We start from the raw sequence: 58,856 nt of genomic DNA, 5'->3' as shown, positions 1-58,856 counted from the left end.
AGGATTCAGGTTCGAGGGATGAACCGGCGGACCGGAGATGCCTGGTACGCAGCCAAGCTGCACTCGTGAATGTACGATCTAGGGGTCCCAATATTGACAGGACATGGAATGCAACTCCAGAACGTTTTTGGCAACGTACGGTAAAGCATCAACATGGCTCTGGTTCCTTTCTTTTTCAAAGCAGCCCATGGGGAAGCCTCCCGGTACCCCTGTTCGTTCAGTTGGGTTGTCACGTAAACGGCACGGAGATGAGTCTTTTGAAAGGCCATGTTGTATGCAAGAAACAGTTGGCTAGCTCGCGTGGCACATGAATGGCGTGTCGAATATCTAATCCCCAATGCAACCAGGCCCGGGCCACGAATCACAAGACAGCAGACCCTGGAAACCAAGTCGATGCTTGCACCGGCACCAGGTGGAGTGTTTCTGTGCCGCACAAAACCATCCCATTGAGGCCTGTCTGGGTCTATGTCGAGCGACCTGAGATTTGCTTGAGCTTTCCCGAGAGGCCAGGCAGAGACGCGCGACCGCGCCCGTTCCCATAGTCGAGACTCGAGACCTAGATTCGGTCAAACTGTTTACGACTTTTGGAGAGGGGCCGCCCACTCCAATCATCCAACCCATCTTTACCCGCGTGCCGCCAATTCGTGCCGTCGCCGCCGCACATCCCTGCTCCTGATGCATCCCCGCCTCCCCCAGACGCTTCCTTCACGGGGGTGAGCACGTCCGAATGGGGGTGAACAGACTAGCTCCGGGGTCAGCAGCCGTGCAGATCGGGAGAATTGCAATGTTTCCACCCTATTTGAGGAAAACCCGGGGTCAGGAAGTGAGGAAACACATATAAGTCCTCGACCCTGATCTCCTCGTTCACAGACCGTTTCCCTCTTCACCCGCGAGTCGGCCAGTCAACTTCCATACCCTCTCTTATCACTCTCTTTAGGAAACCTTCATCAGTATTCAAGGAAGAATCCATAACACACCGACACGATGGTGAAAAAGGCCGTCATGTCCCGGCAAGTGGCCGACAACGTTGGCATCGCGCAGGCCGAGGCCCCGCGATTCGAGAAGGTGTACTGGCTGAGAGAGCCCCATCTTCGCAAGCTATACTTCTCGACCATCTTCCTCATGGTCGCTTCAGCCACCACCGGCTACGATGGCATGCTCGTCAACACTTCTCAGCAGATGTCACGATGGAAGGACTACTTTGGCGACGGCGTCTCCGACAACAACAAGCTCGGTATCCTCATCAACATGTTCAATATTGGTTCCATTGTTTCGTACTTCATCACACCATACGTGGCAGACAACTTTGGACGTAAGATTGCCATTGTCAGCGGTTGTTGCTTCATGATCGTCGGCGGTGCCGTCACGGCGTTCTGCAACGGCTGGGGAAGTAAGTCAAACGCTCTTGCTCTTCCTGAGTGGTTGAAGTATGAGACTAACTGTCATTCTAGTGTACATCGGCGGTCGGTTCATTCTGGGTTTCGGCAACTCACTTGCTCAGATGGCGTCCCCCTTGCTGCTGACCGAGATCTGCCACCCTCAACACCGTGGTCCCGTCACTGCTGTAGGTTTTCTCTGCGACCCAACCCCAAACACCATACGTGAGCCTTTTGCAAAGTTGGAGCAAGATCTGACTTGAGGTAACAGATTTACAACTGTCTTTGGAACCTGGGTGCCCTAATCGTCGCCTCCATCGGCTGGGGAACCTCATATGTGAACAACGACTGGTGCTGGCGATCCATCACCTTCATTCAGATTGTCCCCTCCGTCATCCAGCTCATCGGCATCTGGTGGGTTCCTGAGTCGCCGCGTTACCTCATCAACAAGGACCGCTCCGAGGAAGCTCTCGCCGTCTTGGCCAAGCACCATGCTGGCGGCGACTTGAACAATGCCACCGTTCAATTCGAATTCCGCGAGATGAAGGAAACCATTCTGATGGAGAGAAACGCCGACAAGACGACCAGTTACGTCGACTTCCTCAAGACCAAGGGAAACCGCTGGCGTCTGGCAATTATCATTTCCCTCGGTATCATCTCCCAGTACTCTGGAAACGCCCTCTTCTCCAACTACATGGACGCCATCTACGAGGGTGCCGGCATCACCGAGCAGAACCAGAAGCTCGCCATCTCGACCGGAAAGTCCATTCTCGATCTTTCATGCTCCATCGGTGCCGCCTTGACCGTCGACTATTTTGGACGTCGCCCACTGTTCCTGACTGCCATCAGCGGTATGGTCGCATCATTCGTGTGCTGGACCATCACCGGTGCCGTTTTTGAGAACTCCGGCAACACGAACCAGGGCTCTGGGTACGCCCAGCTCGTCTTCATCTGGATCTTTGGTATCTTCTACGACATTGGTTTCTCCGGACTGCTCATTGCCTACGGTCTTGAGGTCTTGCCTTTCCACCTCCGTGCCAAGGGCATGATGATCATGAACATTACCGTCCAGGCCATCCTCGCCATTGGAAAGTACGTTGCATCCATCCCCCATGTGTATTGAATGACCCAGCTAACCACATCATCAGCCAAACCAACAAGGTCGCATGGGACAAGCTCCCCAACCACTGGAACTTTATGTTGTTCTACACCCTCTGGGACTTCTGCGAGCTCGTCTTTGTCTACTTCTTCTACGTCGAGACCAAGGGCCCCACCTTGGAGGAGATTTCCAAGATCTTTGACGGTGACGACGCTGTCGCGCACGTCGACCTCACCCAGGTCGAGAAGGAGATTGATGCCAACATCCACGAGGAGGATATCAATACCCGCGCCGCGCACAGCGAGAAGACGGCTGCCTGAAATGTTCGATCTCTTACGCAGCGACCGACAAGAAACGGAAGAAAATCGAAGAAAAAACATGCATCCTTTTGTATTGCAGTTCGGATAGGTCTAGCCGGGCTAGGTGGTGGACATAATACGGGTTCAGCATCGGCTGGGCTCAGGAATTTGGGGTTGTTCATGATACCAGAGGCATCGCGACACAAGACACGCTCATTGTCCTGCTATGGATGGAAGGTGGCTTGCCGAGTGGTGCCTTGTCAATTACTCTCGTTAGTTACAAGTAGGCTATACACGACCCGTAGCGCACTCCCCCGTGGAGTCTCTGCGGTAATCTGAAGCCATCAGCAACTGTAATCTCCTCTCTTTCCGCGGCGGATTGCCAACGCCTGGAAAAAGCCAATTCCCCCTCAAGCTTTTGCTACGGTCTTGGCCGGGTCCTCCTCCGTCCCTCGGGAGACTAAACCCTATATTCCCCCCCGGATTTCCTAATGGAGGTTGAGAAAGCGCTAGTGCCGGCATCCACATATCCACATAGCACGAGGTCTCTAGATACGAGAGGGGAATTGGTGGGAATTTCTTTGGGAGAGAAAAAGCAGGGGGTTGTTCTTTGTCCTGCAGGCGTCGTTTACTTGGCGTTGGAGGTAGACAGGTTTGCAAAGACGGGGGGAGACCTCGGGAGTGGGAATGAGGGGGTGGGGAGAGAGGACGGGCCGTGGAACCGGTAGGATTCGGCCCCCTCGTATGCGGGGGAGGAGCAGACGGCTTGGGATGCTTATGCGGGTTTGAAAATATGGCTTTTGGGGGTCTGATTTTCGTTTGCTTCCTTTTGTCCCTCTTGGGTTGAGATTGTGGTGTGTGTAGTAGAGATGCAGCCTAGGGAGCGGTGAATGAATCCATGCATTGAATTGTCTTTGTCAAAGGCTTGAGAACATCATGAGGTTCTCGTCTCTGGCCTTTCTCAGCCGGAATTGTGGGATAAATGTAAGAGAATTCAGTCTACCCGTGTCGCTTGAAGATGGAGGAACTCAAGCGTCGGCTGCCTTGGGAAATATGATAAGCGGGTGTGATGGTCTGACATGCTTCGGAGACTGGGATGAGATGCGTTGGTAAGGGGCGCCGGAGGAGGGGTTCCTTATTTCATTGTTTGTGGTGTTTTTTGCTTATTCCTCTTGTCCTTGGTTCGCTTGACTGGCAGCCTGCACGTGTGCCCAGCATTCGTGTAACCTCTGGCAACGGTACGCTTGTCAGGGGCGTGACTTACCTCTTGTATGCCATTATGCCGTACGATGGCTACGGACCTTTTGCTTCGGTTGTTTTTACAATGTTTGTGACGATATTATCCTTGAACCGCAGGCCGATGGCGCGTGGCGTACCGAAGAAAATACGATGGTAATATTGAACTGCATTCATTATTGGCACTGAAATGACGAGTGATAACAATGCTCTATGAACCGCTAAAGCACAGAATTCCAGTAATATCCCCTGGTACAATAACATCTACAACGTGCTAGTCATGCCTGTCTAATAGGTAAAGTAGGTAATGATACATTGGAAACAGAGCAGCTGTTCACGGATGATGCCTTTAAAGCCCTAGCTCACCGCCAACAACCTCAAGAGCCTCCACGCAGAGCTTCAACACCGCCTCGTCTCCAGAAGAGCCCGCTACCTGCACAGCGCTGACGAGGAGGGGATACAGCCGCAGCAGATGTTTCCTTCCCTCACTATCGACGTTGGGCGTGCTGGGGATGGCATCCGACTCGGACGTCAAATCGACCAGCTGCCGGAGCACGCGCAGCAGCTCCTTTCGCTGCGAAAGCGGCTGCGGCATGCGGCCTCGCAGGGGCTGGTCGGCAATGTACGCCCGAACGGTCAGCGCTGCGCGGAGGATGAGAAAGGGCGCGACGGTACGCGCGATGCGGATGTGCAGGGCCTGCGGCGCCTCCGAGAGGTGCGAGGTCGCGGAGCGCGGAGGGGGGAACGCGGGTGTTGGCGGTTGCACGACAATACGCAGGCTCTCAACGTCGTATGTTGATACAAGAGAGAAGAGCTCGTCGACGCAAACGTAGGCCATACGGTCGCGGCGGGTCGGGAGCGGGTCCACGGTGCGACCGGTGCGTTTTTTGTAGAGTGCTGTGAGGCCGTTGGCGCCGTCGCTGCTGGAGCCGAAGAGGAGGGAGGACTCGGTCGGCGAGGGGTCGTGGATGATAGAGGTCCGGAAGAGGCTTTCGGCGTAGGCTTTGCGTGTCTTGTCTGGAATCGCCTCGGCTCCTAGGGATGGGATGATGAGTTCGCGAAGTTTGTGGAATGATGCAATGTCAAAGGATTCGTCGTCCGAGAGGTCTGCTGATGAGGGCGCAGCGTTGGTGTCTGCGCTTACAATACCGTCGGCGATTCCGATAATCATCTGCCACATGTCCTGGAGTGTCGAGCGGGGGATTTCGAGGGCGCGGACCTGAGGCAGTGTGGCTTCCAAGATGGCGAGAATCGAGTTGGTCGCGAGACGCCATGGCTGGGCTGACTTGGTGACAATGGGGAAGCCATATTTGAGGACAACGGGCTTGGAGAGCGCCGAGAGGGCCGAGGAGAAAGCCTCGCTAGCGTAAATATCTACGTCGGATGCGTTGCGAAGGATAAGAGTTTGCAGGATGGACATGCTGGCTTTCGACATGGCCACATATGTTCTCCGCTGCGTTGCGCTCTGCGCCTTGAGGGCTTCGTCGCTGAAGGCTAGGCGGACGAACTCCGCCACCTGGGAGATCATGGCTGAGGGCACGCCAGCGAGGTCTGTTCGCACCATCTTGATGGCTTCCATGACTTGATTCTGCAGCGGCGTGGCATACTCAATGTCGTTCACGTAGGCTCCGACTGTGGCTTGTTGCAGGGCTTCGCGGAAGAGGGTCAACATTTGGCGGACACGATCAACTGTAAGGTCTTGCTGGACGAGTTGGTACACATCGTGGAAAGCCGCAACGTAGGCAATCAAGCAATTTTGGTTGTCTACCTTCTTGCCGTCCTCTTCATCTAGAGAGACGGGCGTACCCCGAGACCACAGCTCCCATGCCGCGTTGACAGTGTTTGTGTCAAAAATGGGTCTGCCGGGATCGTAGTCGAGCTTGATGACCTTGCCGAGTGCTTTGTACGTGGCCGTGTTGATTGTGAGCACCTTAAAATCGAGTAAAGTAGCAAAGTGACCAAGAAGCTCTTGCCACAGGGCATTAAATGAGGAATGCGTGGATAGTGTCTCCATGTAGGTCGTAAGGAGCTCGGAAATACCGGTCAAGACAACGGATGCTGTCTCGTGCCACTCTTTGCGGTCTTGCAGGGTGGTACTGTCGGTTGCGGCGGCCTTGAGTTCTTCCTCTATCGATGAAAGAAGCTTGAAAACCACAGACTTGACGCAGGTGGACCATGCCTCTGGGCTCAACTTATCGCCATACGCGTCAAAGATTCTCAACAAGGTCTGAATCGCGCTATTGCGTAGCTCAAGTCGTTCATCGGCTGTCACGGTCGTGAGTCTCAACAGCAACAGCATCCAAAGAGCGGCGTCTGAGGCGATGTGTTCCGAATTTGCAGCCAAGGCTGCCAGATCAGATATACTTGAGCCCTGCATCAGGTCGGCCGTGACGGGAAGGGTCTCAGTCTTGCCGGAAAGGAAATCTGACAGGACCCAGAAAAACGTGACAGTCTACAAAATGTTAGCTTGGTCCAAAGAACTTGACGCTTTGCAACGTACCGTTAATGCAATATTGAGGTCATCATCTTGTGAGCAAAATTTGTAAAGGGTATCGACAAGGATGAGAAAGCAGGAATTCGGCAAAGACGCTAGGAAGTCGGAGCAGATGAGTTGAAGAGAATTGAAAGAAGACCGGACAAGCTTCGCTGATCTGGTCATGAGAACGTTCGTCTGGGAGCCCCGACGTTCTCCAAGGGCGAACTTTTTGTTGATGAAGATGGAGCCGATAATCTCAAAAGCAATCTCCCATCCGCTAACGAGTGTCTCGCCACAGTTTTCAAGCAGGTTCTTCAGTCCTTCTAGGATAACCTTGTGGATTTCGACGTCGGTGCTATGACTGGCGACGGTGACCTCCCTATCTTCTTGCTGCAGAGGCAAGAGTGCATCGCGGAGAGCCTCGAGGAGAAGCAACTGAACTTGACCGCATTGCTCACGCTCCATTGTGGCCGCAATGTTGGCTGCGTCAAGAGCCAGTCTGACGAGAATTTCTGCCGCTCGCAGCCTTACGGAAGCGTTCATTGAAGACGCATTGATGATATGGATCAATTCAAAAGTCAGAGGGGTCCATCCCGATATGTCTGGAGAGTAAGATAGCAAGCGATCGATATTGATCGTAGCAATATCACCCAGCTTGGCCAGAGCGAAGTGGTCTTCCTGATTCGGTCCCGCAGCGGCTGCTGTAGAGACACTGAGAACACGACGGTGTTGGCCAGCTTGCGACGGCTTCATGCCTCCTGATGTAGGCGACTTTGGTTGCGCTGCAGTCTCTGTCTTCGGCTTGTCATCTTTTGCTCTTTCCAAGAGGTCGCATACCGCCTCAACGACTTGTGCAAAGGCATCATTGGGAAAGTCAATAGTGCTTTCGATCAGACGAGATGCTGCCGTCTCAACAGCGCGGACTTCACTGCTAAAGTTGGAGAGTAGTGCATTTGCCTCGCCCTCTGCATGCTGGTCTGTTCCCTTCGTTGCGAGTGGCGTTCGGCCAGGAGTCTTACTCGTGGAGAACAGTACGAAATCGGCCTGCTGCAAGGTTTCCAGAATGATACGCCATGAAGAACCAAGAGTCGGACCAAGAGCAATGCCAAGGTTAAGGAGCGCTCGCAGACATAGTAGATTACGAGTGTTGAGCGTCATCTGGCTTCCCTCAAGGCCTTGCTGTCGACCTCTGTCAGCGACGGGCGAGGCTTGGGTGACAAGACTATCGACACTTAGTAGTCCTCGTGCGTTGCTCAGAATGCTGTTGGGCGCTTCTGTGGTGGGTGTGGGTGTTGTTGGTCGAGCTGGCCCAGCATTCAGGCATGCCGTGAACACATTCGGTGGCACTGCCGCCTTGCCCAGCGTCGTCAAGAATGCGTCTCTTGGGGTAGACAGCTGAAGCAAGCCGGCGACATGCGCAAACTTTTGGAATGCCCTCACCAGACTGTGGTAGTATTCAGAGTCCATAGCAGCATAGAGGAACGTAGAACAGGTAGCAAGGATGGCAGGCCAGCATTCCTCAATGATGGCGGCGCAAATTTTGACTTCTTTATGCATGGGATGATCCTCCAAAGCAAGAGGGTTGAGCGGGACGGGGTTCTTCTTGAATGATGCTGCTCGTTCCAACGCAGCTCGTGACCCGTCTGTATCATCTTGTGCAGGTGCCGGTGAGTCACGGCCAACTTCCTGCTTCCCGCTCTTCTTGCGATTGCGGTTATCCCCCGGGACGGTGAGGGGAAGGATGAACTTGGCAAGGCCTTCAGAGAGCGATCCTATGCAAGACAAAGTCAAGCTGTAGATGTAAGAATCCGGAATAGATGGTGCCTCGGTCTTGTCGAGCTGGTCGATGCAAGGGACCCGGACGCTACTCCACTGCGTGCTAATGCCCACATTGGAGCCGTCTGCGCTGACGGAGCCGCTGATAATACCCGTGACGCCGCTGGCCTCGAGCATGGCTTGATCGGTTGATGATGCGATGCTAGCATAAGGGTTCATAACCGGGATTGTTGATTGGTGTCCAAGACCAATAACAGACGGTTTCTCGGTGCTAAGCCGCACAAAGGTGGCGGTCAAGTGTTTGAGGACATCCTTCTCGCCTTCTTTGGCATCGTAGTTGACGAAGATCCGTCTGATCAAGGCGTGCTCTGAGAAGATACCTCGGAACACTTCTAAACACAGTGCTCTCTTCCATGTCGCCGTGTCCTGGTCCAGTAGATGCGTCAGGATATCAAGTGCATCTCCGCTTTCGGTTGGGAGAATGTTGATATGGCGTCGGAGGAGGGTGTACAGAATCCGAACCAGCCTGACGGACGTAGCAAAGTTTGGCTTTCCTTTCAGCGCGCTAGTGATGAATGGCATGACCCGAATCTGTAGGATGTGTGCTTGTTCTTTGTGGGTAGAAAAGACGGCGGCGTGGTTGGTAAGAACCGACTCTATCAGTTCCAGTCCGAATGTTTGTGGCAGACCGGAGAATCTCAGGTACTCGGGGCGCTGGTTTTCCGTCATGAGGCATAAGTCGTTGAATATCTAAGCAGATGTAAGTGACGGAACTTAGAAGTAGGCAGACGCGGCTTACCCTGTACGCATCCAGCGCCGCAGCGCGCAGCTCAACTGTGCCCTCACCGGACGGCGCCTCGCCAGCGGGAGGGCCACTGGAAGCCGTTTCTATGCACGGTCAGCAGATATACTTGGTGCCAGAAAGACCCAAGACTGACTATCTTCGGCAACGACCTTGTCAAACACAGACACGACGAGCTGTTGTAAGGTTGCCGCAGAGGTGTTGTTGACGATAGCATTTTTGCTGGACTGCAGTATGAAGCAGATGTTCAAAGCGGTGATGAGAAGGTCGCCTTTGAGATCAGTGGCATAATTTTGCAATAATGACGGCAAAGCCTGGAGGATTTTGAGTTGAACGTCGAGACCAGCCGAGGTTGCCTCTCTCAGAGCTTCGAGGACCTGGTTCAACTTCCCCCTGGGAAGAGCACGGGCGACGATGAGCCTCTGGAGGCATACAATGGCGATTCCAGTAAATTTTGCATTCTTGGTGCCACATGCGATGATGAAGGGATTCACAAAGTTGGGTCTCTGGGCAAGCTCTGTATCGAGAGGTCAGTCATGGATCCATAGCTACCTAGGAGGGGATCGACAGGGGGTGATACACACCGTTGGCAGCTTGAGCTTCATTAGCTCCTCTAAGCGCTTTGAGTTCCTCGAGAGACTTTTCAGCAGCCTTGTCCATACATGATTAGCATTGAGTCTTAGTTATTCGGAGAATCAAGTGCACACCTGTCGGAGGTCATTGTGTTTCCGTTTGCTCTCTTGGATGAGGTTGGTTAGCTCCGTGGCCAGGAGCTGGGTCGTCATTGTGTCACAGGTGGCCTCTCGGGCAGTCCATCATCGACCTTGGGACGGAACTCAGTGAACTGAAGAAACACACGCAACTAAAACAGACTGTGAAGTGTTACAAGACCGTGTCCTGTCGAAGATTGTCGAGTTGATTTCGAGTTGATGGGGATGCACAGGGCAAGTTAAGGTAGGGAGCTTCCGTTTGGACAGCTGCAACTGCTCTCTGCGCCTGGCAGCTCATCCACAGCTCCCGATTGAGGTGAGCTGTCCACCTTGAATGATGACTAAGGCATCTCGCATAAAGGTATCCACACCGCTTGATCGGCAGAAATGCCCAAAGTGGTTCACCGCCTTTACTGCCCCGCGCTGCCTTTGGGCTCGGCTAGCATAGGTAGCTTCTGGCTAGACAGTGACACTTGCGCCGTCTCCCCAGCGCCTTCAGGCACAAGCCCGCTTGATTACACTGGTGGTCCCTTCTGTAAGGTTCCCACTGCGACCCGCCACTGGGTCCATCAGATAACCCCCACCAGGTGCCTACCTCACGTTTAGGTAAGGAACTAAGATCCGGGCCGCATTGCAGTCCCCCGTCGGCCTTCCTCCCACTTCGTAACCCCTCCAACTCTGAACATCTACATTGCGGTATCTACCAGTCGCCCTTTCACAACCACACCGAACCCAAGCCTCGCGATACCCACACACGACTCAACATGGGCGCAAAGGTTCCACGCAACTTCCGCCTCCTTGAGGAGCTTGAGAAGGGCGAGAAGGGTCTCGGAGCAGGTACTAGAGCCCCTCCCCTCTGATGCAACACCAAGCAATCTGCCCCGCGCATCTCGCAGTTCTGACTGACTCTTTCCATTGTAGAGGCCTGCTCCTACGGTCTGAACGATGCCGAGGACCTCTTGATGTCCGACTGGAACGGAACCATTCTCGGACCCCCTCACGTTAGTACCTCCTTTGTGCTCACCAACCCCCATCGAGGTGTTGCGCATCACTGACCGGTCCTTTGTAGAGCGTCCACGAGAACAGAATCTACTCCCTCAAGATGCACTGTGGTCCCAACTACCCTGACGAGCCTCCCACGATACAATTTGTGAGCCAGGTCAACCTGCCCTGCGTCAACTCCCGCAATGGCGTCGTCGACCCCAGACAGCTCCCTTGCCTGGCCAACTGGAAGAGAGACAACACCATGGAGACCATTCTCATTGAGCTTAGAAGGTACGTTGGGGAGGTAGATCTGGGTGCACGCTGAAGTGCAGCTATTCAGGCAAGGCTAACGTTCATTTTCCCAGGTACATGGCGGCTCCTGCGAACAAGAAGATCCCCCAGCCTCCCGAAGGTTCTACATACTAGTAGTGGCCTATGTGCATGATTCTCCACGATTCGCGAAAGAGGGTTTGGCTGGGTAGGTCGGGCTGATTATCGGTACACATGGCATGGGTAGTATGGCTCAATGATTATGACTTTCTTCACACCCAAAGTCCTCTCTGCTCATTATGCTGTGCTGTGAAGGAAGGCAATGTGTCTTTGTGCTTTGAGGCTCTGGATAGAGTGAGACGGAAGAGGATACCATCAACAGCATGCACCTCTGCGGCCACGAGACTCAGATCTATACTGGGCGCCACTCTCCAGGCTCCCTCTGCTGATTCTATACCGGCTTGCTATCCTCTGAGACCAATCGCAGTCTTTCAGATGAGGACTCAGACTGGGTTTCGTATCATGTTTTGATCCGGTAAGGTGGTAATGGATGCAATGACTGATCATCTTAGGGACTGCCATGATGCTGAATGTTTTGAGATCCAAGTTTCATGACTAGCCAACATCAATAGGGTTGTGATCCAATGCAAAAAATCAGAGTATGCGGGCTTCATATTCGTTGCGAACAGATGTGCCGTCTGGTCTCCAAGCTGACAATGCAAGACCTCGTCCATGTCTAGGATGTCCTGTCCTGGATCCTGGATGCCCATGGCATAGCACCACGGAATGAAAGCATCAGAGCCCGGTGGGCCTCGGCCGATGCCGTCGGCTAATTATCGGTAGGCAGAGGCAGCTGCAACTTCCGTCATCCATGGACTTTTTTTGCCCCGGTCAAACGACGGAGACCCACAGATCCTCTTTGGCCTTAGTTGATGATGACCCGCGATAGAGCTGTTCTGGAGCTCGCAACCTCGATTTGATCCACGCATCTTCTCGATCTACGTCAATGCCGCAGCAGCAACAGACATGGCTTCGGCGGTAACAAAAGCCGCACTCTCCGCGCCGCTGAGACGGGCTCTCGTCCAGTCCCAGTCGCGCGGCTTCCAGACCACCACAAAGAGCCTGCTTCCATCAGCGTTCGGCTCCAGCTCCAGTATCCCGCCCTCCTACTTCCAGAGGTCGTCCCTCCCCGCCAACACCGTCATCCGCTTCGTTCCGCAACAGACGGCATGGATCGTTGAGCGCATGGGAAAGTTCAACCGCATCCTCGAACCCGGTCTGGCCATCCTCGTCCCCTTTATCGACCGCATCTCCTACGTCAAGTCACTCAAGGAAAATGCACTCGAGATCCCCAGTCAAAGCGCCATTACCGCCGACAACGTCACCCTCGAACTCGATGGCGTCCTCTACACCCGCGTCTTTGACGCCTACAAGGCCAGGTTTGTCAACACACCCCTCGACGGTATCGTAGTAGAATTCTAACAGTGTACCCCAAGCTACGGAGTCGAAGATGCCGAATACGCCATCTCCCAGCTGGCGCAAACCACGATGCGATCCGAAATCGGCCAGCTGACCCTCGACCACGTCCTCAAGGAGCGCGCCGCCCTCAACACAAACATCACCGCCGCCATCAACGAAGCCGCCCAGGCCTGGGGCGTCACCTGCCTCCGTTACGAGATCCGAGACATCCACGCCCCCGCCGGCGTCGTCGAAGCCATGCACCGCCAGGTCACCGCCGAGCGCTCGAAGCGCGCCGAGATTCTCGACTCTGAGGGTCAGAGGCAGTCGGCCATCAACATCGCCGAGGGTAAGAAGCAGAGCGTCATTCTGGCGTCCGAGGCCTTGCGCGCCGAGCAGATTAACAGGGCGTCTGGTGAGGCCGAGGCCATCCTCATGAAGGCCAAGGCTACCGCCGCTGGTATCGAGGCCGTCTCTAAGAGCATTGCCGATGGCGAGGATGCGGCACAAGGCGCCATCAGCTTGTCCGTTGCCGAGAAGTACGTTGACGCGTTTGGCAAGCTGGCCAAGGAGAGCACGGCTGTCGTAGTCCCCGGAAACGTGGGAGACATCTCGAGCATGATTGCCACCGGCCTGAGCGTGTACGGCAAGGTTGGACAGGCACAGGCCAGGACGATGGCGAAGCAGCTGGTCGGCAACGAATCGGCGGAGGAGTCTGGCGAGGGAGCGTCCGGGGAACCCAAGCAGCTGAAGGATTCGGTGCTTGAGAGCTTCGACCAGGCGGCGGGACAGAAATGATTACTTGGAGAGAGTACGGAGCCGGCGTTGATGGACAGACACACACAAGATAGGAGACTCGCCGGGTGTCACATTATGTACTAGTACTACCCACTCAATCAAAAGACGGGCGAGGAAAATGCCCATGCATATCATAGGTTAAAATTGACTTGATCAAATCTCCCATTGAAGTATTCTTTTCTACGTGAAAGGAACACGTTATATATTAAGCCTGAAGTCCACGTACCGAGAGGCTGCGAGTGCCGTCCTTGCTGCCGTTACAGCATATTCTGTCGCCTGGATACGTAGGAAGCCTTTGTCTACCACTACAAGTATATTCCCGTCACCAGCCAGCAGGCGCCCGTCTAGGTCGACGGGTCAGGTCAAACTGGTTGGGTGGTGGAATGGTTCGAGATCAACAATCAATATATTCGCCCATAGCCTTACTCGACGACAGGCTCTGAGTTCGATTCCCAGCATGAGCACCAAGAGATATAGCCACATCCGTGGTGAACTCTTTTTTTTTCTTTCCCTTTTCAACATGATATTAAAAAGGGTGAACGTGTTCAGACCTTGGCTGACCTCTTTTAATAAGGTACTTCGTGGTGGCTGGAAACGTTGCAACCTAGGAATAGAGGAAATACTTCAGATACGGCCTTGAATCATGGACCGTCTGAACAGATCAGTTACTTCGAAAAAACAACTGATACCACTGACATTACACTCAACGTGTGCTAAGTATTCCTGGCCATCGCTCGGAGGTCAACGTCGTGAGAAATGATAGTTCCATGGCTTCAGCAGGTTATAAACCCACAATCCATCAACGCCATAAATTGCGCAAGCCTGAGCTGTCTCCCTATCCCGCCGTACGGGAGGTTGCAAGTTGTTCTCCGACTGAACCAGTTGAGCTCCAACGTGCTTCACCTTTTTAAGCCGCTACCGACAATTCACATGCTTTCCGTAGTAGTGTGACTTTGATGTTGATCTTACATATATTATCAGTGTACGGTGTACAGTCCTCGGATGCAATGTTGCAGTGGGTTGACACTCCTCTAACCATTCGAGACCTCAGAAGAAAGTCGGGTAGGAAATCGAACCGGCCTTAAGTATAAGGATCAAGCATAGTGCAATATCATAGTTGAAGAAGTACAGGTATTGAATCTGACAGTCGAACAGAGTAGTGAGCCTGATGACGTCAAGTTCTAATGAAGTACTGAATCTCTCTATATGCCCGGCTGTATATGTGCGAAAATGACACCTGTAATTCTGTGCAGCCAAGTACTTCGGGAGCAAGATGCTGTTCGTAGCAGTATACAAGCAACTATCGATGTCCTAAGAGGAAGGTTGCATCTCAGCCTTTTCAGGTTCGATTGTAGACTCTTATGGGCCCTCGCATCATCTTCCTTTAAGATAGACACAGTTCTATCAGCAAGTACTTGCATCGGATGGACGCGTACCAGTGCTTATGAGATAATTTGGAGCTGCCACCCATCTCACTTCTATCACAGCTTCGAAGCCGTACCAAGAGCATGCTTGTGGTAGCATAAGGGCTCATTTTATACGTGTGCTATACATAAATGGGCTCCCTCCATGGTGAAAGGGCGAATTATGAATGCATTGAGTTGTGAGCGCATACGTCTGTTGTATAGAATTATGCTCAGTGTAGAAGACACTCTGCGGAAATGGTGAGAGGCTTCGCAAAGCATTTGATCAAGCTTTGGAGCAAGCTGCCGTAATACTTCGTCTGCGTAGCAAGTCACACCCATATTCTTACCATCAGAGTTGTAGTAGGTTGGGCATGGATCCACTTGTATTGTTGATGTAGTAAAGACTTACACAATATGAAGAAGGTTGAAAGGCGAGCGAAGAGGTAGCAACGCATCTGCGCCTCTTCCCTCTGAAGGAACCAAAAAGAAACAAGCGGAATCACGCAATCGCATATCGAAGAGGCAAAGACACGCACAGCGGACCTCGTTGGAGACGGACACGCATATCTCCTTTGATATGATACCCGCCAACAAGAAGCAAGAGAACGACCTTGCATGGTGCAGGACGCAAACCGCATATCCAATATAGCCGGACAAACACCGAATCCTCCGTATCAAAAGAAGAAAGGAAGGAGCAAAAAGAAGAAAACGCCCTTCAACATCGGCAGTCGAAAAGTCGCCCCTCGCACGGCCAACCCTTACCCCGCGAAGAACTTTTTTTCCTCCCTCACGATAGTCTCTACCCCGCCAACTGGAACACCGGCGGCGGGTCCTATCCAGCACGACGCTCAGAGTTTTCTACAAGCTCGATCTTCACAAGATGCAAGCGAGTGGGCAAAGAAGGGCCGTCCACCGGCCGCCGGGTCGTGCGGGCCTTGCCCTCTCCAACTCGCTTTAGGCTGCTGTTCTTGGCTTTTCTCTTCGAGGTTTGAGTGGAAGCCCCCGGGGGGCGAAAGGCAAAGGGTGAGGGGGTCATGCCGGAAAGCGGGCGACGTCGTATCAGCATCGGCGAGATCTCCCGCGACCGAATTCACGAGTGCGGTCTCGTGCCAGTGGGGGCTGCGAAGAACGATGGATCATGGCGTATCTATTCTACGGATACATACAGGCGGGTTTGAGACCTCTGGCAAATTGGGCTTCTGCACCTTCGCTGACCTCACCAAGCTGACTAGAGCGTTACCGAACAACCTCATGATGCAGTTTGCCTGCAGCCTCGGTGCGGCACAGCACCGCGTGCTGGCGCCTTTCTTCTCAGCTGTTAGCCTGTTTCGAGATGTCAGCTCTGCATGATGGGACTTTGAGGTTTGGCGGGCGCGGCCCGCTCAAACTTTGGGAGGGATTTGCCGTGGTAGGGTTTACGAAACTTCGACAACGCGGCCGAAGCAACCGGGGACGGGCAGCAATGAACATGTTTGGCAATGGGCCGTGGGAAAGGGGAGGGGGCATACCCGACTCGGACTCTCTCACCCAGGCCTTTGTCGGTGGAGTTTTTGGCCATCGTTACCGTACGGGACATCGACCGACGGAGGCGGCCGGATCAGGGTTCATGATGAGCGAGGAGGGCTGGTTCTGGCAGATACAAGGTCGTCTGCTTGTCAGGTCCACCGCCCAGGAAGAGTTGCTGTAACATTAGGATACCGTCTCCGGCTTCGCGAAGCGGGTCGGAGAAGGAGGAGAAGGATTTGAACAAGAAATGCTTTCAATAAGCGGCTTGCGCAAGTGGTGAACCGAGCTCCGATGATCAACCCGGCAAGGGTTTGAGCTTTTGGGGGCCTTGAAGGCACATGGGGCGGTTATCTCAACCTTCTTTGCTTTTCACGTCCTACTTCCTCTCGCAGAGATGGGCACATGCATCTTTTAGGGATGTATCATGGGAGGGGGGAGGATCATCATCTGGCATCGGGGCGGGGACTGTCAGAGAAGAAGGATGTCGGCCCTCCATGCCTAATAAAGCATGCCGATTTCGCGGCGAGATATGTCTGATCTACATTCGCGCAGCCAAGTCTAACGGGCAACAGTCAAACAGACAGAGCTGGCGTCCAATGGAGATGAGCAAGGCCTGCGAATAGTTGCAATGCTCTATTGTTCCCTCAGGCTTGAAGCAGCGCATATCGAAATTTACCTTTCGAGAATCGCGAAACAGCGATGGGCCTCCGCGTCTCCTGAAAATGGCCAAACCACCCTGATCGCCTGGTTCCGGAGCTTCGACATCCCAAGCTGGAAAGCTCTGACCGTGAGTCCACTTCTCATGCCGAATCTGGATGGAAACGGAGACGTTGTAGCATAGATATTAGGAAAACACAGACGAGCGAAGCAGGGTGACGAAACAACCTCGTAGGCACGGTGGCACGCAAAGTCACGATGGGATGGAATAGGATGGGATGGGGCTGATGGCAACCGCCTCATCCACAGCAGATCTTGGTTAGCCTTACTCTGCAGCGGGGCTGGGATCTTGGATGGATGGATCGCCGACTTTCCTCTTCTGAAAAATCATTGCGACGCTCGAGGGGGTGTGAACCGTGAGGGGGTGCTTTTGCTAGCGTAGCCAGCTTGGCAGCTGGGCTTTGCTGCTCTGCTTGGATTAAAGTGCAGGGCGATGTTGCAATCCCAATATGGATGCGAGAACATCCGTGCTGCAATGACGGGCCAAAGCTCCAGAGTGCAGTTCCTACTTCCAAGTTTAACACGAGCCTTCGTCCGAAGGAGGACGTGGTGGTGTTGAGCGAGTCAAACCGACGAGTTGTACTGGCAGCCCGGTCCGAACTCTACTCTGCAAGCTCTGCAAGTTTGTTAGAGCGATCAGTGACGAATGACGAGCCGTGTCTGTGTGTCCCCCATCATGGCGTTTGCTCGAGTGGAAAATGTTTTTTGGCGGATGTGTCATAGATCTTCCCCGAGGAGGGTGCTGGCTTCGATTCTGCCTGACCCTCTGATGTCAGGGGCCTTGTCTGGTTGCTGATCCGGATCAGCAAGTTGAATTAGACTTCGCAGCAGCAGCGTGCCGTGTACCGTCTTCGAACCTCGTCTTGTGAGACATCGCGGCGCCAGATGTCATGCGTGCCATGTTCAGGCTCCGGCGATAGACGCCAATCTATCGATCAAGGGTTCACCCGATTGAGGCGGGAGAGAGGGGCCTGGTCGAAGAATCCCGACTCAAACACAGTCACTGCATCTGTACCAAAGTTTCTATCTTGGGGGAACCGGTGGGATGGTCGTCGCTTGGGCCGTTGGATTTTGGAACTGTGGAATTCCAGTTTACCTAGGTTGATAACATGTCCCGGCGCATTGTAGCGATGACACGGGTGAGCGACAGCTTCGGCGGCAACTCATCCGATGTTTAGTATCGACAGCGACGGTAAGTGTTTGGGGGGCTCGAGTCCGACCCGGCCCAGTACCGGGGCGTCCTCGACTCTTCGGTCACCACAGGTGAGACTGAGAGTGAGGATAGCTCAGCTCACTCTGTCAGAGGGGACCCTGTCAGCCTGTTTGCTTGTCAAACTTGGGCCTGGCTTGCCTTTGCCTGGCGTGCTTGGATTGATTCTTTTTGGGACGTGCTTGGTGGATACGGAAACTGGCGATGCTGCTATTGACAGGGCCGGTCTTTAATCATGTGGTCAACCTACCCCGGCCTCTGACCGCTGCCCCCTTTCGATCGTTAATCTCACCGATGATGGACAATCGACTCAAGCGAAATGTGGTCAATGGATTCCCCTGGTCTTCAGCCCATGAGACCAAATACACCAAGACACCATTGGAAATCCTTAAGGGGGATTTGATCTGTATCCATACTCGTACGAATACAAAATGTCAAGTTTGCTCTGCGTTTGCGGATGACAGGTGCATGATCCACGGGCTCCCGTCTCTGGCATCGGATCGTTGCCCCTTTTGTTGGTACACTTTCCATACATGTAATACGCATAATTTGACAGCTGTAAACTATTGGACTGGGAACTGAACGGTGCTATTGCACGTCCCCACGGGTCCCCTAGGGGAGGATTCGTTGTGTAAATGCGTTTGACGGCTGAGGCGCTTTGGCTTCAAACATTGTATACGGAAATTCAGACACGAGTCCACAGTAGATATGACTGCGCGTCTAAGTGTGTTTCTGGGCAAAATAAAAAAAAAAATAGGTTACGTTTGTCAGAGTTTCCCTATGTACACAGTAAGTGGAAGCGAACCTGGCATGCTGGGTTGGCCCTCGCTGTGCAGCTCGTGATGGACGTGTACACGGACGCCAAGTGTCGAACGGATACATCATTGAACATGGAGTGGCAGGCTTCGGAAGTGGAGTTTGGCTTCGCCGCTTGCGTGCAGCGCCGCCGTGCTACCGTGAACATGTCGGCACAAGGTCAATCCCACTCTGTTCTACGAGAATCCTTTCGTGCCACACTGGTAGACCTCGTTGGAGTGGGTGAGGCCAAGCTGTCGCTGCCTTGAGGCTGGTGTTGTGTTGGAGCGGCATCGGTTCGTCGATGATCTATCCGTCTTAGGCAGCCGACTGTTGCACCTGATGGAAATGTTGTTTGCGCGTTTCTGCGTCTAGAGGTAGTATCGAGCAGATTGTAAAGACCCTGGTCTCCTTGCCATACTCTTGTGAAGTTGTAAAGTAGCATGTCATGATTCCCACCCAGGCCTCGCGGCTTTTTTCGCAGACCCCTTAAAGGCCTCGACATATATGAATGGAAAGATAACTTCCCGTGCCTACGACATCGTCGTCGTCGTCGTCGTAGAGAGAGGGTCTGTGAGTCGTAGACCTTACTGCCGTGATGTCCGTGTCCGTCCTAAGGCAAGTGATGGACCTGTCGAAAGCGGCGCCTAGCCCGATGAAGTTCGTCCCTCATCCAAAAAGAGGCTCGTTCGCGAAGGGGACCCGACGATATGGACCAGTCCACATGGGAACGCTCAAGTCTGGACGAAACCGGTGCTCTCGCCACCGCAAAAAGCAAATCCTTCGTTCCAACTTTACGCAGGACAGACTCAATGATCGATTTTGGTCTTTTTTCTTCTTTTCTTTACTTTGGTTCTCTCAATGTCCTTCATGTTCCTCTCATTCTACCCCAAACAGCGTCATCTCCAAGTGTTCAGTCGATACGAGTCAGGGAAGTAGCAGTGAAGGTCTCTCTGCTGCATCTCATGCGTCGCAAAACAAAGTCACAGCATCGCCTGAGTCGGTCTTAGATTGCTTGCTTTTGTCGCCTGCAGAGTCTGATGAGAACAGACGTTGGAAACGCTCGACCTCTTCCACGTTGCCTTTTTGCCCTAGTGAGCATGTACTCCGTAGGCACTGGCCGCGTCCTTGCCTCCGTCTTGAACGTGCTAGGCTCAAGCAAGTACGAGCAGTGCTTGCTCATTGATAAGATTGACTCCTTTTTGCAAGCATCTCAGCCACACCGTCCCCATCCCCAGACCATGTCGCAGTGGCAGAGCAGCAGCACGACAGCTCGAACAACGACTTCTGAAAGTGGGCGGTGGGCACGTAAGTAGCCCACTGTCCCAGTGGTCTAGCCCGCCCCTCTCTATGAGAAAAAGAAAAAAGGATATTCCAGAATACGTGGAGCATTTCGTAAGGCCCGGAACATGGGCCCAGGTTCAGTCAGGGGCGTTCCTTTCGACCACCGCATATGGATGGGCCGCCCGTCTATCTGCTGGGTTCGGAAACGGCGGGATCGTGAATTGACACCGATATTTGCGAACCGAAGGAGCCAGCGGGCTGAAATTCTGAGTTGGCAAAGCATGAGCGGGCGGCGGGTGGTGCCATGGTGCGGAACGACGCCAGCCAGACCCCGTACCCTATGGGCAGAAAGGCGCTTGCATGGCACAACAAGCTTGCCTCTATGCAAAGTTGTTGCCAACTCTGCGATGATGCATTGTCCTGCGGCCGGCCAGCTCAACTATCAGCAGCCTCCTAATGAACGGTGGGCCTCTTGTTGTTGGCTGTGGCCGCTGTCCCGCACCAGGCTGTTTCAAGACATGTCGCCCACTATACGTCCAATTCTGCTGCTTCGAGAAGGACTAATAGTGATAGCTCATCCGCATACTGGGGAATTCTGAGACAAGACCAGGACAGAAGCGGATGAGCGAAGTCACCTGCGATCCATCGGATAATGGCCCTCACAACGGCCAGAGGCGGTGTCTCTCTGTACGGAGTTGACTGCGAATTCTAGGCAGGTACTCAGTATTGGCTCTGAAATGCTCATATTCGTGGGTATGAGTGCAGCTTGTGGAGAGGCAACAAGGCTAAGGGTTATGACGGTTGATCGGGACACGAATCGCTACTGAAGCTATTGCCAACAAGTGCCGTTACTACGATGACCGGCGCGTGCAAATTTGCAACCCAGAGCTGAACTTCGCAAATTGAATGCGGCGTAAGGTCCACGGATAGACAGAGGCCCAAAGCGCTCAGCGACCGACCCTTCAGACGTCGATGAACATGATTTCATGGAATAATGACTGTTGAGCCTTGAGGTCCAGGATTTTTCTGCTGAATGGCGTCGCTGATCATCCCCGATGAGACTGTGGAAAGTATGCCCACTGCCCGTAATGGGCAAGGACTCCTCCACACTTCTTCAGGGGCCCCGGCGATGCCCTGCAGAGATCATTCATTGGAAACCTGGGAGGGCATTCACGAGTCCCTCGGTTGGCGACTGGGGGGCAGGAGACTCGAGGAGGGGCGCGGTTTCGCGCATCCACGGCCATTCAGCCCCCTGCTTGACCTTTGCTGTCAAATTGATTAAAAGAATATTAGGCGGTGATTGCGAGTGTCATCGTTGTCGTCTTCACGCTCTCGTCATCCATCCGTTTGTTTGTATCGAGCAGATGCCCCGTGCTTCCCGTGTCTCGTCCGTCCTGTTTCCGTTCCTCTCTGCCAGCTGATCCCCTTGGGTCTTTGGCCTGAGGGTTGCAACCATTGTCAGTGGTGAATCCTTAGGGGCCAGTCCGTAGTCGACTATTTGTGTACGTATAGGTATAGGCACTTCCTCCTTTGCAATATCAAAATCATGGTTCAGGGGTGTGTTTCCGCCGGCCGACAACCCCTGCCTTAGCCCCGGGTGTCGTTGTGCAGCGCGGGAGGGGACCAAGAAAGTGCCAGGCCGAGGGCCGGTCATTGGAGCCAGCACGAGGAGGTACGGATACTTGGAGGAGAGAGACGATTCTGGCGTTCGCGGTCTGTCCGACGTGCTCTTCTGCATTCCCACCGTCTCGTGTGGCTTGCAAGGATTGCGTGCGGTGGACCGCCACCATCCATGCAGAATCTGGACGGCTTCCCACCCTAATCACCTGCAAGTCAGGCAGTCCCCAGCCAAGGAGGGGAGATGTATCGAGGCGAAAAAAGGTGGATGACTTTAGAGTAAAGGGTAAGAGGGTGCGGTATGTAAGGTTCAGGTGGCCATCCAAGAGGCCGTCACGCACGTCAAAGTGCCTTGGTGCTGGGTGTGAAATTTCCAAGTTCCATTTCCCTTTTCCCCCAATATCATAATCGCTGTTCCCTCCCAACACCCACACTTTCCGAGGAAGAGGGAGGGCCCTTGGATCTGTTTTCTCTCGAGTCCTTACTCTTTTCCGCCTCATAGGTCTCATATTCGACACGTGGAGGAGCAGCCCATCCGAAGAATTAGCTTGAAAGCCGAAAGAGCCCGTCTGGCCCGGACCGATCTGGAAATTGTGCCGGTGGAGACGCAAACAGGAGTTTGGCTTATTACCCCCCTTGGTCCTGGGTGCCTTCGTATGACGGCCATCGTCCCATTTCTTTGTGTCGCCGTCGGAGTGGGAGGATCGCTCGGGAGGATTCTACTCAGCTGTGCAACCGAACCCTTACCACGAACGAAAGAAACCAACAAGAAGCTAAGCAGCAAATTGTCATCTGTGGGACAGGAAACATTGAACACCAATACCAAAATCGCATGGAGAATTATCGACCTGTCTGGCTCACCAAAACCGCATGCATCGATAGCGCGGGTTGTCAACCTGCTTTGACAAGGTAGTTCCCTCCACATCCAAATTCACGAAGCTCTACCATATGAAAATCCGCCCGGCCAAACCTACGAGCCAAAGCAGCCTTTCTACCCAATGCTCTTTGCTGCTCTTGGCAAGAAGAGGCTTTCGCGAGAAGGAAAAGAAGACCTGGGCTGACCAGAAGGACAGAGGTCGCCGCCGCGCCGGTTCGTCGAGATGGGGCGAACCTCTAAATTCACATTCCCCGTCCCCGGGAGGAAACAGAAACCACCGTTTGGCCCGATTGTGTCGGGGCCCATGTCGAAAGCGCAAAAGATTCTGGGAACCGCCGAGATCAATATCGACGCTCCGCGACAATGGGATTCCGCCTCCAACTCCGGCATCAGCGTATGCGTATCTGAAAGCACGGCGACTTATAACCCGAGCGAAAGAAGTCGAGGAGTGATGCGCCATGAAGAGGAGGGCAGTTACGCAGGGAATAATCGCAGTAGGAACAACAACACGAACGCGCAATGGGAACAGGAGTCCGAGATCGTGCCGGCTTTCTTGACGAACCGATTCGCACAGCTGAACACCGAAGGCAGCCAGCGAGAGTTTACGACTGAAACATCAAGCCTCGCCCGACGTGGTTCAAACTCGACCATCACTTCGTGGTACGACAAGACGAAGATGCCGCTTTCGATATCGCAGCAGACATCCTCCTCCGCCATGGCAAAGGGCCTGCCGCAGAAGGCCAACGCAGTCCTCGATATTGAAGGCCATTCATCGACCAATGTGCCAGCACCGTTGAACCTGAAAGCCAAGAAGAGGCCGAGTCGACTAGATCTTGGGCCATTGTTGTCTCGGGCTAAGCACAATAGCTTCAAGGGCAAATCCGACCCTCAGCGAACGAGCTTCGTACATGGACACGAATACACCAACCGATCGCCCTCGCTCGCCTCGGTCACCTCACCCAAGAGCACACCACCGCCGATCCAGCAAAGAATCGAGAGGAAATTAACGAGGAAGAGCACGTACGACAGCCTGAACTCGACCGGAAGCCGGCCGAGAACAGGTTCCAGCAGCCGCAGAGGCGCCAACGACATCAGCACATTGCCCAACCTATATGAGCATTACGAGCAAATGTCCTTTGACTCAGTCCTGGGACATGATGGTCCTTTGGCTGCTGCATCTACTCACTCTCTGAATAGTGTCGCTCACACGCCACTTAGATCGCCGTCTACCACAGACCACCAAAGGAGGAACTTCTCGAGGCCTCCTCTGAGACAAGATGGGACGACGTCAACATACCAACCTCAATTCGGACCGTTACCAGAGTCTACTGCCGCATCAACCAGCCACCAACAGACGCTGCCCGATCGCGATTGCGCATCAAGCGTTTCAAGTCGCTACACCAAGACGTCAAAAGCCTCCAAACGAACAAGTCAGAGTCTGAACGGTTCTGATCTGATGGAGAAGAGTGTTTTGTCGCTGTCCTCAGACTCGGAAGATGATTTCTTCCCCGACTCCGTGTCGAAGTTCACCGGGGGCTCTCGCAGCAGTGATGCGGGAAGTTTGGCTCCTTCATCGCTAAGATCGACACACTCTCGAGATGCCCCGTCATTGGGACAAGGCTCAAGGAAGTCTGTCAAACACGCCAGCTTTGCCCCGACCAATACATATCTCACCATCCCTAGCAAATCGCCGCCCAGCAAACCACCAAGCGTCAACGCGCGCATGAGTTCGTTGCCTTCAACTACATATCGGCCCCCACCGGCTGCGTCCAACCGGTCATCACAATATTCGACCATGTCGACATCAACCACTGACTCGCTCAATAACTCTCTGAACAACTCTTTGAACAGCTCTCTGAATAACCGACAAAGTCGCGCGAGTTACGGTGTTCAGGAGGCGCGCGTAATTGCGGTGCTACCTCCACAAGAATCACACACCATCCCAGATCGTATGATGAGCAACCCACCCCAGCGCATGCTGTCCACAAAGTCTTCCTCTGTCCATTCGGTCGACCAGCCAACGCCGCCCATGAGCCCGACATCAGTAGAGTCCTTTATGAGCTCCGGCGGTGGCGCCGCCGCGGACGCCAACAACACTGCAGATTCTCGCTTCATGGCCGTAACCCGACAGGAAGAGATGCTGCTCGCGGCTCTCCGGATGAAGCGCGCTCGCATGCGCGAATCGATCCTGGCCGAATACGAAGACGAGTCGAGAAGTTCTTCCTCCTTCCATCAGCGCAACTCGTCGCAGGGCACCATCACCGAGATGGACTGGCCCGAACCCCCGCAGACCCTGCGTCATCAGACATCAGCAACCTCGAACAGCACCATCAAGGCCGGATCGCGCGCCTCTGACAGTCGTCCGGCATCTTTAGTCAGAGGCCGGAGCCATCAACGCAGCAACTCCCGCCACCTTGACTTTCCCGCGCCCTCGTCGCAGCCGGTATCCGGCGCATCCTCGAGGACGGGCAGCATGCGCAAGATGAGACCGGTCCAAGAGATGACACAGTCGAGCGAGTCGCCCAAGCAGGAGCGGATTCTGCTGTACTTGGACAGGCCGGTGGGAAACGTCAACTCAATGGACTTTGCGGAGCCAAGCCCGGACCTGAGCGACTTCATGGACTTTGACAATGTCAGCGAGGAAGACGAGGAGTTCACGAGCGGCATGTCCATGTTCCGGAACAGGGACCACCACCGCTTCACCATGGGCGCCGTGGGCAACAAGAGCCGGGGACGGATGCTCATGACGGGCGAGAGGGTCCGCCACGAGTCTTCGCCGCTAAGGCCGAGGGGCGACGACGAGGACGATTTCGGAAGCCGGAGCGCGAGCACGAAGAGGGCGCCGGCTACCGAGATTGTCGAGAGCGACAGCGACGTCGAGCCGATGTTTGGGATCCCGAGGCCAGATTCGCCCGTGTCGCCTGAGGGGACCCTGGGCCTTCCTCACCAAGGGCTGTCAAAGAAGAAAGCTGTCCGGCTCAGCGCGGTCGGCAACGCGGGGGTTGAAGCCGGCTGGTGGGGTGACGACGGTTGATCTGTTTGCAGTTGATGAGTGAATTTTCTCCAAAACCAGGGAGGTCTTCTTTGTCTCTCTCGTCGTGTGGGAACGATTTCTGATAAATCTTCTTCATGATACCCCTGCACATGAACAAAACGTCTCTTTTCTTTTTCTCTTTGTCAATAACAAGATCCTCCTGCTGTACAAAAGATTCTCTTAACGGATACAACCAAGACGCGAGGTGTTATTGGGGCCCAAAGGACGGCGGGATGGGATAATTGTGATTCGGATCTCTGGATGAAGCGGGAGGCCAGGGGCATCTTTTGCATGAGCCATTTGCATTTTTTTTATTTACTTGTTCTTTTTGACCCTCGATGTAGGGGTTACCCGGCATTACGCCCAGTCGAAACCTTTTCTATTGAATGTAATACTATTACACGGTACTCTTGGATGGGAGGGAGGAGCGGCGTAATGAGAGCATCAAACAACTAGGGGGAGGCGAAGGCCTTCGAGATTGAGGTCGCTGGCTGAGGAGAATACAGCAGAGTGTTGTGAGAGCCATAGTCCAAGTCGGTGATGGGATAGACCATCGCGCGATGACTGAGCATATAGTCATTCGATAACGAAATCACCTCAACCTTATGAATGTCTGCCTTTTCTCATTCCATAGCCAACGCCATTTGGTACCTTCTTACATGATTGACATGCCCTTGACGAGCGCTCAAGGCCTTTCATTTACTTCGTCATGACTTTGCTCATGAGTGTATGTTTTTGATCAGTAGCGGTAATGCTTTAAAAGTATCGAAGCAGCGTCAAATTTGATGGTAACATCACGCAAGAAATATGAAAGATTTGATCAAGGCGATTCAAATCCAAGGTACCTTAGGTATGTATAGATAGATAGATATATATATATATATACGCCAGTGACGGTCACAATATGCTCAACCTCGACTAGATACCAAAAAATAGCTCACCCCCAGTGGGGGCTACATCTCTGGTGCTCAGGCTGGGAATCGAACTTGAACTGCAGCCTGTCGTCGAGTAGGCTGTTGGCGTAATTAATTGTTGAGCTTGAACCACTCCATCACCCAGCCAGTCCGACCTAACCAACCAACCTAGGAAGTTGCCTATTGTGCTGGTGACAGGAATGGGCTTGTGTGCATATATGAAGGCATTGTCTCCTGGTGTATTGTGTTGGACCGGATAAATATACCCAGGTTCACGTGATCGTGAGACTCAAACAACAACGCCCGCGCCATTTGTTCCCTTTGGTTCATCACCCTCATTTGCCCATCAATCTCCGGCTGAATCATGCGGCTTGACGCAGTTAAACAGACACACGATAGCAACGTTCAATAAGTATAGATAAAGTAGGATGATCTCAACAAGGGGATGATATGATACGGTCAGAGCGGCATGCCCCGCATCCGACGCGGGGTAGAGATAGCAATTGAACGATCAGATCTGCAAGGGCGTCCGAACCTCATCCTCCTCTCATGTAAACACTATGTGTAGCTCATACGATGTATAAACTCATCAGAAATCATCTGCTCCTTCTCCCCGGGACCATCCTGGCAGCCGGGTTCGGATCGGGTCCATCAGACCAGCAAAAACCACTTACATCCCGGACCTGTCTCGCCCCACTGCCCGCATCCGCATCGGACCCCCGAGCCAACTTCCCGGATTGCACCCGGGATCCCCTCTGCTCCATTGACGTGTGCGACGAGTCTCTCTCCCCGAACCAGCGCGCACAGTCACTCGTAGCCGAGCTCACGATATGGGAGAAGCTGGATAACCTCGTCAACGAAGCGCCCGGCGTCTCGCGACTCGGGATCCCGCCATATGAGTGGTGGTCCGAGGGCCTCCACGGCGTCGCGTCGTCGCCAGGCACAAAGTTTGCAGAGAGCGGCAACTTCAGCTACGCGACGTCGTTCCCGCAGCCGATTGTCATTGGCTCGGCTTTTGATGATGAGCTGGTGGAGGCCATTGGGGCCGTGGTCAGCAAGGAGGCGAGGGCATTTAGCAATGATGGCAGATCCGGACTTGATCTATACGTGAGTGAAGACTGGAATGAAAGGCATCCCACTCAGGTCAGATGTTAACAGAGCCCGCAGTCGCCCAATATCAACGCCTTCAAAGACCCTCGCTGGGGACGCGGTCAAGAAACACCCGGCGAAGACCCATTTCACCTCCAAAACTACGTCGCGGCAATGCTCACAGGCCTCGAAGGATCCTTCGACCCATCCAACAAGAACCTCATCGCGACATGTAAACACTACGCAGCCAACGACTTTGAGCACTACAACGGCGTCGACCGCGCCGGCTTCAACGCAATCATCACGACCCAGGACCTCTCAGAGTACTACCTCCCACCCTTCAAAACGTGCGCCGTCGAGAAGAACGTGGGCTCCTTCATGTGCAGCTATAACGGCATCAACGGCACACCCTTATGCGCCAACGCATATCTCCTGGAGGATATCCTACGCGGCCACTGGCGATGGAACGGCGAAGGCCAATACGTCTCCACGGACTGCGACTGCGTCGCTCTCATGGTCTCGTACCACCACTACGCGCCAGATCTCGGACACGCCGCCGCGTGGTCGATGAAGGCCGGAACGGATCTGGAGTGCAACGCCTTCCCCGGCTCCGAGGCCCTGCAGCTGGCGTGGAACCAGTCCCTTATCTCCGAGGAGGAGGTTGATCGCTCTCTGACGAGGATGTATACGGCGCTCATCTCCGTCGGCCAGTTTGACTCTGCGCGAGAGCAGCCGTTGCGATCGCTGCTCTGGCGAGACGTCGATACGGAGGAGGCGCGGGAGCTCGCTTACAGGGCAGCCGTCGAGGGCTCGGTGCTCCTTAAGAATGATGGGATCTTGCCTCTGTCCGCAGATTCGGGCAAGAAGTTTGCACTCGTTGGGCCTTGGGCAAAGGCTACGACGCAGATGCAGGGTAATTACTACGGCCCGGCGCCGTACTTGATCTCCCCGTATCAGGCTGCTCGAGACCTCGGGCTAGACTTCACGTATACCCTGGGCTCCAAGATCAACGCCTCGGACGACTCGCTTTCCGACGCACTCAAATCAGCAAAGGAGGCAGACGTGGTCATCTTCGCAGGTGGCGTCGACAACACCCTAGAAGCCGAAACACTCGACCGCAAGACCCTGGCTTGGCCTGAACCTCAGCTCGAGCTTCTCCGTGCTCTCGCAAAGATCGGCAAACCCGTCATTGTGCTTCAATTCGGTGGTGGGCAGGTCGATGACACGGAGCTCCTGGCCAGCGACTCCGTCAGCGCGATCCTCTGGGGCGGATACCCAGGTCAGTCCGGGGGCAAGGCCATCTTCGACTTACTCTTCGGACGCGAGGCGCCGTCTGGAAGGTTATCTGTCACGCAGTACCCGGTGATCTACAACGAAGCGGTCCCGTCGACGGACATGAATCTCCGACCGGTACCGGGTAACTCGGGCCTCGGGCGGACGTATATGTGGTACCTCGGCGAGACGCCCGTGCCGTACGGCTTCGGTTTGCACTATACGACCTTTGACGTCGAGCTCAAAGCGCTACAAGAGCCTGTCGTCACCACAACTAAACAGCTCACTCTTTCGGAAGACAGCGAGGATGCGTCTCGTGTACCATCATGGCAAAAGACCCTGGAGAGGTCGATGCTGACTGTTGCGGTGACTGTCACCAATGCGGGGAAAGTTACCTCTGACTACGTGGCACTGCTATTCCTCACATCGGATGCCGGTCCCGAGCCCAGGCCGCTCAAGACTCTCGCGGGATACACTCGCTTCAGAAGTATTCAACCTGGCCAGGCCGCCGTGAAGGAGGTCGTCATCACCGTGGAGCGTCTGGTACGGGTCGATGTGCTAGGGAATCGGGTGCTGCATCCCGGATCGTATGAGGTGTTTGTGGACCTGGATAAGAAAGCGGTGCATAAGTTCCACGTGGGTGGTCCAGCGGTGGTGGTTGAGAAGTTTCCACAGCCGAAAGCTTAGAAGTGCTAGTTTGTGGAACGTAGCGGCAGTCGAGTCTCGTAATAATGTAAGGCAGACTAGAAGCCCTGAAGTGAAGGTAGTCATAGGTCCTTTCGTCGCTGGGATGCATCGGCCAGTAGCAGTTTCCACCGCTTGCGTGTGATGTTATCGTAGTCATAGACTCTCAAGAAGAGAATGATGCCCGCTGTATAGTGACTCGTAGCAGCTGAACAGAACCACACTCTGGCTGTTTGAACAGTCGAAGGCTAGGCAAGAACATAGATGAAGTGTCTGGTCTTTTTATTCCAAGGGTCTATTACACTTTTAGTAAGGGTCAAAACTAACTGTACCCCGAGGCAAGCCCAGATCGTCTACTCAAATCAACCTCCGATATCATGAATACCATTGCTACGTCTTTCCAAGAAGGTGTTTCATTAGGCGTGTTCCCTCCACGCCGAGACAGACCCGGGTTCGCGAGGGAAGCTTTGCCCTCGCCTTCCATCGGACAATCGTACATGTGTGTTTTGAGTGAGATTTTAACGCGACACGTTGCGCGACTCTCAGTTGCCATCCAAGCGACGACCAATGTAAGAATGAACATCAGGCACGCAAACATTCGACACATTCGTCGCTAGGTTCTGACACTCGGCATCCGTATACAACTCGACTACCCAAAAGTCAGCAAAACCCAGGACCTATTTGGTACCCAAAAAGACCCAACAGAATGAAACTCACAGCTAAAAACAGGCGTAAGTCCACTCGCCGAAAACTTCTTATACGTAGAATTATCAATTCCAACCGGAATCCGGTGGCACGCGCCGACATAGTCGGGCGGGATCGCCATGGCCTGTCCCCGCAACGTACCCGTCTCCATCTGCAGCGGGTTTCCCGTGCAATCGGAGGCGGCATCGTAGAACATTTTGATGGTGCCCATGATTGGCGTCGCGGTCGCGGTGGCGGCGAGGGCTGCGACGGCGGCGGTGAGGGTTGTGAGCTGCATTTCTGGTGACGTGGGTAGGTACGTGGTGAAGGGTTGTTGGTGGACCTAGTTTTGGGTATCGAGAAAAGGATCAGATGTTGAGATTGAAGGAAAGGGCATTCCCAAGTATTTAAGTCATTTCATGCGGTGAGGTCACATACCAGGGTTGTCGTCGTTGTTGTGGAACTCTCTCGCTATATTAATATACGATTTCTACGGGGATGGGGGTATACTTGGCGGTCTTGGTCCTCTCCAAGCCTCGAAGCCTCCATTGATCTACAGAGAAGGGCTCGTATTCCCAGTGTTTATTTTCGTTCATACAAACCGGGAAGATTTACTCCACCAGCCGGCCCTCCCGTTCATCCAGTCAATGGACGAGCAAGGATGGCACTGATCGAATCCGACGATGGTGTACAAGAATAAGGTTTTCGGTAGTGACCGAGACCGACTTTTGAGGCTCTGAAAAAGGGATTCTCTGGAGAAAAGGGTCAAACATTCGAAACCGTCGTGTGAGCTGCCTCAAAATCATGAGAGTAAATGATCAATCGATTCTGTTCTTCAGTAAAGCGGAGCTCTGTCTTGCCGGACTGCTTCATTGCGATCCTCTTGTGCCTCTCTGAGAAGAATCCAGGCCCAACGCTCTAATGTCTATTCTCCCGCTCCAAACAACAAGACAGTCTCCCTCCTCTCTAGCCTCAATCCCACACTCATCGAAGTCCAAATAAACTTAGCATTGCATCTATGCTTATCAATACAAGCGTAGTATAGTTTCAACTGACTAATCCATCATCCCGATTCGCAAAGGATTCATCGTCTGCCTGCAGGGTAAGTGAAATAGTCAACAATGATTGGCCAATGGCTCCAGGCACCACCAGGCACCGCCAGGCACCAGCTGCGCCTTGATGGCCAGAATGCCTTGTGACTAAGCGGGATGAGGTAAGCCTACTGACCTCTTGGGTACGATGGTCCAAGCGTCTTGACTCTGGATTGCCATACAAGAAGAGGTCCAACGACGCTCAAGCGTTGACGATGGATTCCTTATGATAAAGGCTGTCTTGTTATTCCTCTGAAGTGTGTAGCTGAGTTGGAGCGTATCCGAGGAGTCTTCGAATTCAGAAAGCAAGATTTCCGTTCCTCGAGTGACACAACAGCAGTCATCCCGAAGCTAGTTCAACTCCACCAAAGCAGCTTTCAACTTACACGAAAACACCAATGCCGTCAACGACCGTCGCACAGAATGCTCGCGCAGCCAACAACCGACGCCAAACGCAGGACAACGACGGCCGAAGATCCGAGAGACCAACACAAATCCTCGACATCAACGTATGGGGAAGCGGCGAGAATTGCGAACTGGGCCTCGGCCCGCGCATCACGCAGGCTCCGAGACCTCATACGCAGAAATCTCTCCTGCCCTACGACATTGTCCAGATCTCTGCCGGCGGCATGCATTGCGCCGCGTTGACCAGCCACGGCGAGGTACTGACGTGGGGTGTCAACGACGACGGGGCACTGGGCCGTGTGAAAACTCCAGATGCACCTGAGGAGGGTCCCCAGGACCTGCTGGACCCGTTTGAGAGTACACCTGGCCTGGTGCGTTTTGAACATGAAGTCGATGTCGTCCAGGTTGCAACGACGAATAGCGCATGCTTCGCTCTTACTTCCGAAGGAACCGTGTACGGCTGGGGTAGTTTTGCTGTAAGTCTATCGGCTTTCTGTTCCCTTCCCACGATTCCACACTAACAATTTCCAGGGAGGAGACGGCAACTTTGGCTTCCTTTACGATAAACCGCCAAAAACCACCGAGCCCCTACCTGTGCATATTCCCGGCCTAACTAGCATCGTGGAGCTAGCGGGTGGCGCGAACCACGTCCTTGCTCTCACTCATGACGGCGACATCTTTGCTTGGGGGTCCGGCGAACAGAACGAACTAGGTAGACGCCTCCTCGCTCGTCGCCGCTTCGAGAGCCTTATTCCCCAACGCGTAGGCTTGCCTAGGCACCAGACGGCCAAAATCTTTGCAGGGTCGCACCATAGCTTCGTCATTGACGTCCACGGAAAAGTCTGGGCCTTTGGGCTGAATAACTTTGGCCAGTGCGGCGTCCCGACACGGGAAGACACTGGCTTTACGACAATCATATCTCCAACAGTCGTCAAGAGTCTTGAGGGATACTCGATCCACCACATCGCCTGCGGTCTTCACCATTCCATTGCTTGCACCAGCGAAGGAGAAGTCCTGGTTTGGGGACGGTGCGATGACGGCCAAATGGGTATCGATCTAAACGCCGTGCCCCACGACAACATCATCTTCGATTCGAGAGGGGAGCCAAGAGTACTGAATGTCCCGACTGTCGTTCCTGGTATGTTTCTTTCAGCTTTGAGCCTAAGCTCCAAAGCTAATTGCTCCCTTTTAGTATCTGGTGCCGACTTTGTTGCGGCTGGAATCGATAATTGCTTCGCAGTTTCTCGAGGTGGTGACGTGTTTGCTTGGGGGTTCTCAGTCAGTCATAACACCGGACTTGCCACAACTGAAACCGTGAGAGAACCGACAGAGATGCGTCGCAGTAGTCCTCGGACGTTCGTCGATGCGGGCGGCCAGTTTGGTATCTCAGCAGGACCAAGCTTGCGTTGAGCTTTCAAAGTACCCTTTTGTTTGTTTTTGTGCCCCTTCACACAATGAGGAAGTTGAGGTTCGAAGCCCTTAGCTTTTGAACCCATGTGCGCTCCGTCTGCGTGTCTGGGTCCACAGACTCCTCGAGGTTCCAAATCGTCTGCAAAGTGTCCATGGCGGTCATGATGAAGCCCCATGGGGTCGCAATCATGAGTCTTTTCAGCCGATCAAGAATCCACTTTCGTCTTTCCGGGTCAGACGTCCCGGCACCAGCAATGAACGTCGGCAAACATGTTGCCTTGAAATTTGGGTCTTCGTCGTGAATACAGGAGAGGTGGTAAAACATCTGACTGTCCAGCTCATCGCGGTCGACGGGCACCAGGATCGAAGCGGACGGAAGGGCGTGCAGGATGTACAAGCACGCAGCAAGTCTGTGAGCGGAACCTGCATGGATTCGACTTTCTACCGGGATGTGCTTAAAGTAGGAAATGGTACGCGGCTCATAAGCCCAGTCGTGCGTATCGAAAGACAGGGCCTGCTCTAGCAGTTGCGCTGCGGCCTGAGCTATGGATGCTGCAGACTCGAGGTCATCCGTGGGTTGGTTCGACAGTTGCGATGCTGCCAAGAGAATTTGCAAAACATCAGGCGGACAGCAGAGGTAGCTGTTGGCGGCAGCTCTGCCAAGCACGGCAGAGGCCTGAGAGGCTTGGTAGTAGGACTTGGCAGTTGGTGTCTCCTGGTTGAAGGCGGAGGCCAAGATATAATAGCTGTGGTGGACGTGTATTAGTTTAGATAATTCATTACCTCACCCAACATCGAATACATGAACTCACATGAAGCAATCTGACATGACATAATCCCGTAAGGCGACATCTGCGGTGGAGGCGGGGCTCAACAAGGTCATAATTCGGCCCGCGCCTTCGAGATGGGGTTTCCAACCGCCGTGCCCGCTCTCGATCAACTCCACGTTGACGAAGAAGAGTACGGAGGCTAGGACCACGTCCCCGCCGACGCCGCCAATATCCTGTAGGGCTGAGGAGAGCAGGCGCAGGGCCTTGTGCTTGGCTACCAGGGCATCGGTTAAGGCTTGCCGGGCGTTTAGATCGGACTCTGGATCTGAGGACAAGGCGCGGGACAAATTAGACATGTGGGCTGCGGAGGCGGCGACGATGATGTGCTGCAGCAAGGGGTGTGCTTTTGTCAAGGGGATCAGGGAACGGAAGGGGTTCCTGTCTGGGAGGTCCCAGGAGACGAGATCCCTACAGACGCGGGTAGTGACTGCGGAAGCGACCGAGTTAGCCGTTCTAGCGTCTTCCCGAGAGATTGGATGAGGAGGTGTAAATTACAGTAGGAGAGGTAGTGGCGGTAGTGATGCTCCACGCCCTGGAAGAGAGGATCGACGAGGGTCCAGGGTGCCGACTGGGTCTCGGTGCCGGCGGGCCGGACGGCAGAGACGACGAGCGCAGTGGAGTCGTTTTCGGCAGATTCGGCAGAGGCCGGAGGGTCCTGGGGCTGGAGGCCCGAAGCGGAAGAAGCGGGGGAAGAAGAGGCTGAGGGCTTGAGCTCAAAGGTGGAAGTCCGCGAGGTCGGGACCAAGACGGTGGTGGTATCGGCCGAGAAGGTGATGGAGGTCTTGCCGGCGAGCTTGCCGCGGCTGGCGACGCCCTCTGTCCAACGAAAGAGCTTCCCGTAGCCAAGACATTCCTGTCCGCCGACTGTACACTTGTGACAGTGGGGATAGGAGCGGTCACAGCGGAGGCGGCGGCGGCGACAGTTGTGGCATGGCTTCGTCGGGGCGTTGAGCATCTCGATGCGTGACATTGCAGCTGGTTGCAGGTAGCCGCAGGCAAGGCTATCCGGGTGCGCGTCAGCACGAGTGCGAGAGTGGGCGGCCGGCGATGCAGGCGTGTGCGCGGTATCCAGACTCTAGACTCTGGAGTGAGGTAATCTCGAGTCTCGGCGGGCGGTGGGTAAGGTTCCCGTCGTCTCCCCAAAGGCCCCAAAGGCGCAGGCTCAATCCAGAAACGGAAGTAAGCTGTCTTTGTGGTAACGATAACGTAAAACGGACAGGGTCAGACAAAGCTTGATTTAGTCAGAGGGCGCCGGACGGTTTGTCGAGGCGGCTCGTGAGAGGATGTTGGTGGTGGTTTCTATGGGAAGCGGTGATTGTGACCGGGTAGTGGTTCGGTTGACGCAGATACTGCCTCAATGGAGAAAAGAAGCGTCAAGACATGCATGACAAGTATGTCCAGGATTGGTAATCGGAGGGGTCCTGTTGTACTGGTGAAGGCGGGGATGCCAGATGAACGTCAGAGCCTCAGAGTGCTCGGTTTGCGCCAGCTCGGAGGGGAAGCGAGATCAGATTGGGTGAGGATTAGGAGGGTTGTCAGATAAGGTGACGTTGAGCAACGGTTTCATGCGGAGGATGGAGAGTCCGAGACTCCAATGCTCCAGCTCTGTGTACAGTGGGTAGATTGTCGATTGGAAATGATATGGCGGTGACGCTGTTGGCCTGTTGCTGCTGCTGCTCGAGGTTGTGGTGACGGGAATCGTGAAGCGTCGATTCGGTGGCCGAAGTCACCGGCACGCAGATACCGTCCGATAAGAACCGATAAGATGGCACACTACCTAGTCTCAATCTAGAAGCCAAGCAACAATTCGTGCATTTCCTGTCTCCACATTTTCTTCTCGAAGACGAACAGCACGGACAGTAAAGATGACGCTTGGTTCGTCAAAAAGCACTGACTTGGCTGAGTCATCACTTTTTGACAGATGCACTAGACCCAATTAGGCCTCTTACGTCTGAAGAACCCCACAGAAATCGTTCCATGTTGCGACAAAGAACCAACCAGAAGAAAGGATGTGTCAAACGTACTCACTTTTCGGAGAGAAGTTCACATCTTCGCATCTTTACCATGTCCACACGGAGTAGTACACCACCACTTGCAACACCCTGACACCTCGAATTATTGTGTCATCACATCCAAGGGCGTCATTTCGGTCGTCACCAAGCAGCAGACACGCAGGTCGCATACCAAACAGAGGCAAACTAAGCGATCGAGGACCCTGGGCCAAGACCGACAGGCAGACCCTCTCTCGTGATTCATTTCCCGTCTCAACTGCCAAAGTTTCGTCCCTCGAGCTGACTCAACGCGTAATTGGTAGTGGTCTTCCTGAGCTTAGCAAGCTTAGCAAGCTTAGCAATTCTGGCACTTGTCGCTTAGAACCACTGCGCAACAAAGAACATGCTGCCACAAATCTTCTGTTCCAAAACCCGAAACGGTGGCAGTTCTTTGCCGAGAAGGGCAGCCAAGGCGCACGCCATGCTCCAACGACCCGTCTCCCGCACTTCTGTCACCTTTCGAGCCATGTGAGCCTTCTACGCTTCTCTGCCCGCGGGCTGGAACCTTGAGGAGCCAAGCTGGACATCTGGGACGACGGTGCCCCATCTAGGCCCGTGGGTTCGTTTGTCTTCCCGGCGCTGGTCGTTGATCCTAGGCCAGATGCAAATCCTGACGCTCCATGTCTCCATTTCTCCACACCAGATGGCAAGAGGCCACCCCCGATTAGAAATTCTCTGCGTCAAAGAGCTTTCCTTTGATGGATCGATGACCTGCTCCTGGCTGCTATTTAGATCTTGGAGGGACCCATTACCATGCATCCCGTGCCTATCTGGTTTTTTCCTATTGTCAAGCCATGTATTGATATGACTGAGAAGATCTTTACGATAAACATAATAGACTCTTTGTAACTGTACACTACAAAATAACCTGAAGATACATAGCGCAAAAAGACCAATGACACAGCGCGACAATACCGACCGGGAAGCCGGCTCCGGCGGCCAGCCTACGGAATTCGACGTCGAGTTTCTCGGCCGACAACGCCCGGCCGTCTTCAAGTCCCAATGGTCCGAACTGGGCTTCTGCTTTTCCCTTTTGGGATCCATGTTGATGGCTGTAAGTCTGACTTCGCAATACTACAAGATAAAGGACATCTTCACTTTGAGGCGTATGGACTCTAATTTACAACCCAGGAATACTTTGTCAGTGGCTTTCACATCATCCTCCCGCCCCTTGCCGAAGAGCTCGACATCCCCGCCGCCTCCCAAACATGGCCCTCGAGCGTCTTCTCTCTCGTCACCGGCGCCTTTCTCCTCCCGCTCGGCAGGCTGGGTGACATGTACGGCGGCTACCTGACCTTCAACATCGGCCTCGCCTGGTTCTTCGTCTGGTGCCTCGTCGCCGGCTTCAGCAACAACTACATGATGCTCATCGTCTGCCGAGCCCTCCAAGGCCTCGGCTCCGCCGCCTACCTCCCCGCCGGCATCATGCTGCTTGGCAAAATCTACCGCCCGGGGCCCCGCAAGAACCTCGTCTTTGCCCTGTACGGTGCCTTTGCGCCCATCGGCTTCTTCTTTGGCATCCTCATCGGCGGCGTGTCGGGACAGTTCCTCAACTGGCGTTGGTACTTTTGGCTCGGCAGCATCGTCCTGGGTATCATTGCCGCCGTGTCTTTCATCACGATCCCGCGCGACTACGGTGATAAGCGCCAGGACATCCGCATGGACTGGTGGGGCGCCGCGACCATCGTTCCCGGCCTACTGCTCGTGGTCTATGCCATCACCGACAGCTCACACGCGCCCCAGGGCTGGGCGAGCCCCCAGATTCTCGTGACGCTGATTTTGGGCGTCGCCTTCCTCGTGGCGGCGTGGTACGTCGAGAGCCGCGTATCTGCGAACCCTCTGCTGCCAGGTGACCTCTTTGCTCCCAAATCCATGAAGACGCTCGTGGCCGCCCTCTTCTTCGCCTACGGCACTTTCGGCCTCTTCCTCTTCTACTCAAGCTTCTACATTGAGACGGTGTTGCACAAGTCGCCGCTGCTGACGGCTGTGTGGTACGTGCCCCTCATCGTCGGCGGCATCATGATCGGCACCGTCGGCGGCTTTACGCTGCACCTCCTCCCCGGCAGAGTGCTCCTCGCCATCTCGGGCACGGGCAACCTCCTGAGCGTGCTTCTGTTCGCCATCATGCCGGATAACCCAAACTACTGGGCCTACGTCTTCCCCGCCATGATCTGCGGCACAATCGGCATCGACATTACTTACACGGTCAGCAACGTCTTCATCACGACCAACCTACCCAGCCACCGCCAGGGTCTCGCCGGCGCGCTCATCAATAGCCTCCTGTTCCTGGGCATCAGCTTCTTCCTCGGCATCGGCGACGTCGTGGTCGGCGAGACGTCCGGCCTGGGGCTCAAGAAGAGCTACCAGGCGGCCTTTTGGCTGGCCACCGGCGTCGCTGCCGTCGCGCTGGTGCTCTACGCTCTCGTTCGCATCGGTTCCGCAAAGAGCGACCTCACGATGGAAGAGCGCGAGCAGCTCGCCGCGGCGGACGCCGAGGCTCGATCACGGTCGTTGGATAACACGTCGACGATGCACGAGGATGCAAACGACCAAGACGCTTCGGCGACGGCGACCGACACCGATGCGGAAAAATGCAGGCCGTCTGCGCCGGAGGAACAAGTCCCGGGGAGGTGAAAGAGCAATCGACCATAAGAACTTTTACGACCGTCACGTCTTTGATGAATATTCTCCTTCCAACCTTGGTTGTTGACCGCCTCGAGAAGCTTGAAAGAAGAAGGCGCACGCATAACGTCGTATGGAACTAGACAAATTAATTGATTCGGAGGTGTGGAGACTGTGAGAGGGCAAAACCAATATGTTTGCCATGCAGGAACAAGATTGGGCAATACGCCGCGCCAACCTCCAGGTTCCTGGTGGAGGGGTGAGGATCATCCATCACGAGGACAGAATTCGTCGGGCGCAGAAATTCCACCATGGACCTTGAGGTAAATACTGTGCGAAAACGAACCAGGCGATGCGTGTTACGACTTACGCACTCGAGAGTCATGGAAGGCAGAGAGACCTTCTGCCTCGCACCCCCGAGAAGCCGCGGCTCTGAGGACATCGACAGGCCCAAAAAAAGAGGCAAACTCCACCCAATAATTCTGGAGTCCGCAGGATCTCTTCAAGACTCATCATCTCATGGGCGGAGGTTGCATTGAAATGCGCTCAGCCTGATTTCCTCACCAAGAAATTCTACCCAGCCTCGTACCGCCCGCCAAGTTTTCTGTGTGAGCGGCGCGCGGGAGCGGGAGAGAAGCACGTCTTCATTAGCCGTCGCCACTGTTCCTGAACGCCGAGATTTGAATAATACAGGGGAAAACAACAGAGCCAAGACAGATTAACGCTCTGCAGCCTCTGGAGGCTCTTCCAAGACTCCCATCGAAAAGTCTTGGGAGCCCAGGGTTGGAAACTGCCAACTCTCCGAGATAACCGTCTTGGCAACGCTTCTTGGCATTGTCGATTCACAGTGAGAAGGCTGAGTGAGTGGTGGGAACGACGACATGGCATCTACAGGTATACTATGCGGCGATGCGCAGGAGACTGCCATTGTGTTGTGGGAATTGCATGTATTGGAGACTTGGAAATCCCACTCAAAGGAAGGCAAATGCGCTGATCGGTGTGGGTTTGGCTTACACAGTTACAAAGAAAGAGGGGGGACGGGAGCATGAGGTTAATTAGGCACGTTTTGGGTTTCCCATTAATGCTAGCACAGCAATCTTTGAATGTCTACCTCATCACTGTACCACCTTACATAAAGATCAAGGTACGATTACAGATACTGTTAAAGATATATTGTCACATTGTGCAGGGCTCAGACCATGAGACCAGGGCGGCGCATGGAAACGCAAATGATTGCTGGATACGTGAATAAAGGAGCTCAGAGGGGGTGTGGAGTTTTTATTGAGTCGCCAATGAGCAACAATCTACACAAGTTTCACCAACACGTCTACCACTCTACCACTCTACGTCAATATACAATGTTCTGACTGGTGGCCCTATTCTTGTCCGTAGTAGTGCACATCCATGATCTGCCTTGCTTTACACTATTCTGGCGACCTTATTCTTATTCGTGGACTCTGAGTCCGAGCGATGCAGTAGAGAGAAACCTCCCACCGGCTTGGGGCATTGAGCAACCACACGACCAAATACAACAACTCCAGGTCACCGGTCACTGTTCAGTGCAACCAAAAACTACACCCCGATTCCCCGAAGAACATCGGCCTGTCCATCGTCCGAAGTACGCCGCCGTGTCCAGCGGTCAGGATCGGCCGGTGGGGTTCAACTTGACCTGGGTCCGTGTGTTGTTACGCCCATCCGAGGGTGAGGGACTGCTATGAAGACCCTCCCGACGTAAGGGGTCCCATCTTCTTTTCGAGATGGACACACGCCTCGACCCCGTCCAGTGTCAGGGGGAGCCCGCAGCAGCAAAATCCATTTCAGGGAACGATCCGGGTACGCGCCGACGACTTCCATTCCGTTCCAAAATTGGCAGCTCCAGCGCCAAAACATGAAAGTCAAAAGAACCGACATTCAAGGTTTCGGGGCGCTAGAAATTTAAGGTAGGCGCCGGGGAAGAAGACGACATCGGTAGAACCGTAGAATAAGCATCGGGAAAACGGAACGGACGGCTTCCAGAGACGAAGAGATTCAGATCACATACGGCAATGGTCAAAATAAGCATCGGAGAACGGAACGAACGGCTATTAGTAGGCTGTTATACTGCCGCAATAGGATGGACCACAAGAGCTCAGCAGGACAACCCCAGATACTGAGAGCGATAGTTGGCATAACTTATTCGTACACGTCCCAAACTAGCACCGCGAAAGCCAAGAAAAAGAGGTGACATTCCTCTGCCGCTTTCCAAAGTCCCAAGACCTCGAGAAAGCCCAGGCCACGCAACTCTTCTCCCTGGGGTTCGTTGTCGAAATCAAAAAGGCTTGGTACTCAATAAAAGTATTGTGCCATATGCGACTTTCCTACACCAATCTCCGCGCCGCCCATGTCCGACAACTCGATGTTGAAACAGGACTGTTGACCATATTAACAAACCGTGGCGAGAGACAATGGAAAATAGGGGTGCGTACACCCCAATGGTGCGGAACACGCCAAGCAAACCGAGGGCCCCAGCTGCAGCCTGCGCGTCCGACAAGGCCAGTGCCCAGGCCCGGGAAGAGGAAGCAAGAATACTTGGTTGCTGGTGTTTCCAAGCTTTGCTGAACTCAATTGCTATTGACTCATAGCTGTCGAAGCAGTTCGATGCACCTACCAAGAGGAATAGTAAACCCAAATAATGATATTGAGATCCGGGAACCAAGTCCGGGTTGCTGGTCTTCGGCTCCGGCACACATTTCACGACATCAAGCTTTCCCACAGTCCGATGTCTTCTATGGAGGTTAGGCCCGGCAGTTCAGTGCCTGACAGGTCTCCGCGCTTTCTTTTCTCCAGCAAGATCAGTTGACCTAGCAGCACCCAAGAAGGGGGTAAAAGGGGGCGGAGGAGCAAAGAAAAATCTCCTGTAATCCCGTGAAGAGCTCCACCGTGTTCTCCACGATCTGGTTGATTCAGGGAGGCAGAACCTGCATGTCTCCGACTCTCAGTACGGAGTAGCCTGCTATGACCACTGACGACGAGTCACAAAACTGCTGGCCTGTCTGCTGGCAGTGCTGAGCAAGCGTGGCAGGCAGAAAAAGGAAGCGGGGGAGTGTATCCCAACTGGGCATTCCGTAGGCCTTGCTTGCAGTGGTTGCGTAAATGTGGGCTGCTGCGGACAATAAGCGCCACGCTCCGGCGGGCAGGGTTGGCTGACAATCTGGCAGTTGAATGACGGGAGTGACAGCCTGCATATCCCACGCATCCTCGCCGCAGACTATGCAGAGAAAGAGAGAGAGGCGTTCTAACTGGTGCGACAACCTGAACCTGAAGCTCTGAGATGGCCCGGGCATAAGGCGCAGGGACGAACTCCATCTGCCAGTGTCATGTGTTGGCTGAAGTGCTCTTGGTGCTTAGATAGTACCGGCGTAAAGCCTTTCGAAGCTGTCAGGGAGTTGGCTAGTTGTGAAGCGCCACCAGCATGACACGACTCTGTGAGCTGCCGTGAGAGCTTCCGCGTAACAACACTCAAGAGTCAAGAGTCGATACTGATGTGAAGAGTCAAGCTCGCCACGACTTGACGCTAGGTGACGGAGAAATACCTTATCTGAGACAGATCCTTGCCCCCACAACTCTACCTGATTTTAAATTTAATATACGCCGGGACCATGAACCCCACTTGAGCCATTCCCGTTCTGTATCCCTGACACCCTCAACCCCGGTGGGTTGACCCCCGAGCCGCCGACCCAACGACAACGACAACGACCCAGAATTCCTTCTCTCCAGTCTCCATCTTGCCTACGGTCCATCCTCCGGCCTCCGGCCGACGGGTCTGCCCCCGAACGTGGGAACAATATGACGAAAAAGGAAACCAACGTGAACAACCACACGCCCCCTCCCCTGGTGCCTTCAAGCCCTTGACAACTAGACGACATGACTTCCTCATTCCAGCTAGCGCCCTCGTCTGACGGTCTCCTTCTGTCCATTCCCGGAATACACCAAATCGATTAAACAACTGGACCCTGCGGTAAGTGGGAGTTGCTGGTTGTTCAACTCCGTCGGTGAATTCATCTGGGAAAAACCTAGGAGGAAAACGTGTAACCGCGTCCGCAAACCTGCAGAATATGAGGGGAGGTCCTGGAATTCTGCTCACCTATTCACGTTTTTTTTTTCTGTCTGTGTCCTTTTTTCTGCCTCCATCCCCCCTTTCGGACCCAAACTTGCTCATCCCACACTATTGAGCGACTGCCGTAATTGAAGGGACCCATCTACTCCGTACGGAGGCCTCGAGTGCGTTTTCTTCTTCTGCTTTTGTCCGAAAATACTGACTTGGTGCCCTGGACCCGGGTAACTGACGTCGTCCCCGGGGAACCAGTATTGAGGCTCTTTCTTCCGATGACTGACAACTCCACCCACGGTACTGGGCCTGATCCGATGCCCAGTGGCCCTCGTCACCCTTCTTTTGCCGTGATCTGATCCGTGAGTAGGAAGAGCCGAAGAGTTTTCCGTGGATCACTAGATCATACGGAAGAAAAGGAATCATCATTGAAATCCTTCTAGTCTATCCGTGTTCTCCTCACAATGATACCTACAACCCATCCCATGTTCTCGGACTCCCTCCATCATGGCTCCATATTCACTTGCTCTCCACACCACCCCTGCCACATGTCGTCCGCCCTTCTTCTTTTTTTTTTCATCCCATCAATCATCCCCTGGCTTCATTTCGAAGCCCACATCCCTCTATATACCCTGGCTCGTTTCCAAACGTCAACTCGCTCTTACTGGCTTAGTTCGTGTCTTGGCGGAATATCGACCAAACACCTCCTGGCCTGCGTTTCTCCTAGACAAACGAACCACCATCTCTCAGCTCGTACCACGCCCACCACCACGCACAGCAGTGACACCACATGGTCGACCTCTTTCAGGCTTTCCGTCCCGTCTATTCGTGCGATTTCCAAGTTCGAGATCGCGGGCCCCGGGTACCGCTTCACTGCCACCGTGACATTGGACCGCCCGTGCTTCGTGCTGCCAGCAACCGGCATGTACCTTCTTGGGTCTTCTACTCTGCCCACTGCTTCCTTTTCAGGTTGATGTCCAATATACTACAAGCTCTCTCGTGTTTTGTCCCTTTCCCGCCCTATGTATCCGTAGTGTATCTCGTACCGCCAACCTTCTCCATCATCCCCTGCGCCTGACGCGATGAGCAGCGTGATCAATGAATGTACTCTATCCCGTGGTCTCTGTATACCAAAGCCCACCCAGACATACACCCCTCCCCCCTCCCCTTCTCTTGATGTTTCTCCACCCACGAGTGCACCCATCACGACTCTCTCTCCGCCAAGGACCTCCCAACATGTGGCCCAAGCCTGTCTAGGCCCAGGCAAGGCACCACGCAAGTGCCAAGCCCCAAAGCGTCGAGAGCCTCCTCCTACCTTACCTTACTGCTCGGCCTGGGTCCCGCTCGTAGCCTTCAATACCACCATGATCCTCGCCAAGACCAGGGATATGCCAAGATGCGCACGCGTACGCAAGCCATCACCCCCCTTCCGGGACTCTCCCAGACTGGACCAGAGAAGGAAGAGATGAACAGTACTGCAGTCTGCAGGACAAGGCCTGCTCGAGTTTCTCCAGAAGAGCCCAAAGGAAAGGGTCTTGGCCCTTGGCAACAGAAGCTTAGCCAAGAGATGTCTTGGCTCTGAATACTTAAGAACCATCCTCCTCCGGCCCTCATACTCACTTGCCCTTTCGATCTCCATCCCGCTTCACTTCCAACTTCTTCAGTCCTTCAGCTCTTTCGCGCTCTTTGCATTCGTTCTCTCAGTAACCTCACTGTCAATACCTTCGTTCGACGTAGACCGTCAACCCCATTCTCTATTACAACCACTATCAACCAACCACACAACTAGCACCCCAGCTTATTAACGAAAAGAAGTCAAGATGAAGTTCTCTATCGCCTCCTCCATCGCCGTCCTGGCCGCTCTGGCCAACGCCACCCCGACTCCCACCGTCGTCGGCGGCAACGCCGTCGACCCCCGTGCCGTCGAGAAGCGCGCCACCATCACTGACGCCTGCGACGTCGGCTACGGCGCCGGCACCACTGGTGGCTCCGGCGGTACCACCACCACCGTCTCCACCCTGGCCCAGTTCACCGCGGCCGCCACCTCCTCCGACAAGGCCGTCATCGTCGTCAAGGGCGCCATCACCGGCGCCACCAAGGTCAAGGTCGGCTCCAACAAGTCCATCATCGGTGCCAAGGGCTCCTCCCTCACCGGCGTCGGTCTGTACATCAACAAGCAGGAGAACGTCATCGTCCGCAACATGAAGATCAGCAAGGTCCTCGCGGATAACGGCGACGCCATCGGCATCCAGGCCTCCTCCAAGGTCTGGGTCGACCACTGCGAGCTCTCCTCCGACCGTGACAACGGCAAGGACTACTACGACGGTCTCCTCGACATCACCCACGCCTCCATGGCCGTGACCGTCTCCAACACCTACCTCCACGACCACTACAAGGGCTCCCTCGTCGGCCACTCCGACTCCAACTCGGCCGAGGACACTGGCAAGCTGTACGTCACCTACGCCAACAACTACTGGAAGAACATTGGCTCCCGTGTCCCCTCCGTCCGCTTCGGAAACGTCCACATCTTCAACAACTACGAGGAGAGCATTGACACCTCCGGTGTCAACACCCGCATGGGCGCCCAGGTCCTCGTCGAGTCCTCCGTCTTCTCCTCCGTCAAGAAGGCCATCACCTTCCTCGACTCCAAGACCACCGGCTACGCTACCGTCTCCGACGTCGACCTCGGTGGCTCCACCAACGACGCCCCTGCCGGCACCTTCACCAAGCCCGACTACTCCTACTCCAAGCTCGGCTCTGCCAAGGTCAAGGCCTCCGTCGTCGCCTCCGCCGGCCAGACCCTTTCCTTCTAAGTTACTAGTTGTCCTTAATAGTGGTGTGAGAATTGCTGCAATCAGCGCTGCCGGCCGTGGGATGTTTGTGTCCCCGGTTGGAAAGTACTAGGAAGAAGTACGGAATTCATGTAAATACTTTTCTCTCTCAAGGCATCAGACAAGGCCCTTGGCCACCTGGTTCTGTAGATACAAGTTGCCGGTTTCAACACACTCTTATTTTCCAGATGCAACGTGAACGTGACGGTCATTAAATGTTTCTCTGCTTCGGTGGCGACGAATAATAAAGGGGCAGAATGATTAATCTTACATTGATGGTAATTCTCCAAACACCGGCCGGCATCTTGTGGCTTGATTCAACCATGTCACCCAAGGGAACCATGGTAGTCAAAGGACTTGGTGCAGCAGAGCGAGAAATCGATTCTGATAGGTTTCTAGGTAACTCTGTTCCTACGTAGACATACTCGTGGGTCACTCATTGGAAAGACTGGAAAAACTGTCCCCAACACCCCATTACATGGGCTTGCAGCCAGGTGGCAGCTTCGGTTCCTAATTGCCCTTTCTGGTCACGCCGACCTCGTTCCAGGCATCCCTCACGATCTTGCCTGCCTCGTCTCCATACAGCTCCTCTGCGATCTCCGTTGTCACATCGGCAAACTGGATGAACGTGCACTTGGGAGGAACACGGCCCGAGTTCATAGTCTTCCACCAGATGGGACCAGCCTTCTCGTACGAGAAACCACCAAAGCCCTTCGCCGCAAGATAGAAAGCCTTGTTCGGAATGCCTGAGTAGATGTGGACACCGCCGTTATCCTCGAAAGTCGGAACGTAGTCCTTGAAATGAGCTGGCTGAGGATCCTTTCCGAATCGCGGGTCGTCATAGGCAGTGCCAGGTTCCTTCATGCTCCTGAGAGCAACACCCTTGACACCGGGCATGATGCAGCCTTCGCCAATGAGCCAGTCGGCTCTCTCTATTATGGTTGTCAGTAATGTCACCGCCGTGATGGGCATTTTCCACTGACCGGCATCCTCCTTTTCGACAATCTGCTTCACGATGATGCCGAAAACGTCGGAAACGTGCTCATTGAGAGCTCCGCTCATTCCCTGGTAGTCGAGGGGACTGGTGTGCTCAGTCACAGCGTGGGTGAGTTCGTGGCCGATGACGTCGATGGTTCCAGTGAAGTTACTCAGGAACTCTCCGCCGTCTCCGAACACCATCTGCATACGCTCTGGGTCCCAGACTGTCGTTTACTGTCAGTACAGTCCTAGAAGTTCCAGATGAACAGAGGAAAATAGTACTTACATGCGTTCTCGTATTTCTGACCGAAGTGGACCGAGCTGATGACATGCATGTTCTTGTTGTCGATGGAAATCCAGTTGAACTTTTCCTTGTACATCTTCAGTACCTCGCCAACATTGTCAAAAGCGTCATTGACTGCCTTGTCGTCGACAGCCTTTTGGCCCTCTACACGAACCACATCACCAGGCAACTTGCTCTCGTTCTCGGTGTTCTTGGCGTCATAGATAGCCCGGTAGAACTTGTCGTCCTTCTTACCGGCAGTGGCAGCGAGGGTGACCTGGTCCTGTGGACCTCCGACTTCGCCCTGCTGAACCTGCTGGACCTTTTGCTGAACACCTCTTATGTGGTCAAGATCCCTCTTGGCACAGGCTCTGGTGTCATCGTCGACGTCCGTTGAATCGGCAATGTGCTGGAGCAAGATATCAGGGACGATGGAAGGGCGGGAGTGGGAAGAGAGCTGGTGACGCTGGGCGCGGGGACCACCAAGAATGGCGAGGCGCTCGGCACGACGGGTAGTGAACTGCTCGCGAAGGCTCAAAGCCTGTCTCGCAGCATGACGCGTATGCTCGCTATTGCACTCGGCGTCGGCGATGGCCTTGAGCAGGTGGGGAGGCACGACGTAGCACACGTGATCGGCCATGATGAATGACTAGGTAGTATCAGAGTTGGCGTGGAAAGACAGAATATTCGGTGAATGTCTTGGCGAGAAGACTCTGGTAGAGGCTGTGAAATTGAAGTTGCGAGGATATCAAGAGAAGTGTGAGATGTTGAAGGTTGAGTGAGGATGTAAGAAGAAGAGAAGATGGTATCGAGGACGTCGGGGGGGTGGCCTCTTATGGGCAATAGCTCGGTGAGGAGTTGAGGGGGGATGAAGGTGAGGAAAGGTGGACTACCTAGTGTCTGTCTGCCTGCCTTTCTGTTGCCTGCCGTGTATCACTTTGAGACTTGCTGAAAACGCGGGCTGGAAGTGAGGCAAGTGCAGGTTTCCAAGTTTGGGGATTGGATCCAGTTGTCTGTCTGTATGCGCCAGTTGGTGTTGTTGCTCAGCCTTGAAGAGGCAGCCATGCAATGCAACCTTCCTGGGACTTGTTGTCTTATCGCTGGCAGCTTTGCCTGGCCCTATCAGAACGGAGAAGGCCAAGACATAGCGATACAGCTGTCGTCCGAAGGCCAATGTGATTGCGTGACGGGGGGCCAGAGCTGTCCCAATGGGGTCGGCATTCGTGAGCTATTGGTACCCCTCTTCACATCGGACAACCCACTTCTCCATCACGAATCCATCATGGGCTTTTCTACGTAAGTCGCGGGGTCGAGAAGGTGTCTTTACCCGGAGAGACCAAATAATCTTGTATTCAAGTTGTCACTGGTGGCTTGAATGCCATATTCGCAAGGTGCGAAAGGTACATATGTCAAGGAGCAAAGAGCCGGAGTTGAAGCAACGTAATGGAAGCAATGACAAGCAATGCGAAAGCGACCACCTCAGATGACGACCAAGGTACCGATAAGATAAGAGCTCCAGATACCTACCTTAGGTACCTTAGGTAGGCGCGGGACTGGGGCGCAGCGGGTGCCACCCACATGCCGTGACCAGGTGTTCATGTCCAGGGGACGTGTAACTTGGTAAACGAGGCAGGAATGTGGCACAAGTCAGAGGAGTCGATGGGAAGGCGAGACGGCAGATCAAGAAAAGCTTTTCCGAAGGCTGAAAGCTCCCCGGAGCGTTTGTTGTGGCGTCGCATTTGTTGACTTACATGCCGTTGCACGAATTGGATACCTACGCCCTGTCTCACTCGGGTCCACTATCTTGGTGTATGTGTCACTCGACGTCATTCTCCCCGTCTCACAAAACCTTGAATGTGCAAGGTAAAGCTTCGTCGCTTGACATTTGGGTGCGAGACCCTGCGGGCCAGACAAATGGCTTAACTGACGATTCTTTCCAGATAGGAAACAAGTCACCGAACCAGTCACGTCACGCCCGTCAAGCCAGTCAGAGCGTAGTTCAGCTGGGCAAGGGAGAGCTGAATAAGGTGCAGAACTTCAGGTAGCGGTACCTTACTGAGGACCCACTCCAACTGCGGAGACTGCCGGCGTCAACCCGGGCCGCAGAACGCAAGTGCCGGCTGAGCCCCGGCCAGTCCCGTTTCCCCACTAGAGTCTTTGGCGCCTACCTTACTTTGCACTTGAGCAAAAGTGCATGGAGGAAAATGTTGTGCTACCTGGCTTACTTGCGTCGTAGGAAGATAACCTTTGATGTAAGATAGGATGGGAAAGGTAGGTAAGCAAGGCTCTGGCGGACGAATGTTACCATTATGCTGTGCTAAAGTGTAAGCGGGCATCGTGTTACTCCGTGAGAGGCTGACAACTTCCTTTTTCCGTAGTTGTGATTCGAATCAGTCGCATTGCGAGACTTATCTTCGGTGTAGAAGGAAGTAACACTCCTTGTGTGTAGGTAATGTGATCCTCGAAATACCTAGGTACCACACTACCTTACCTAAGGTAAGGTAGGTAAGTACCACGTGAGGAGGCAGCCTGAAGATGGGAAGATCACACCTGCCTCATCATCACCATAAGTCTTTGGTACCTACCTGGGCAGCTACAGATCCTCGAATGCTCGGGGAAGGAGGGATGCTGGGTTTCCTTCCAGAATCGTCTCAGGATCAAGGACTTGGTCGGGTGCCTTTCAATTCTTCCCTCTCCCTTCATCCCCTCAATTCAATGTCATTCTTCAACTCGGTTCCAATTCTGCCTCCATAAGGTAGCAAATCCAAGCGTGCTGGGCTGCGATAGCAAGAAGTCAATCGTTCACGATGCCTCCCCTCCTTACCCCTAAACCAACACCCTCCAAGGTTCCTCATTCTCAATCTCAGTCTTCGACACCAGCTTCTCGACCCTCGCAAAGCACACAGGCCTCAAAGAACCCCAAAACAACAGCAGATCTCTCACCAGAGCATCATGCAATCATGCTTCGTCACGCACTCTCCTCTCCGACAATCCGAGCACTTGCTTCCCTTCCCCGCGGCCCACCTCCCGGAGAGATCCTCCGTTGTGCCTCTTCCGCAACAGAATTCCTCTCCTTCACCTTCAATCCTTTGGAAAAGGTTGCCTTCTCCCACATCAACAACGATCCTTCAACCCGCTGGCCCCTGAAAGAGACCCTGACTGAGCCCTGGCACAAGGTCTTCCTCGTCGCCCAATGCGAAGCCTCGGGCGGAGACTACGGCGACCGCCTCTCCCTCAAGGCCCGGCAGAAGCTCTTGTCCGACAAACCCCGCATAGTAAAGATCCTGGGTCAGGTTCTGCGTGCCTGCGCCGACATCATGGGTTGCCGCAAAGACGCCGTCGGCCTGAGGCGCTCCCTCGAGACCTGGCGTGCCGTCGTGTCCAAAAGCTAGGAGGGGCTGGCGACGGAGCTACTTCAGGTACCCGATATTGGGCCGAAAAAGATGATCACGCTCGTCGAGCATGGCATCAGAACCATACGCCGGCTTGCTGAGATGGACTTCTTTCACATCGAGAGGGTGCTCTCCCGAAATCCGCCATTCGGTCAGAAGATTGTGCGTAGCTTGGCACACTTCCCACGCCTCGTACTTGCTGTTGACATACCCAAACGCGACGAGGGCCCGAAAAGTGGTGTCATCGTTCGCGCCATCCTAGGCTGTTCGAATCGCGAGGCTCCAGTATGGAAAGGGACGACACCTTGGGTCACAATGGCTGCCGAGACCTCGGTTGGCCGACTGGTCTTTTTCTGGAAGGGAAAGGTCAAGAGCCTTATGCCGAGCAAAAACCTCGTGTTCTCCATCGAAGCGGCCAAGGGCGAGAAGGTGTTCGTGTGGGCAAGTTGCGAAGAGATTGCTGGTACTTATGTGACAGGGGAGGTCACCGTCTAGATTGATGCGGTTGGAAGTAATTGAACGAGTACTCATTTTCAGAAGAGAGATTTCCATGGCATGTGAATATTTGCCGAAGAGCTTCAAGGGCTATGACAGAGTAGCAATGGACTGACTATTGAGTCCTCAAAACCATGTATGCACTTAGCCGCATAGTGCAATGATGCCAGTGCAGTTTGTTAGTAGTTAATTCGCTATCATCGTGAGCGACAGCTCTGCCTTATGCGTATAATAAGACTGGACTTATCGATCTCATTATCATTGTCTGCTACTCGAATATGCGGGCCACATCATCAAGCACTCCCGCAAAGCATAGTCGTAACGATGTAAAGCTCTTATTCTCCGAGCGGCTAGCGCTGTACCGCTCGTCCGTAGCATGCAGCTGCTAGTCTCTGCAATATGAACACTCGCGCTCTCGACTCCCTAAGAGGGGCCTCAGATATACAATGCACCGTTGCCTGGACCTTACGGTCTGGCCGGGTATCGCTGTTGATGATACTGTGTGGTGTGTGGGTGGTTTGCTCACATGCAAGCCGGACTCTATTCCAGGACTCAATGTCCAAATATTCCGGAGCATGCCACCCGAGATAAGACAAAAAAAAGGTGCACAAAAAACGAGCCCCCCCTCCAATCCTTTTTATTACCCAGCCTTTTGTTGCTCGTCATGGTACTCCCCATCCGATCCCCCAACTCGACTCCGGTCAACGAATTTACGTTTACAGCATTTCAAAGTGACGTCATTATAGCGACGACGTGATGCAAATTAGTCGTCGCGGTTCTTGCCCCTGGCTGATGGCGCTCGGTGGTGGTGCAGCATAGGCGACGATGGCCTAGACGTCGAAAGTCCCATGCTGCGGACCGCATCGAGCGGGTCGAGGTTAAGCTTGGTTTCGTCGGTGACGGCTGGCGTGTACGCCGGGTCAACCATTGCCTTCTCGTAGCTCGCAATCGTAATCGGTGGCGGGCGGCCCTTGCGATCGGGAATGCTGTAGATGTAGGTCGCGGCAAGAACCAGAGTAGTACCGAGAATAAACTGAGAAGGTCAGATTCAAGAATCATGGCGGGCTGCGGGAATTTACTTACGGAGAAATTGACTTCAAAGTTAAAGAACCAAACGCTGAATAGAAAGCTGATAACGATACTGATGCTTGCAGCAAAGTTCTTTGCAATGTTGTCGGCGTAGTTAATGCACAACGACGCAAGCACGCCGCCGACAGCTTGGAATACGATTGCGGTCCATACGACCCAGTTGTAGCCATCGAAGAAACCATGCTTGGCAATGTCTTCCGCATCAATCAAGATAACGCCTGCTAGAGCAGGGAACAGCGAGTAAAACGACAGCTGGATGTTGCGCGTCCATACAGAGGCATGGGTTCCTGAGTCCTTGAGCATCTTCTCAAAGTAGACTCCAGCAAGACCCGAGGCGACGGCGGCGACGAGCACGGCGGTCAGTCCAATCGAGTAGTTCATGAGCGGTGACGGGTCTTGGTCCTCTTGGATACCCTGATACGAGGCCGACCGCTTCACGATTTCTCCGCCAACGCCCGCGAGACCGTCCGCGGCGCGCTTGGTGAGCTCACGGGCCACCTCCGCCGCACCCTCGGCAGCTTGACCAAGCTCGTGCACGGAGCGAGGAAAGAAATGGTCTGTGGTGTCGTGTAGGAGGATGCTGGCCGACGTCGATTCGGCATGGCTTGCGGACGAAGGTTGGGGAAGTGACACAATGGATACGCCCAAGGTCAAGATGATCAAAGAGATCCAGCGCTTCATACCGAGCGCGCGGCGAAGCATCGTAACGGAGAAGACAGCGGTCGTGAGAATCTGCGACGAGAACATGGTTAGTTCCGGTAGATCCCCCGAGATGAGAGAATCAATCCGTAACTGCGTACCTTGAGCTGGTATAGAACTTGGAAGTGAACGGCATCCAGGTTCCCAACAGCGACGTATTGTAGTGTGTTTTGCAGCGTGTATAGTGTTGCTGGAATTGCGAGCTTCCACCCATCGCCCGAGAACACGGAGTTGAAGATCTGCTCGAAGATGACGGTGGCCGGCGTGGACGGTGCCAATGTGCGCGAAACCTCTGCAATGGAGCAAGTCAAGCAAATTGACAGCTTGATCACCTCATTGAGGAAGACTGCGGTGGATGTGAAGTATCGGTGATCGCCCACGGGAGGCATGATGCGGGAGTAATGCATGATCTACCACGGCCGGGTCAGCGCTGGTTTCTAGAGATGGCGACAACGAGAAGGCTTACCAGAATCAGTGCCGAGTTTTGAAAAGTGAGCTATAGAGCGAGGCCATTATCAGTTTTCGCCGATATAGAAGGGAGCCTTTGCGCAAGGCTTGGGGCGAGCAATCATTTAGAGCGTACCGTGATGAGGGAAAGTTGCTTCATGGACATGCCGAAAAGTGTCGGCCCCCCCGCCGGCGGCGCGGCAGCGTCGAGGAGAGCCATTATGGCTGATGCGAAAGGAATTGAGATCGTCAAACGTGAGAAATAGCAATTGGCGGTGCTAAGATGAGTGGGCAGGTGTTTAGATTCGTGCGATGTGTGCTGTTCTTCTCGAAGTTTTGGGGGTCCTGTTTCGTCGGGTATTTTTGAACCGCCGATAATTCGTCGCGTTTAAAGGGGGGAACAAAGTGGGTGGTGTGGGAGCTAAGCTGAAGCTCTCCCTTTTTTGACCCTATTTTTTTCTTCCCGTCTCGTCGTAGGATGGTAGGTAGTGTACTTGGTAGGAGGTTGCGTCAAGACAGCGAATCGGGGTACAGATGATGATCTGGAGGGGTCTGGAACAATGTCAGAGCGGCGGCGGGCAGGTAATACGGTGGGTTGTATGGATCGCGTGGCAGCAAGTAGTGGTGATTGGCAATGTCAAGCTGCCGGGTGGTGGAAAGATGCAGACAGGTAGCAGGAGAGGAAGAGAAGGGGAAGGTTGGAAAAGAAGAAGAGAAGGGTTGCATTGAAGCCGTGGAAGAGGGTTGGAAAGTGTGTCGCGTTTCTCAATGCCCCAGGATGGGACGTTTCTAGCCCCCGTCCAAGCAAGAGCAAGTGCAAGTGCAAATCTGCGTGACTGCGACTGTGTGTTTCCTCTGCTTGGGATGCGCTGTCCGTGACGCAGGTACGCAGGTCCCTTCCTTCCCTGACTGGGTGAGGCGGCCCCTGACGTAAGGGAAGAGCAAGGGCGGGCAGGAGCAAGGGGGTTTCCTTCCGAAGCAGCTGGGGCAACAGGGCAGGCAAGCCGCAAGAGCACCTCACCTCAACCTGGAAGTCGCAAGTGCAAGTGCGAGTGCAGAGCAGGCAGGTGCCGTAGTGGAGTCACTACGGACCTGGAGACTGGAGTGACTGGGCAGCGGGCAGCGGGCAGGAAGGAGCAGGACGAGAAGGGGAGGAAGGGGGAAGGGGGAAAGGAAAGGACGACAAGGGTACGTACCCCTTGGTCTGGTCTCTGCAGTCTCTCGTCTCTCGTCTCTAATCTTTCTGGTCTCTCCTTCCAGATTTCTGCAGGTGCGAAGGGAGGGAAAGGTGCAAAACACAAATGCCAAGGCAAGTGCAAGATGCAGGAAAGAGGAAGAGGAATGAAAAAAAGAAGAGATGCAATGCGCGCCTGAGATGAAGTCTGTTCTCAAATGGCCTTTGAATGCACGTTTGCCGGCTTGCTAAGTGAGTGCACACGCTCTCTCACTGGCCTGGCTCCCAATTAGTGATTTGTTGAAAGTCCGGTGTCCGATGTCTCCTGCAAAAACCATGTGCTCTTATTTTGTCAGAGCCTGTCCGTAAGTGAATCTAGCAACCTCTACACTATAAGTAATTTAATAAACTAATAATAACCCCCCCTAGTTAAGGTAAGAGTCCCGTACATAATAGTAAGTACTTAGTTATTAATAGATCCCTAGGTAAATTTTTAGCTAATTATAAGCTAAAAATATTTTATTATATAATCGCTTTACTACTAGTTTAAATATTACGAGTTTTATATAATAAGGGAATATATTACTTTACGCTTTACTAAATTATTTTAAAAATATTTTTTAATTATATCTCTTCTTAATTATATTAAAATTCGCTTATTATAACCGACTCTATAAAATTATTCCTATAAAATTTATTTATCGTATATAATAATAATATTATTTTAATACCTTTACCTTAATAAAGCGAATTTAATCTATTATAAAATATTTAAAAAAATTTAGATTATAATAGCGCATTTATTTTATATCCTAATCTCTATAAATATCGAGCTCCTATTTATAAAAAGTTGATTAAATAAGTAAATATTATATAAATTAAACCTCTATACTAAATATTAATATAATACTTAAGTTATAAATAATAATTCTAATAATTATATTATTATTTCTAATAGCTTAAATATCCGTACTAAAACTTAAAATAACCGAGGTATTATTATAGTATAATAGCTTTAATATATAGCTAGTATACTTAAGTTTCCTCTAACTACTAATAATAAAATTACGCTTATTATCTTAACTAAAGCCTTATTTATAAAAGAAATCGAGCGGCTATAGGATATAGTATATTTAACTTTCTATTTCTTAATATTAGGAATTATTAAAGAATAGTAAATTTAATATAATACCTAACGAGGTATTATTAGTTTTTTAATAACTAGTATTATTCTAGGAGATATACCTATAACGCGATACTATTATACTTACTAAAATAGTAAAGCCTATCTATACATACCCTATAACGACTTTCATTATATAATTATTTCAAAAGACCTCGTTAAGAAGTATAATATACTACGAAATAGAGTTAAGATATTTAATATTATAAAAAAGATCATTAAGTAAGTCCGGTTATCTAAAAAACATTTTAAAAACGTTTTAAAAACGTTTTAAGAACATTTTTAATCGTTTTCTTTTTAAATAAAGTACTATTTATACTACACACGCTAAATTTAAAAAAGGCGTTATATATTAAGAACAGAATACAATATACTTTTTTAAACTAAAGAAAATATAATATAGTATATATATAAGATTACTTAATAAGATAATATAAATAACTTATAAAAGACTTAATAGGAACTTATTAGTTTTTAGTAATAGATCTTAGTATACCGAAATTCGTATCCTTTATAAAAACTTATAAATTACTACTTTTATCTAATTTTATTAAATTAGAAATATTATATATAATATATTAAAGTAGTTATAAACAAAACGGATACGTAATTTATAGAAAAAAGGGGTTAAGAATATTATATATTTATATCGAATTATTAAAAACGTCCTATTTATAATAAGCTTATTAAATATTTTATTAAAAGATAAGGCTAAGTTATTACTAACTAGATAAAACTTATTTTAGATTACTATTTAAACTTAAAGTAGTAAAGTATTCCGTTAAATATTAATACTTTATTCTAAAGGATATTAAGATAATACTATTTATTATTTTAACGTTTTATAGTAAATATAACTATCCTCTATTATTACTAAATAAAACTCTAAAAACTATTATTTAAAATATCTTTTAAATTCTCTAGAGGATTAATAAACTAAATACGAGTCTAAACGCCTTTTTTTAATCTCCTTAACTCTAAGAATTCCTAACTAAGAATAAGAGGTAAATAATTATAAATATTTATTAAAGCCTTATAAAAATAGACTTTTTATAATATATTATCCATAAATAATAAATTTTTCTATTTCCTAAGAGAAGTTAGACCTTAGCTCTTATATTATAATAGCGAAGAGAAGTAAATAAGCGAATATACGTAAGTTTCTTTATAAATATAAAAAGATAACTATTCTAATATTATAATAAATATATAATATATCTAGTATACGTACTAATTTAATACTAATTATATAGTTATTTACTTTTTTTAAGAATAAATAGAATAATAGAAGTTCGATAATATAAAGTCGTTTATAGTTAATATAAACTATAAATATATAAAGGGTATAGGTTAGTAAGAAATCATTTAGGGCTAGTATAGCTAGAATAGTAAAAAAAGTATATTATAATACTAAAAATGTTTTTAAAATATTTCTTAACCTTTGTTCTAAAATTATTAATATATTACTTATAAAGCTCTACCTCTTATATAGGTCTATATAAATACTAAAATTATAAATATATATTACTATATATTTTAAGCTATATTTAATATCCTAGAGCAAAAGTATTAAGTTTAGGTCTAATAAAAATACGTTTATAGAACCGGCTTTCTTAGAGTTACCTTAGATTAAGTAAATATAATAATTAAAGGCTTAGGTAAATACCTTATTAAAAAGTTTAACCCTTAATAAACATAGCTTATATAGGTTTAAAACTATATATGCTTATATTACGTATATTTTAAAAAAAGTATTAAAAAACTCCTAAGTAAAAATTATTCTTATAGTATAAACTCTACTTATAATATATTAATATCTCTCTTAAAATGTTAAACGGCGCCTAATTATAATAAGCTATATAATATAATTTATTATAAGTATTATATCTTACTATATATAGCTTATAATAGAAATATTTTAGAAATATTTCGAAAAGGGAAAACGTTTTTAAAATATTTCTAAAATATTTCTTATTAATACCTCGCTTAATTAATAATAACTTATTACTTTATAAAAAACTTTCCGTAGTATACTAACTAAGTAAAGTATAAACGAGAACTATATATTATAACCGGGTTCTATAATAAGATAACTAAGGTTTCTCTAGAAGACTAGTTTTTAATACCCGATAGTATAAACATAATCGAGATTGTTTACTTAGTTTTATATATTTAAACTAACTAATATCTCCCTCTACTTACTATAATTAATAAGTACGTATTAATAATTAGCTATTATAAATATTAACTAACTTTAATAGTACTCGTAACTAAGATTAAAATCTAATATTATAGGATTTTATAACGCGTTATAAGTATATTATAACTTTATATTAAAATATTAGTATTATAGGCCGTTTTTAGTATTTAATATAACGTTAGAGTATATTTAAAATACGCTTTAATAAATACTTATTAACTATTAAATTAAAAAGAAAAGTAAGAGATCGGGCTAAGAGTTTATAAACTAATACTAAAGAACTATCTCGTATTTAATAAAGAACTTATAAGGATTTAGTTACTAATTAATAAAATAGTTCTTAAAGCAAGAACTTTAATAGTTTTAGTTTTAATAATTATAATAATTTTAATAATACTTAGTCTTAACGCAAAATAAGTATTTTATTTTTTAAAGTACCTTTTTTACTAAATAAAAATCGAAACCCCCTAGGTTCCCTAATACCTTATAGTAGTTTATAAAAATAAGCTACTTAATTATAAATATAAATAAACGTAAATTATCTTATATTTAAAAAATAATAAATAAAGGTTAATAAGATCTAAAAAGATAAAAAATAAAAAGAATAGGAGTTTAAGCTTAAATAAGAACATAAAGAGCGCGAGTTTTTAATAAACTAGGCCTATAAAAAGTATAAGTTTATTATAAAATAAGATTGCTTAAATAGGGTAATAAAAGTAAAAATAGTACTTAATTAACGAAAATAGGAATAAGAAATAAGCTAGTAAAATAAAAGCTCTTAAAATATTTTTATATTTATTTCTTTTTTAACTTTATTTTTATTTAAGTAATTTAAAATATTTCTTTTATAATATTAATATAAAGTATAAATTAATATTTATAATATTTTATTAAATTATAAATAAGAATGTATTATAGGTTTTTTTAAGTATTAATAATAAGAGAAATTATTCTTTTAATAAAGTAATTAGTTAGGGCCGTATTATATATTACGTATTAAAAAAAGCTAAATATATTACGCTTTATACTTAATTACTAATTAAAATAACTCCTAACTTTTTATTACTTATTTAAAAAGCGAGTTATTCTTATTTTAATATATATAAAACCTCTTAATATTAGCTTATATAAGTAGCTAAATTTTATATTATATACTTCTTTTTATTTAATATTAGGAGACCTTTTATATATTTTTTTATATTTATAATAGGAATTA

The 58,856-nt window shown here is 51.6% G+C and overlaps 19 protein-coding genes across 19 annotated transcripts; 12 read left to right on the top strand and 7 right to left on the bottom strand.

Moving 5' to 3' along the window:
- Positions 1-984: 984 nt before the first annotated feature.
- On the top strand, positions 985-2,795 carry CABS01_14234 (uncharacterized protein; the record flags this gene model as incomplete). The annotated part of the gene is made up of 4 exons (XM_060547574.1): positions 985-1,390; positions 1,452-1,564; positions 1,648-2,468; positions 2,525-2,795. The coding sequence occupies 4 exons, from the start codon at positions 985-987 to the stop codon at positions 2,793-2,795; spliced, it is 1,611 nt and encodes a 536-aa protein (XP_060393473.1).
- Positions 2,796-4,359: 1,564 nt separating this feature from the next.
- CABS01_14233 (endosomal peripheral membrane protein) lies at positions 4,360-9,849 on the bottom strand (the record flags this gene model as incomplete). The annotated part of the gene is made up of 6 exons (XM_060547573.1): positions 4,360-6,462; positions 6,511-9,012; positions 9,062-9,150; positions 9,201-9,581; positions 9,649-9,715; positions 9,772-9,849. 6 exons carry the CDS (start codon positions 9,847-9,849, stop codon positions 4,360-4,362), a joined length of 5,220 nt encoding a protein of 1,739 aa, XP_060393472.1.
- Positions 9,850-10,538: 689 nt separating this feature from the next.
- On the top strand, positions 10,539-11,184 carry CABS01_14232 (ubiquitin-conjugating enzyme; the record flags this gene model as incomplete). Its single annotated transcript, XM_060547572.1, has 4 exons — positions 10,539-10,611; positions 10,696-10,775; positions 10,844-11,049; positions 11,124-11,184. The coding sequence occupies 4 exons, from the start codon at positions 10,539-10,541 to the stop codon at positions 11,182-11,184; spliced, it is 420 nt and encodes a 139-aa protein (XP_060393471.1).
- Positions 11,185-12,054: 870 nt separating this feature from the next.
- Positions 12,055-13,284, top strand: CABS01_14231 (SPFH domain/Band 7 family protein; the record flags this gene model as incomplete). Its single annotated transcript, XM_060547571.1, has 2 exons — positions 12,055-12,467; positions 12,525-13,284. 2 exons carry the CDS (start codon positions 12,055-12,057, stop codon positions 13,282-13,284), a joined length of 1,173 nt encoding a protein of 390 aa, XP_060393470.1.
- A 2,238-nt stretch (positions 13,285-15,522) lies between these two features.
- On the bottom strand, positions 15,523-15,756 carry CABS01_14230 (uncharacterized protein; the record flags this gene model as incomplete). The annotated part of the gene is made up of 1 exon (XM_060547570.1): positions 15,523-15,756. The coding sequence occupies one exon, from the start codon at positions 15,754-15,756 to the stop codon at positions 15,523-15,525; it is 234 nt and encodes a 77-aa protein (XP_060393469.1).
- A 396-nt stretch (positions 15,757-16,152) lies between these two features.
- Positions 16,153-16,377, top strand: CABS01_14229 (uncharacterized protein; the record flags this gene model as incomplete). The annotated part of the gene is made up of 1 exon (XM_060547569.1): positions 16,153-16,377. One exon carries the CDS (start codon positions 16,153-16,155, stop codon positions 16,375-16,377), a length of 225 nt encoding a protein of 74 aa, XP_060393468.1.
- Positions 16,378-19,516: 3,139 nt separating this feature from the next.
- CABS01_14228 (uncharacterized protein) lies at positions 19,517-20,104 on the top strand (the record flags this gene model as incomplete). Its single annotated transcript, XM_060547568.1, has 1 exon — positions 19,517-20,104. One exon carries the CDS (start codon positions 19,517-19,519, stop codon positions 20,102-20,104), a length of 588 nt encoding a protein of 195 aa, XP_060393467.1.
- Positions 20,105-22,919: 2,815 nt separating this feature from the next.
- On the top strand, positions 22,920-25,730 carry CABS01_14227 (uncharacterized protein; the record flags this gene model as incomplete). The annotated part of the gene is made up of 1 exon (XM_060547567.1): positions 22,920-25,730. One exon carries the CDS (start codon positions 22,920-22,922, stop codon positions 25,728-25,730), a length of 2,811 nt encoding a protein of 936 aa, XP_060393466.1.
- Positions 25,731-27,220: 1,490 nt separating this feature from the next.
- CABS01_14226 (glycosyl hydrolase family 3 N terminal domain-containing protein) lies at positions 27,221-29,692 on the top strand (the record flags this gene model as incomplete). Its single annotated transcript, XM_060547566.1, has 2 exons — positions 27,221-27,751; positions 27,812-29,692. 2 exons carry the CDS (start codon positions 27,221-27,223, stop codon positions 29,690-29,692), a joined length of 2,412 nt encoding a protein of 803 aa, XP_060393465.1.
- Positions 29,693-30,231: 539 nt separating this feature from the next.
- CABS01_14225 (uncharacterized protein) lies at positions 30,232-30,671 on the bottom strand (the record flags this gene model as incomplete). Its single annotated transcript, XM_060547565.1, has 2 exons — positions 30,232-30,338; positions 30,407-30,671. The coding sequence occupies 2 exons, from the start codon at positions 30,669-30,671 to the stop codon at positions 30,232-30,234; spliced, it is 372 nt and encodes a 123-aa protein (XP_060393464.1).
- A 1,191-nt stretch (positions 30,672-31,862) lies between these two features.
- Positions 31,863-33,279, top strand: CABS01_14224 (uncharacterized protein; the record flags this gene model as incomplete). The annotated part of the gene is made up of 3 exons (XM_060547564.1): positions 31,863-32,345; positions 32,401-33,007; positions 33,062-33,279. 3 exons carry the CDS (start codon positions 31,863-31,865, stop codon positions 33,277-33,279), a joined length of 1,308 nt encoding a protein of 435 aa, XP_060393463.1.
- Positions 33,280-33,316: 37 nt separating this feature from the next.
- CABS01_14223 (uncharacterized protein) lies at positions 33,317-35,079 on the bottom strand (the record flags this gene model as incomplete). Its single annotated transcript, XM_060547563.1, has 3 exons — positions 33,317-34,025; positions 34,092-34,536; positions 34,605-35,079. The coding sequence occupies 3 exons, from the start codon at positions 35,077-35,079 to the stop codon at positions 33,317-33,319; spliced, it is 1,629 nt and encodes a 542-aa protein (XP_060393462.1).
- Positions 35,080-37,055: 1,976 nt separating this feature from the next.
- On the top strand, positions 37,056-38,794 carry CABS01_14222 (major facilitator superfamily transporter; the record flags this gene model as incomplete). The annotated part of the gene is made up of 2 exons (XM_060547562.1): positions 37,056-37,214; positions 37,292-38,794. The coding sequence occupies 2 exons, from the start codon at positions 37,056-37,058 to the stop codon at positions 38,792-38,794; spliced, it is 1,662 nt and encodes a 553-aa protein (XP_060393461.1).
- A 706-nt stretch (positions 38,795-39,500) lies between these two features.
- Positions 39,501-39,617, bottom strand: CABS01_14221 (uncharacterized protein; the record flags this gene model as incomplete). The annotated part of the gene is made up of 1 exon (XM_060547561.1): positions 39,501-39,617. The coding sequence occupies one exon, from the start codon at positions 39,615-39,617 to the stop codon at positions 39,501-39,503; it is 117 nt and encodes a 38-aa protein (XP_060393460.1).
- A 5,072-nt stretch (positions 39,618-44,689) lies between these two features.
- On the top strand, positions 44,690-45,682 carry CABS01_14220 (pectate lyase B; the record flags this gene model as incomplete). The annotated part of the gene is made up of 1 exon (XM_060547560.1): positions 44,690-45,682. The coding sequence occupies one exon, from the start codon at positions 44,690-44,692 to the stop codon at positions 45,680-45,682; it is 993 nt and encodes a 330-aa protein (XP_060393459.1).
- A 528-nt stretch (positions 45,683-46,210) lies between these two features.
- On the bottom strand, positions 46,211-47,601 carry CABS01_14219 (uncharacterized protein; the record flags this gene model as incomplete). Its single annotated transcript, XM_060547559.1, has 3 exons — positions 46,211-46,632; positions 46,684-46,902; positions 46,965-47,601. 3 exons carry the CDS (start codon positions 47,599-47,601, stop codon positions 46,211-46,213), a joined length of 1,278 nt encoding a protein of 425 aa, XP_060393458.1.
- Positions 47,602-49,768: 2,167 nt separating this feature from the next.
- Positions 49,769-50,353, top strand: CABS01_14218 (uncharacterized protein; the record flags this gene model as incomplete). Its single annotated transcript, XM_060547558.1, has 1 exon — positions 49,769-50,353. The coding sequence occupies one exon, from the start codon at positions 49,769-49,771 to the stop codon at positions 50,351-50,353; it is 585 nt and encodes a 194-aa protein (XP_060393457.1).
- A 51-nt stretch (positions 50,354-50,404) lies between these two features.
- Positions 50,405-50,848, top strand: CABS01_14217 (uncharacterized protein; the record flags this gene model as incomplete). Its single annotated transcript, XM_060547557.1, has 1 exon — positions 50,405-50,848. One exon carries the CDS (start codon positions 50,405-50,407, stop codon positions 50,846-50,848), a length of 444 nt encoding a protein of 147 aa, XP_060393456.1.
- Positions 50,849-51,611: 763 nt separating this feature from the next.
- On the bottom strand, positions 51,612-53,303 carry CABS01_14216 (nucleotide-sugar transporter; the record flags this gene model as incomplete). Its single annotated transcript, XM_060547556.1, has 5 exons — positions 51,612-51,881; positions 51,932-52,669; positions 52,738-53,046; positions 53,103-53,132; positions 53,220-53,303. 5 exons carry the CDS (start codon positions 53,301-53,303, stop codon positions 51,612-51,614), a joined length of 1,431 nt encoding a protein of 476 aa, XP_060393455.1.
- Between the last annotated feature and the right edge of the window lie 5,553 nt (positions 53,304-58,856).

This window comes from Colletotrichum abscissum (assembly GCF_030869225.1).
Source record: "Colletotrichum abscissum strain IMI 504890 chromosome Unknown Scaffold_52.1, whole genome shotgun sequence".
Taxonomy (NCBI): domain Eukaryota; kingdom Fungi; phylum Ascomycota; class Sordariomycetes; order Glomerellales; family Glomerellaceae; genus Colletotrichum; species Colletotrichum abscissum.
The sequence above is the reverse complement of the archived record's forward strand: the minus strand, read 5'-3'. Positions and strand labels throughout refer to the sequence as shown.